The sequence below is a fragment of the Nyctereutes procyonoides genome, unplaced genomic scaffold, assembly GCF_905146905.1.
Source record: "Nyctereutes procyonoides isolate TBG_1078 unplaced genomic scaffold, NYPRO_anot_genome, whole genome shotgun sequence".
Taxonomy (NCBI): Eukaryota; Metazoa; Chordata; class Mammalia; order Carnivora; family Canidae; genus Nyctereutes; species Nyctereutes procyonoides.
In genome coordinates this window covers 56,511,777-56,578,789 of record NW_026575125.1, presented here as the reverse complement: position 1 = coordinate 56,578,789, position 67,013 = coordinate 56,511,777, and the positions used below count along the sequence as shown (strand labels likewise).

Below are 67,013 nucleotides of genomic sequence, written 5' to 3'. Positions count from 1 at the left end.
TTAATTAAATAAACAAATTCCTTTTAAAAATAGACAAATTCCTTGAAAGACACAAATAATTAAAGCTCATTGTTTCGCTGTGATCTCATCTGGAGCTTGAGGTCTCTTCCAAGCTTACTAGTTTGTTGGCAGAATTCATTTCTTTGCAGTCTTAAGACTGAGGTCTTATTTTCTTGCTGGCTATTGGTTGGAGGTGACTCTCAGTTCCTTGTAGCCAACTTCACATTTTAGTCATATTGCCTTTCACAACATGGCACCTTATTTCTTCAAAACCAGCAGAATATCTGTCTCCAGCTCTGCTAAAACAGAATATCATCTCATGAGATTGACTGTCTCATCACTTTTGCAATATAATATAATCTAATTGAGGTATCACATCATATTCACAAGACTATCCCACACTTAAGGGAAGGGAATTATACAGGACATATATACCAGGAAGAAGAATCTGGGGGAATCATCTTAGAATTCTGCCCACTAAAATCAATCAGGAAGAAAGAGATAAACTGAATAGTCCTCTATCCAATTTTAAAAACCAAACTTGAAGTTAGTACCCTTCTTGCAAAGAAAACCCCATTCAGGCTAGATGGCTTCATTGAAGAATTATTCCAATAACTGAGAAGATAATAAAACGAATCCTGCACAAATGTCAAGAAAATTTTAAATGGGGTAATAGTGAACTCTAATGTAAACTATGGACTTTAATGAAGAATAATATATCAAGGGGCGTCTGGCCTGGCTCAGTTGGTAGAGAATGTGACTCTTGATCTCAGGGTCATGAGTTTGAGCACCAAGTTGGGAGCAGATTTTACTTTTTTAAAAAATAGTAATAAACTCAAAAGGATACATGCACCCCCAAATGTTTATAGCAGCATTATCTATAATAGCCAAATTATGGAAATAGCCCAAATGTCCACTGACTGATGAATGGGTAAAAGAGATGTGGTGTATACTATCTTGGCCATCATGATGACTTACAGTTAAAAAACAATGAAAATGATTTTTAAAACACTTTGGGATAGGGGCACCTGGGTGGCTCAGTGGTTAAGCATTTGCCTTTGGCTCAGATTCCGGGGTCCTGAGATCAAGTCCCACATCAGGCTCCCTGTAGGGATCCTGATTCTCCCTCTGCCTATGTCTCTGCCTCTCTCTGTGTGTTTCTCATGAATAAATAAACAAAATCTTTAAAAATCAATCAATCACTTTGGGATAAATTAGAAGACAGTCCACATCCACCACAAAATATACATAGCTTAAAAGTTGCATCTTTTCTCTCAGCAGGTACCAGTTCTAAATAGGAATGAACTAGGGGCCAAAATATGAAGCCAAAATATGAATGAAGCAGTAATGTGTAGCTAGTAATTTCTAGTGTAAACTGTAATGGACATTGTGGCTTCATATTTATTATTTTATACCGTACTTCTCCATTACTCATGGTTTGCACTTTACTAAGATAAATTCCATAGTTTTTAACATTGCAAAATGAGAATATTTGAACAGTGTATTCTAGAAAGCAGTATACTTGATGAAACGAATGCTTACATATATTAAGATATAGCCTTAAACCTTTTTCTCTAATGCTTTTATTGCCAAATAATTAAAACTTTTAAAAGCATAGGATTATAGTCAGCATGCTGGATTGAGAGGTAAACACTGAAATGGTTAGAGCAGGTAGTGATGCTCTATCAATGTTTATCACTATGTTTATGTTTAGTTGTGTTTATGCTACAAAAGTGCAATATTAGTCACGAGCTACCTCGTACCAATGCCTCATGTAACTCCAAAGAGGAAAACAGAATTTGATTACCTAAATGCACATGAATCTTTAAGTTACTCCTATTGTCCTTGGCTTGGATGCAATGCCATGCAGATTTATGTGGCTGCTATTTTTACTTAGTTTGATTAACACCTTGGATGGAGAGCCAAACATTCCCTCTTCACCTGACCAGCAATGGCCCTTTAACTGCAGTAGGAATAAAGAAAAAACAAAAAACCTTTTTGTATGAAAATTGGTGGCAACTGGCACTTAAGATCAGAAAAAGGATTTGTTTATACTTAATGCCTTAGGATGCTATCTGTCCAAAGCTCTGAAAGACTTTAAGATAGAAAGTAATACTACAATACTAGTGAATTTTCATAGAATTGTTACATTTGATAATAAAACCCACCCGTTTAATCTCAAAAAAAAGATGTGGTGTTTAAAAATACAATGGAATATTACTCATCCATAAAGAAGAATGAAATCTTTCCATTTGCAATGACGTACATGAAGCTAGAGAATATTATGCTAAGTGAAATAAGTCAGTCAGAGAAAAACAAATACCCTATAATATCACTCATGTGGAAGGAATTTAAGAAACAAAACAAATAAGCATAAAGAGAGAGAGAGAGGCAAACAAAGAAATATACTCTTAACTATAGAGAACAAACATGGTTATCAGAGGGAAGGTGCATATTGAATGGGTTAAATAGGTGATGAGGAATAAGGAATGTACTTAGAGTGATGAGCACCCTGTGTTGTATGGAAATGTTGAATCACTAAATTGTACACCTGAAACTAATATTACACTGTATGTTAAATAACTGGAACTTATGTAAGAACTTTAAAAAATAGTAATGTTTCAATATTGGCTAATCTAATTATAACAAACATCACTGCACTTTAATGCTAGATGATAATAATAGGGAAACTGCAAGGGAGGGGCAGAGAGTGGTCATGGGGACTCTTTCTGCTCAATTTTTCATGTAAATTTGAAAGTTCTCTGAAAACTAAAATTTTTTTTAGTTTTTTCAAATTTAAAGAATTTTCATTTTTTAATAATAAATTTATTTTTTATTGGTGTTCAATTTACCAACATACAGAATAACACCCAGTGCTCATCCCGTCAAGTGCCCCCCTCAGTGCCCATCACCCATTCACCCCCACCCCCCGCCCTCCTCCCCTTCCACCACCCCTAGTTCGTTTCCCAGAGTTAGGAGTCTTTATGTTCTGTCTCCCTTTCTGATATTTCCTACGCATTTCTTCTCCCTCCCCTTATATTCCCTTTCACTATTATTTATATTCCCCAAATGAATGAGAACATATAATGTTTGTCCTTCTCCAATTGACTTATTTCACTCAGCATAATACCCTCCAGTTCCGTCCAAGTTGAAGCAAATGGTGGGTATTTGTCATTTCTAATGGTTGAGTAATATTCCATTGTATATATAAACCACATCTTCTTTATCCATTCATCTTTCCTTCCACAGTTTCCCCTAGGATCAGGAACAAGACAGGGATGTCCACTCTCACCACTGCTATTCAACATAGTACTGGAAGTCCTAGCCTCAGCAATCAGACAACAAAAAGACATTAAAGGCATTCAAATTGACAAAGAAGTCAAACTCTCCCTCTTCGCCGATGACATGATACTGTACGTAGAAAACCCAAAAGCCTCCACCCCAAGATTGCTAGAACTCATACAGCAATTTGGCAGCGTGGTAGGATACAAAATCAATGCCCAGAAGTCAGTGGCATTTCTATACACTAACAATGAGACTGAAGAAAGAGAAATTAAGGAGTCAATCCCATTTACAATTGCACCCAAAAGCATAAGATACCTAGGAATAAACCTAACCAAAGAGGTAAAGGATCTATACCCTAAAAACTATAGAACACTTCTGAAAGAAATTGAGGAAGACACAAAGAGATGGAAAAATATTCCATGCTCATGGATTGGCAGAATTAATATTGTGAAAATGTCAATATTACCCAGGACAATTTACACGTTTAATGCAATCCCTATCAAAATACCATGGACTTTCTTCAGAGAGTTAGAACAAATTATTTTAAGATTTGTGTGGAATCAGAAAAGACCCCGAATAGCCAGAGGAATTTTAAAAAATGAAAACTAAAATCTTTAAAAAAATATTAAAATTGGGGAATATTCCTCAATTCATTCTATGACAGTAGATTTATTGTGACCCTCCAAACCAACCCATAGAAGATTTTCTTTAAACCTCCTTTAGAGAAAAGACATTAAAGAAAACTACAAATAAATATCCCTCATAAATTTGGATGCCAAAAATTAAAAAAAAATAGCAAATCAAATCCAACAATATATAAAAATAATAACACATTATGACCAGGTGGGGCATATCCCACAAATGCAAATTTGATTTAACATTTGGAAATAAATTAAATAATGTCATCATATTTACAGACTAAAAATGAAAAACTGTATGGTCATCTTAATAGACAAAAAAAATCATTTGGGAAAAACAACATGATTCCAGATAGAAATTTTCGACAAACTAAGAATTGAAGGCAACTTTCTCAATGATAAAAGGCATCTACAAAAATCTCAGCAAACATCATATTACATGATGAAAGACTGAATGTGTTTCTCCTAAAATCAGGAGTAAAGCAAGAATGTCTGCTTTCACCAGTTCTGTTCCATACTGGACATTCTAGCTAGTGGAATTAGACAAAGAAAAGAAAAAAAGACTCCCATATTGGAAGGAAAGAAGTAAAACTGCATTTATTCCTAGGTTATGTGATTAATCTCTATAGAAAAAGCTGATGAAATCTACAAAAACTCTACTAGAACTGATAAATGAGTTCAGTAAAGTTTGCAGGATACAATAATCAATTGTTTTTTCTACATAGTAACAACAGTTAGAATTTTAAATTTTAAAAGACAATGTCACTTACAGTAGCATCAAAAATTTTGAATAAATCTGACAAAAGATCTATACAATTAAAACTATTAAACATTGCTGAGAAAAATTAAGGAAAATCTAAATAAATTGAAAGATATACTGTGTTCATGATTTGGAGGATTCAATGTTAGATGTCAACTCTTCAAATTGTTCTATAGATTTGATAAAATAGCAATGAAAATCCCAGCATTATTTTTGTAGAAATTGATAAACTGATGATAAAATTCATATGGAAATAAAAAGGACACATAATCCCAAAACAAATTTGAAAAAGAACAAAAATGCAGGATGAAACACTAATTGACTTCAAGATTTATTATCAAACCACATTAATCAAGACAGTGTGATATTGTTTTAAAGGTAGACAAATAAGTCAATGAAACAGAATAGAGTGTCCAGAAATAGATCCACATATATATGGACAACTGGTATGTTTGGACATGTGAAAAGGTTTCAAAAGTAATTCAGTAAAGAACAGTTTTTTTGATTAATGGTGTTGGAACAATTGGATACCTATATACAAAAAAATAAATTTCAATCCATAGTTTGTACCACATATATAAAAATAAACACAAAATAGATAATAGACCTAAGTATTAAATCGAAACCTATAAAATTTCTAGGAAAAAATGAGGGGGATAATCTGTGTAACTTGGTGTTAGGCAAAGATTTCTTACACCACGTCAAAAGTACAACCCATAAAAGAACAAATTGATGAATTGCACTTCATTAAAATTTAAATATTCCAACTCTTCATAGTTACATACTGTTTTATTCCAGTTATATGACATTCTTGAAAAAAAAACAGAACTACAGTGATGAAGAGCCAATCAATGGTTTCTGGGGATTATTGTGGAAGGTAGCGTATGACTCTAAAGAGATAGCATGAGGGAGTGATGGAAATAACTATGCTGATTTTTACATGAAGCTATACATGTGTTAAAACTTACGGAACTGCTATAAACATTCATGTACAGGGTTTTGTGTGAACACAAGTCTTCGTTTTTCTGGGATAAATGCCCAGGAGTGCATTTGCTGAATCATATGGTAGTTGAATATTTTGTTGCTTTTGTTTGTTTTTTTAGCTGCCAGTTTTCCACCTTATCTTTCATTTCCACCAGCAATGTATGAGTAATCCAGCTTCTCTATCTTTGCCAGTATTTGCTGTTGTGAGTTTTTTTTAATCTTAGCCATTCTGGTGTGTAGTACTATCTCATCATGATTTTAATATGTATTTTCTCTGATGGCTAATAATTTTGTATATGAAATTTAAAATAAGTACTTCCATGTACTTATTTACCAGCTGTATAGCCTCTTCAATAAAACGTCCCTTCAGATTTATTGCTCACTGTCTAATTGGATTGTTTGGAATAGGGGAAGTTTGTAAATAATGCTGCACTAAATATAGGGGCACATATATCTTTTCAAATTAGTGTCTGTTTTCTCTGGGTAAATACCCACAGTGGAATATGATATTTCAATTTTAACTTTTTGAAGAAACTCCATACTCTTTTCCAGAGCAATTGCACCAACTTACATTCCCATCAACAGTGCATGAGAGGTTTTAAATTGTGAATTCAATTTCTCTAATAGGTATATGGCTATTCAAATTATGTATTTCATTGAGTGTGAGTTGTGATAATTTGGGATGTTCAAGAAACGGATCTATTTTGTTTAAATTGTCAGGGTTAGGTCTTTAGAGTTGTTCATGGCAATTTTTATTATCCTTCCGATGTATGAAGTAGATGAAGTGAATAGCCCTGTTTATTCCTGATATTTTGTGTCTTGTCTCTTTTTTCTTTGTCAGTCTTTCTTAGAGGTTTGTTAACTTTTTTAAACTGTTCAAAGAACCAACTCCTCATTTCACCGTGAAATGTTTTATAATTCTATTTGGGGGTGCCTGGGTGGCTCAGTTGGTTAAGTGTCAGACTTTCAGTTTGGCTCAGGTCATGATCTCAGGGTCCTGATGTGGAGCCCAGAGTCTGCTCTGCACTCAGTGAGAAGTCTGCTCGAGATTCTCTCCCTCCCTTTAAAGTCTTTTTAAAAAAGAAAATAAAATCTTTAAAAAAATACTTCTATTGTATTTATCTCCATTGTTTTCTTATTTTCAGCTTCATCGATTTCTGTACTTTACTATTTCCTTTCTTCTGCTCACTTTGGGCTTATTTTGGTCTTCTTTTCCTAGATCCTTTTTTAAAAAGATTTTATTTATTTATTAATGAGAGACACGAGAGAGAGAGGCAGAGACACAGGCAGAGGGAGAAGCAGGCTTAATTCAGGGAGCCTGATATGGGACTCGATCCCAGGTCTCCAGGATCAAGCCCTGGGCTGAAGGCGGTGCTAAATCGCTGAGCCACCTGGGCTGCCCTTGGGTACTGTTTTTTAATCTATTCTACCAAACTCTGTCTTTTAATTGGTATATTTAGATTATTTATACTTCTTACAATTATTATTTTAGCACCTAAGTATGTTATTTTATTTTTTTGTTTTGTTTGTCTCCATTTTTCTTTCTGTTTTCTTTTCCTTACCTTCACTTGAATATCTAGAAAAGTTTTTAGAATTCTACTTGTATTTATCTATAGTTTTTATTTTATTTTTAAGATTTTATTTGTTTGAGAGAGAGAGAGAGTAAGCAAGAGAATAAGCACGAGGTGGGGAGGGGTAGAGGGGATGGAGAAGCAGACTCCCTTCCTGAGCAGGGAGCCTGATGTAGGGCTCGATCCTAGGACCCTGGGATCATGAGCTGAAACAAAGGCAGATGCTTAACTGACTGAGCCACCCAGGTATCCCTTAGCTATAATCTTTTAAAGTTCATTTCTTTGTATAGTCTTATTTGTTGTTGCTCTAGGTATTACAGTATAGCTTATCACAGTATATTAGTACAGTATATTATATTACAGTATAGCTTATCACAGTATACTGGTGTCCTCATTTTCACCCAGCTCCTCTACATCAGGCAGAATTATAATTTTTGTTTCAATAATCAAACATAATTTAGAAAACTTGGAAGGAGGAAAGTATTGCATCTACTCATTTTTGCTTACCGTGTTCTTTCTACTTTCCTGAAGTTCCAAGTTTTCTTATTATCTCCATTCTGGTTACAGAACTTCACTTAGACACTCTTCAGGGTGGATTCACCATTGACAAATTGTCTTAGTTTTCCTTCATCTGAGCAAGCCTTGATTTCCCTTTTATTCCAAAAGTGAGTATAGGATTCCATGTTGACAGTTCTTTCAGCACCAAAAAAACATTGTGCCACTTTCTTCTCACTTTCATGTTTCTGATGAGAAACCCACTGTCATTCAAATCATTGTTCCACCATACGTAAGATGCCGTTCTTATCTGGCTGCTTTCAAGATTTTTTTCTTTGTCTTTAGTTCTCAGAAGATTAGCATGTGTCTTTGGGTTGGATTCCTTTGAGGTTTTCCCGTTTGGGGTTTGTTCTGATTTTTTAATCTGTAGGTTTATGACTTTCTCCAAATTTGAGAAGTTTTCAGTCATAATTTCTTGGGCATGTATTCAGCCTCACCCTCCCTCTCCTCTCCCTCTGGGATCTTGATGACACAAATCTTAGATCTTTTCTCTTAGTCTCCCATGTCCCTGAAGCTCTTTTCATTTTTTTTTCAGTATATATTCTCTCTGTGGTTCAGACTAAATCATTTCTTTTGTTCTATCTTCCAGTTCACTGATTGTTTCCTCTGGCCCTATTGTTTTGTTATTGAGTCCATCTACCAAGCTTTTTTAGTTATTGTTTGGGTTTTTTTTTTTTTGGTGAGGGGACTTATAAAATTCCATTTTGCTCTTCTATATGTCTTAAATTTCTTTGTTGAAATTTTCTATTTTTTCATGTGTTTCACATGTTTGTCATTTCCCATTGAAGTTTTTTTTTGTCTTGGCTGCTTTAAGTTTTTGTCAGATACTTTTAATATTTATGTCATCTCGGTATTGACATATATTGACTGTCTTTTTCATTCATTCTGAGATCTTCCTATTTCTTAGTTTTATGGTTAATTTTAGTTTGAAACCTGGACATTTTCATATTATGGGACTCTGAATATTATTAAAAACCCGCTATTGTAGCTAGTTTTCTCTAACATCCCTCTTGCAGGGGAAGTAGGGTACTGTCTTATTACTTCCAGGTGGATGTAAATAGAACTCCTACTTCCCCACTTGACCTCCATTGACAGAGGGTGGGGGATATCCTCATTACTGATGAATAGTGATGACTGTTCCGGCTCCTCATGTCTTCTCTATGGACATGATGGTGGGAATGTTCTTGTTACTCCTGGATTGTGATTAAAATCCTGACTCTTCTCTAGTTCTCTTCTGATACCACTTCAAAGGATAGAGGGAAGGGAACCTCATTGTTTCTAGGTAGGGGTGAAAGTGCAGGCTTTCTACATGGTCTCCAGTGATGCCATCAGGTGGGTGGCTCATTACTGGCTGGTGGAGATTTTAAAAAACTGAGCTTCTCACTTGGCCTTTCCAAAACTGATTAAAGTGGCTCACTGTACCTACGCTATTTGTACAAATGATAAGATAAGGTTTACTACTTTCCTTCTGGGAATCTATAATTTTAGTATGTGCGAGGCAAAAGGTACCTACATGACTAGCTCCCAATGAAACCCTTGGGTATTGAGTCTCCAATGGGCTTCCCTAGGCAGAAACACTGCACAAGTTGTTGCATTTTTTTGCTAAAAGAAGAATGCTATCTGTGTGACTGCTAACAGGAGGAAGAGAACATAAGGAAACCTGCACAGATATTCCTCCAGACTTCACCTGTTTATTTTCCCATAATGATTATGCTATATATCCTTACTATACATCACTATAATAAATCTTAGTTATGAGTAACACTATACACTGTGTCCTGTGCATCCTTCTAGTAAATCTCCAAATGTGAGGTGCCCTTGGAGACCCACTTTGGAAAACAGTTTGGCAGTTACTTGTAAGTACAACATACACCAACATACATCAAATTATTCCACTCCTAGATATTACCAAAGAAAACTGAAAGCATATATTCATGCAAACATTTGTATATTTGTACATAAATGTTCATAGCAAAATTTTTAATAGCTCAAACTCTAAACAACCCACATGTCTATCACCAAGTGAATGATAGCAAAACTATGGAATACTATTCAGCATTAAAAATGAATGATTATAAAGCAACGCGAAAAAATTTTACAGTTGATGCATATGTTTATTATCTTGATTATGGTGATGGTTTCATGGTATATCATGTCAAAATTTAACACATTTATACTTTAAATATGTGTAGTTTATTATATGGCAGCTGAACCTCAATAAGGACATATGCCTTGTTTGTTGTATATATTTTAATAATATTCTTTTTTATCCATCCAATATTTAATAAATCAATTCAAAAGTATATACTTTGGCCCCATTAATTATTCTTCCTGAAAATAAATGAACATATATAAACATACAAGACTGTTAATTTATGAGTATGTTTAAGGACATTTGCCACAGGGTTATTTAAATAAGTGGGAAATTGGAAACATCTTAAATATTCATCAAGTAATACTCAGAACAGCATTGACATGTATACTCTTAATACAAAGTAAGTTCTTAAAAATCAATAAGAAAAAAACCCCGGGGGGGATCCCTGGGTGGCGCAGCGGTTTGGCGCCTGCCCTTGGCCCAGGGCGCGATCCTGGAGACCTGGGATCGAGTCCCACGTCGAGCTCCCGGTGCATGGAGCCTGCTTCTCCCTCTGCCTGTGTCTCTGCCTCTCTCTCTCTCTCTCTCTGTGTGACTATCATAAATAAATAAAAATTTTTTAAAAAAGAAAAAAACCCCAGGGAAAATGGAGGAAAATACTTGATAGTTAACTCATAGAAAACAGCCCAAATGGTCAACTAGTATATATAAAACATTCAACTTTACTCAAAAGTACATAAATGCAAATAAAAGTAACAATGAGACATAATTTTCCAATTTGAAAAGATAAAGATTTTATAGCTCTCATTATCGATAAGGGAGTGGACAATCAGATAGTCTCATATAAAGCTGGTTCTATAAAGGACTGCATTAAAATCTCAAGCATTTGTTTATTCAAGAGAAGTGATTAAGACTGGGAAAAAGGAACCCCACTGATTCAGAGAAGATCTTTCCAATAAATATATTTGCCATAGGGCTCATATCCATAATGAATACAGAAACTGTTACAAATCTATATGAAAAAGATAGACAACCCAATAGAAAAATGGGCAAAGGAATTAAAAATGCACTTCATAAAAGATGATATCCAATGGCCAACAAACATACAGAAAAGCACCTGAGTGGCTCAGTCCGTTAAGTGTTCAACTCTTGATTTCAGCTCTGGCCATGATATCAGGGTTGTGAGATGAAGTCCTGCATCAGGCTCCACATTGGGCATGAAGCCTACTCGAGATTCTCTCCACCTCCCTCTGCCCCTCTTTCTCTCTCTCTCTCTTAAAAAAATGCTTGACTTCATTAAAAAAATTGAAATCAAAGAGAGATACCAGTACACCTCCATAAGAGTGGATTTTTTAAAACTCAAAATACTAAGTATTTTCAAGGACCTGGAGTAAGTGGAAAGAACACTTGCCTCTCATAGTACTATAAACTGGTATAACCAGTTTGGAAGACTAGAAATAGCTACTAAAACTGAAAATAAAACCATCCCATATACATAGCAGTTCCATTCTTCGGTATATATCAAACAAAAATGTATAATTAGGAACAAGAATATTCATGCAATTTCATAATACCCAAAAACTAGAAACAACTGAAACGTTCATCACAACAGAATGGATGAATACCCTGTGATATATTTGAACAATGGAATTTTATTTTTTTTAAGATTTTATTTATTTATTCATGAGACACAGAGAGAGAGAGGCACAGACACAGGCAGAGGGAGAAGCAGGCGCCATGCAGAGAACCTGATGTGGGACTCGATCCCCAGTCTCCAGGATCACATCCTGGGCTGAAGGCGGTGCTAAATCGCTGAGCCACCCGGGCTGCCCGAACAATGGAATTTTATATGTCAATGAGAAAAAAAGAACTATTACTGTATAATAGTTGGAACTTCAAAAAATATAAGTTTAAGCAAAAGAATATACACCATGAAATATACATACTTATGATTCAGTTTATAAAAACAAACTAATCTGTTATTTTAGAAGTCAGAACAGTGGTTACCTTCAGGCCCTCAGGGCTGGAGGAAGTGTATGACTAGAAGCCGCCACAGGGGCCTTCTGGGGCATATGTTATATATAATCTGAATACTGGTTATAAGGGTGGGTTTACATTATAAATTATATATATTTATATAATATTATATATTATATAACATGGAGCTTATATATTACATTATATATCATGGAGCTATACATTTATGATCTGTGCATTTCTTTGTATGGATGATACAACTCGATAAAAATTTTCTTTATGAGGCACCTGGCTTCTTCAATCAGTAGAGCATTTGACTCTTGATCTCAGGGTTGTAAGTTTAAGCTCCATGTTGGATACAGAGATTACTTAAAAATAAAATCTTAAAAAAATAAAAATTAAAGATTTCCTTATAAAACTGCAAAAGCAGGATGGATGTAGAACAGTATGTCTATCTGGAAAAACACATACAAATATTACTAGAGGTTATCACTAAAATCTGAGGTTTGGAGAAATTTATATATAGTACCTTATTCCTTGATATATTGCTTTCAGTTCTTACGATGAGTCTGCATCTTTTTAATGTAAATTCATAATTGTTATCACATATATTCCTTTTTTAATGTGGCTTTTTTCTTTCCATTTTTTCCTATTTTCCTCCCTTCCATGGTAGCATGTCCTCCACCCTACCATAGGTAACCTATATTAAAAATTTGCAGTCTTCCATATTTTTCTCTTTATTTCCCAAATCCTATCTGGATATACACACACATATTTGGGGGTGTTTTGGTTATTGTTTTACAAAAAAGCAGAGGTGGGGAAGATAGTATCCACATTTTTTCACATATTCTTATTTTTATTAAACAAAACTTTATGAAATATATCATTTTTATGATCAAAACAAGCAAAGAAGCTGTTTTCATTAGGAGAGGAAATAAAATTCCCATTACCTGAAACCTGGCTAGCTCTAGGATTGGTCCATTGAAAAGTGTTAGGAGAGCCTGAAACACTGTCAGCAATGCTCAACTCCCAAGCCAAGAATCCCCTCAGAAAGAATCTAAACCTTCCATTGGTCAAACCCAAGGAGGTCTGGCCTAGCTCAGAATGAGGGAAGTCTAGGAAGAGATGTGGCGTTAGTATCTGTGCTATTCCTTTAAAAACAGACAGCTCAGAGCACCCGGGTGGCTCAGTCGTTATGTGTCTCCTTCTGCTCAAGTCATGATCCCAGGGTCCTGGGATGAAGCCCCACGTTGGGCTCCCTGCTCAGCAGAGAGCCTGCTTCTCCCTCTCCTTCTGTTGTTCCCCCTCTGCTCATTCTCTCTCTCTCTCTCTCTCTCTCTCTCTCTCTCTCTCTCATAAATAAATAAAATCTTTAAAATAAAGAACAAAACCAACAAACAAAAACAGCCAAACCTCCTGAAGGAAGGGTGCAAGTATCACATTGTGGCCAAATTTTGTAACTGTCCAGGAATCTTCCCTTTTACTTTCCTGGATCATTTCCCTGGTCTCATGTTAGAGTCTTTGCTCTCCTTCCACCCTCTCAGGATAGGTGATCTGTCTGGACTCCCCTATTTGGATCACTGACCTCCACACTCTCAAATAGGACATTTGCCAGCTATAGAGGTACCTAACAGATTTGCTAAGAACATGCCCTCCCTTTAGAGAGGTGGGATTCTTATACTTTGGCCCTCTAGTGCACCTATTTTTTTTAACTTTTCCTCCTAAGTGTCCCATTGTGAACCCAGGCCCCAATGACAGGGTCTAGATTCCATTCCTGACACAGCAACCTGGAGCATACAGTCTTAGGCACTAAAATATGGTCTTCTCTGAGGATACATCCCCTCTGGGATGAAGGTCTTAGCATTTTCCCCTCCCCACTGCCTTGTGAGACTGACCTCTTCCTGGCCAGATCCACTCAGAAGAACTACACACTACTCAGCTTTGGTTTCCTGCTGAGCCAGAGCCCAGCAGGATAAAAGTAGCCCATTCCTAAGGTACCTGGGTGGCACAGTCCGTGAAGTGCCTCCCACTTTGGTTTCGGCTCAGGTTATGATCTCATGGTCATGGGACTGAGCCCTTAGTGAGGCTCCTTGCTCAGCAGAGGCTGCTTGAGATTCTTTCCCTCTGCCCCTCCCACTTATGCTGTCTCTCTCTGAAATGAAAAAAAATGTTTTTTAAAAATTAGCTCATTGCTCACATCTAACAAGTACCAGAGCTGAGCCCAGCAGTGCTCTTGCCTAGCCAGTAGGAACCATGGACTGACAGCACCTATCAAGCAACCCCAGCCCACAGCCTCCTTGCTCCACAGGCCTACCTGCTCCAGGGATGGAAGGCTAGAGGCAGGAGACCGCTACCCTTGTTCCACTGCACACCCACCCTACACTGCCCTTGCAATGACTGGGCCCTGGAATCCAGGGATGGAGGTGCAAATCAGTACCACTTCCCAGCAGGTCTCCACATCTACCTCACGCTCACACTCCAGGAGTGCCTGGGGATGGAGATGGGGCTGGGGTCCTTGGGGCCCTGGCTGCAGCATCTCTTGGTTCTGCCACTGGCCTCTGATCACCTTGGGTGGTGAAGGGCATGGTTCATGAGCCTCTGTGGCCCTCCATCCACTTCTGGGTCTGAGAAGGGTAAGAACCCAGGAGACACGCCACTGGGATACATCTGACCCTGCTAATCAGATGAGAATCAGTATGGCTCAGGGCAAAGGGGTGGGAAGGAAGCCAGGAGAAACCAGCCCCAGGCCCTGTCAACTGTCTGGGGAGCCAGATGAATAGACTGCAGCTGTCGTATATCCTGGGCTCAGCTCCTCCTCCATCCCCCACCCCTACTGCCCTGCCCATGTCACCACCACCAGGGACTGCAGCATTGCCGCCCCCACCTAACACTTGGTCCGGAGCCCTGGGGGTGATCCAGGCTGGATAAGCGACAACCCCTTCTTGCCAGTGGCCCTCTTCTCTCTTCCCTGTACCTGATCTGGCCCCAAGGCTCCAAGGGTCGAATTGGTTTGCAGCTAGTGAAGGATCTAAGAGATTCTAGGCAAGGGGCTCTCAGAGATGAAGGGGTTGGGGGTGGGAATTGCCTTCTTGGTCCAGAGCAGCCATCCTTTTCCCCATTCCACTCCAACCTCCTTCCTTCCAGGCCTGGGAAGCCACCTCCTCCACACAAGTCAGCACAATGGGGCTGCTCCTTCCAAAGAAACAGCCCATCCCTCAATCCCACGAGTCCCCTGTAATAGTTGTCCCAGAACTCCTGGGGAGGGGTGGCCAAACATGCTGGTGGGAGCTCCCAGCTCAAGTAGGCTTCCTCACCACACAGTCCCTGGGTACCACACAGGGTGAAAATGAACCCACACCAGTTGCCCTAGGTTCACACAGGTGAACTAGCTAGCAGGATTTCCTTGGCTTGAGAAACCTCCTTCAAACCTGAACGGAGACCCAGGAAGGACCAGATGGACTCTAAGACCCCCTCTTGAATTTGCTCTCCATCCAACACTCCTCTGCCCTACTCTCCACCAACTTGCTTCATTCAGCCACTTGCCTGAGTGGGAATGAAGGGGAGGGCCAGGGTAACCACCTCCACTTCTCTCTCACAGACACCCACATACACTCTTTCTCCTCTCGGGCGGAGTCTTCTGGGACACCAAGCCCTGCAGTTCCATCCACCCCAAAGCCTTGCAAAGACCAGACTTTCCTCCTGTCAGGGAAAACTTTCAGCTACTTGCCTCCTCATTCGTCCTGTTGCCTCCCCACCCAACAGGGACCCATGTCCTTCAACCTTTAGCTCCATGAACACAAAGGTCTTTCCCCAGCACATCTGAACACAGAGGCTCCCTTCAAGGACAACAGGGTGCCCTCACCTTTGGGTGGGCAATTTACAGTTCACAGATGCTCCCATAGCCCTCATCACATTTAATCCAACCTCTGGGTTGGATTAAACCCTTAATCCTGAGAGAATGAGATGGATGTTCTTATGGAGAGAAAGTGAAGTCCAGACGGGAACTAAGTGCCAGTTTTCAAACCCCTTCTCCAAGACTCTTTCCACACTTCCTTACACAAAGTTGGGAAGTAAGTGACTGTCTTTTCCCAGGACTTCTCAGAAAGTCTGCTTGCTGCTCCTGGAGACAGTACCTGCTGCCCCCAGGCCCACTCTGCCCCCCAAGGAAAACTCTGGACAGTGAGTGGCACCATAGCCTCAAGATGGAGGCATGAAGGCTGCAGAAGCTGAGCCAGAGTCCTTGTGCAGCCCCCACTCACCCACCCCAGCCTCTCCTATGGAAAGAGAGGGATGAAGAGGGGAGTATGGAAGAGTAATTAGGAGTCTCTAATCTGCCTTTCCCTGGGAATACACAACATTGTCTTCTGGGTTCCTCTGTGCCTCAAAATGGAGGTAAAACTCCAAAATGAACTCTCCTGCGCCTTCCTCCCTCTGTCCTCTTGTTATTCAATAGAATTATCACCACTGAGGGCTAATTTTCAGGGCTTTGTTTTATGTCCAGAGGCTCTCAAAGAGTCTTTGTCTGGGCTGGTTATTGGAGGGAGTCAAAATTCTGTACTCATTTTAAAGTAGTTGCTATCACATACTCTCTCCCTGACAGCATGTATTTCCCCACATCTCTCATCCTTCCACATCTGGCTTATTGGTAGGACTTACATTACTTGCCCAATATTGAAACCATGCCAACTCAAATGGCCCCAAAAGGCTAACCCAACTTCCCAGGATATCCTTTCTCTGTCATTTATTTGCTCAGAAGTTTAGACAGTTACTCTTTGGGTTTCAGTTTCTTCATCTGTACAGTTGTGTTAATAATAATTATTCCTCAGGGGTAATATGACACCAGAAAAATGAGTCAATTAATTTAAATTGGTTGGTCCAAAGTAGACATGCGATAAATGTCCCTGTAAGGGAGCCCAATAACAACCTTCTTACTGTTTGGGTCTAAAACCCTGTCTCAGGCTTATACTCCCCATGTTAGTTTTCTTTGTTAGAGGCACCAGTGCCTCAGCTATTTTCCTCCCTTCTACCTTATGTCATATTCCACTATTTTATGCTCTTCTAGATCCCTAGTGCCAGGTAAGTAGCCACATTTTCTAACACATGACTCCACTTGTTTTCCCTCCCCCATCACAGTTAAATTTCTGTGGTGAGGGAGACAGACCTTTCTAAGAGCATGAACTGTTTGGTATAGGCTACTTTGAAAGAATGAGCTGGTCACATACTTTATTTCTTAAATCTAGAATATGAAACAGAAAACTACAATAACAGAAAACAAACAGTGAATTATTATACCTAAAAAGTCATGAGGTATAACTGGGGCTGGAGAAGCCATGATAGGCTATGTACAGAGTGATTTATGAGTAATAAGGACTAATTATCAAGTGGTAGTGGGATGGAAAGAAGACTCAGTCACTAGAGTGAAGACTCTAAACTCTTACTGAAATTCTCTAAGGTTAACTTGAAGCCAAAACTATCCCCCACTCTAATCTTGGTGAATTCCATTCCTTTTAGTGTTTATTCTTGGATTTATGTACTACTCCTTTCATTCTGTTACTCTGCTCATAGCCTTAGAATAAATATTTCACTTTATCTTAGTTAGCTTAAGTGGATTTCTTACAAACAATTGAGCCTGAGTAGACCCTCTGTTCTTTCTTGAATTTCTCATGGATTTTAATAGAACGTTTTGCCCTGGAATAAAATGACCAAATATAAAAATGGATTCCATTTACCCTTAAATGTGTACCAAATAATGATAGACATTAGTCAGAAGCACAATTGTAATGTGTTTATAAATATTCTGCCTGGAAAGAGGGACTGACAGAAATGGAGACATCCAATAGAATGCAGGATCATTTGATATAGGTTGAAGGGCTAGAGTGGCAATTACAAAGGCGCTCATCCAAATCACGTTGATATAAGTATAGTAGTGGGAGTGTGGTCTTGCCAAAATAATCAGGAAAGCCAAATCACTGCCTTGAAAGCTCTTGGCTCTGTTAGTTATATCCATACAACATGGGGCTACCTGTCTGGTTTGGCTGACCTCCAAATGAGTCAACTGGTTCCTGACTTAGTGCTTTTAGAATGCTCCAGTTTTTCTCTAGGGCTTTCTACCTCATTTTTCTTCTATCCTGTCACACTACCCCTTCACCTTCTTCCCTCCTATTTCTGATTTGGACTTCCTGTCTTATCTGGTTGCTTACTCTTTAACTTTTGTTATATTTCTGCCCTCCCTGCCTCAGAAGCAAACCTATGGCCCATAAAGCAGTTTGCCTATCATAACAACCTGACTTTGGGAGAACTGACACAGAGTTCTCTGCTCTGTCCTTTCTGAGATCCCTGGCTAACATCCTATAGATTGTCCAGTAAGTGTATTTCATTCCTCTACTAATCTGGTGTCTATATTCTCTCTGGACCGCTCCTTCCTTCTACTTTCCCTGCAACAACCTTCCAACCCACTCTAAATATGTATATAAATAATCTACTGCTACAGACTGGAAATAAATGCAGCTACTCTGCTGACACTGACTTGTGACTTGGCTCTGGCTCAATCCCTTGGATACTGGCAAGAGTAACTAATTCATTTGCAGCATGTCAGCCAGTGGAAAGAAAGGGCCTAGAGAATAGACTGAAGCATGGAGAATAAAGGGTGTTCTTAAACATTGTTCCAGACACAGTGCTAAAAGATAAATTAAATTAAAGAAAATTGGTCCAGAGACTTAGGCATGATGATCAACCTGACTAAAGTCTCCATACCAAGATTCTTTAGTTACAAGAAACAGAAACCAATGTAAGCTACTTTCATCAACACAGGGAAACTTATAAGGAGTTAAAGGTGTGTCACAAAACCCAAGGTCAAAAATGTTATTGGAGGGGCAGCCCGGGTGGCTCAGCGCTTGAGCGTCTGCCTTCAGCCCAGGGCGTGACCCTGGAGACCTGGGATCGAGTCCCACGTCAGGCTCCCTACATGGAGCCTGCTTCTCCCTCTGCCTGTGACTCTGCCTCTCTCTCTCTGTGTCTCTCGTGAATAAATAAATAAAATCTTAAACGAAACAAACTCAAAGTGTTTTAAAAAAAAAAATGTTATTGGATTTCAGGAATGCACCAGAGCAGGCAACTGCAAAGTCTTCAGAAACTTAGACAATGGACAATACCATTTATCTTTCTCTTTATGATGTTTCTTTTTGCTTCTTTCTCTGATGAGCAGCTTTCTCAGCTCCACAGAAATCATGGAAAATATACCTTCCCCACAGAACCATGGCATTATTGTTTACTTTCTAAGGTTCACCCACAGGGGAAAAACAATCCATTTCCATTTCTCTTTCTTAGGCCAATCAACTTAGGCCTAGGATTGGAACATTTACAAATCACATTCATCACCAGGATCCCACCATTATAAGAAACTGGAAAATGAGGGGGCACAATTTAAGGAGTCATATGAACTGCACAGATACTCCAAAAGGGATTCACCACAATGGCCAAGCAGAGTTTTTTCTTAGTTTTATTATTTATTTATTTATTTATTTATTTATTTATTTATTTATTCATTCATTCATTCATTCATTCATTCATTCATTCATTCATGAGAGACACACAGACACAGGCAGAGGGAGAACAGGCTCCATGCAGGGAGCCCGACGCAGGGCTCGATCCAGGGTCTCCAGGATGACACCCTAGGCCGAAGGCGGCGCAAAACCGCTGAGCCACCCAGGCTGCCCCTTTTCTTAGTTTTTATTAAAATTCTAGTTAGTAAAAAAAAAAAATATTCCAGTTAGTTAACATACAGTGTAATATTAGTTTCAGGTGTATAATATAGTGATTCAACACTGCCATACAACACCTGGTGCTCATCACTACAAGTACATTCCTTAATCCCCATCACCTATTTCACCCACCCCCACCCCACCTACTTCCCCTCTGATAACATCAGTTTGTTTTCTATAGCTAACACCCTATTTCTTCGTTTGTGTCACTCTTTCTTTTTCCCCCCTTTGCTAGTTTGTTTTGTTTCTTTCTTAAATTTCACATATGAGTGAAATCATATGATATTTGCCTTTCTCTGACTTATTTTGCTTAGCATTATACTCTCTAGCTCCATCCATGTCACTGAAAATGCCAAGATTTCATTCTTTTTTATGGCCAAGTAACATTCAATTATATATATATATACACATACCACATCTTCTTTCATTCATCAGTCAATGGATACTTGGGCTGTTTCCATAATTCAACTATTGTAGATAATGCTGCTATAAACATCAAAGTATATGTATCCCTTTGAATTAGTATTTTTGTATTCTTTGGGTAAATACCTAGTAGTGCAACTTCTAGATCATAACATAGTTCTATTTTTAACATTTTGAGGAACCTCCATGCTGCTGTCCAGAGTGGCTGCACCCATTTGCATTCTCACTGACAGTGCATGAGAGTTCCACTTTCTCCACATCTTTGCCAGCACCTGTTTTTTTGTGTGTGTGTTGTTGACTTTAGCCTTTCTGATAGGTGTGAGGTGATATCTCATTGTAGTTTTTAATTGTATTTCCCTGGTGGTAAGTGATGTGAGCATCTTTTCATGTGTCTTGTCTGTTAGCCAACTGTATGTCTTCTTTGGAAAAATGTCTATACTTGATTTCTGCCCATTTTTAATTGTATTATTCATTTTTGGGTGTTGAGTTTTAAAAGTTCTTTATGGATTCTGGATAGTAACCCTTTATCAAATATGTTAGTTTCACATCTCTTCTCCCATTCCATGAGTTGTCCTTTACTTTTGTGGATTATTTCCTTTGCTGTGAAGATTTTTATATTGATATAGTCCCAGTAGTTTATTTTTGCTTTTATTTCCCTTGCCTCAGGAGACATATCTAGAAAAACTTTTCTATGTCAGATGTCAAAGAGGTTACTGTCTGTGTTCTCCTCTAGGATTTTAATAGCTTCCTGTCTCACATTTAGGTCTTTAATCCATTTTGAATTTTTTGTATGTATGGTGTAAGAAAGTGGTCCAGTTTCATTCTTTTCCCTGTGCTGTCCAGTTTTCCCAACACCATTTGTTGAAGAGATTTTCTTTTTCCCATTGGATATTCTTTCCTCCTTTGTCAAAGATTAGTTGACCATATAGTTCTGAGTCCATTTCTGGGTTTTCTATTCTGTTCCAATGGTGTATGTCTCTATTTGTGTGTCGGTACCATACCGTTCCGATCACCACAGCTTTGTAATATAACTTGAAGTCCAGAATTATGACACCTCAAACTTTGATTTTATTTTTCAAGATTGCTTTGGCTATTCAGAGTATTTTTTACTTCATACAAGTTTTAGAATTGTTTGTTCTAGCTCTGTGAAAAATGCTGTTGGCATTTTGATAGGGATTGCATTAAATGTGTACATTGTTTTGAGTGGTGTAGACATTTTAACAATATTCTTTCAATCCATGAGTATGGAATGTCTTTCCATTTCTTTGTGTCATATTCAATTTCTTTCATCAGTGCTTTCTACTTTTCTTTTTTTTAAATAAATTAATTTTTTATTGGTGTTCAATTTACCAACATACAGAATAACACCCAGTGCTCATCCCGTAAAGTGCCCCCCTCAGTGCCCGTCACCCATTCACCCCCACCCCCCGCACTTCTCCTCTTCTACCACCGCTAGTTCGTTTCCCTGAGATAGGAGTCTTTTTCTTCTCCCTTCCCTTATATTCCCTTTCACTATTATTTATATTCCACAAATGAATGAAAACATATAATGTTTGTCATTCTTCGATTGACTTACTTCACTCAGCATAACACCCTCAAGTTCCATCCACATTGAAGCAAATGGTGGGTATTTGTCATTTCTAATGGCTGAGTAATATTCCATTGTATACATAAACCACATCTTCTTTATCCATTCATCTTTTGATGGACACCGAGGCTCCTTCCACAGTTTGGCTATTGCGGACATTGCTGCTATAATCTTTGGGGTGCAGGTGTCCTGGCGTTTCATTGCGTCTGTATCTTTTTAAAAAATTTTTTAATTTTTATTTATTTATGATAGTCACATAGAATGAGAGAGAGAGAGGCAGAGACACAGGCAGAGGGAGAAGCAGGCTCCATGCACCGGGAGCCCAACGTGGGATTCGATCCCGGGTCTCCAGGATCAAGCCCTGGGCCAAAGGCAGGCGCCAAACCGCTGCGCCACCCAGGGATCCCCGCGTCTGTATCTTTGGGGTAAATCCCCAACAGTGCAATTGCTGGGTCGTAGGGCAGGTCTATTTTTAATTCTTTGAGGAACCTCCACACAGTTTTCCAGAGTGGCTGCACCAGTTCACATTCCCACCAACAGTGTAAGAGGGTTCCCTTTTCTCCGCATCCTCTCCAACATTTGTTGTTTCCTGCCTTGTTAATTTTCCCCATTCTCACTGGTGTGAGGTGGTATCTCATTATGGTTTTGATTTGTATTTACCTGATAGCAAGTGATGCAGAGCATTTTCTCATGTGCATGTTGGCCATGTCTATGTCTTCCTCTGTGAGATTTCTCTTCATGTCTTTTGCCCATTTCATGATTGGATTGTTTGTTTCTTTGCTGTTGAGTTTAATAAGTTCTTTATAGATCTTGGAAACTAGCCCTTTATCTGATACGTCATTTGCAAATATCTTCTCCCATTCTGTAGGTTGTCTTTTAGTTTTGTTGACTGTATACTTTGCTGTGCAAAAGCTTCTTATCTTGATGAAGTCCCAATAGTTAATTTTTGCTTTTGTTTCTTTTGCCTTCGTGGATGTATCTTGCAAGAAGTTACTGTGGCCAAGTTCAAAAAGGGTGTTGCCTGTGTTCTCCTCTAGGATTTTGATGGAATCTTGTCTCACATTTAGATCTTTCATCCATTTTGAGTTTATCTTTGTGTATGGTGCAAGAGAGTGGTCTAGTTTCATTCTTCTGCATGTGGATGTCCAATTTTCCCAGCACCATTTATTGAAGAGACTGTCTTTCTTCCAATGGATAGTCTTTCCTCCTTTATCGAATATTAGTTGACCATAAAGTTCAGGGTCCACTTCTGGGTTCTCTATTCTGTTCCATTGATCTATGTGTCTGTTTTTGTGCCAGTACCACACTGTCTTGATGACCACAGCTTTGTAGTACAACCTGAAATCTGGCATTGTGATGCCCCAGATATGGTTTTCTTTTTTAAAATTCCCCTGGCTATTCGGGGTCTTTTCTGATTCCACACAAATCTTAAAATAATTTGTTCTAACTCTCTGAAGAAAGTCCATGGTATTTTGATAGGGATTGCATTGAATGTGTAAATTGCCCTGGGTAACATTGACATTTTCACAATATTAATTCTGCATATCCATGAGCATGGAATCTTTTTCCATCTCTTCGTGTCTTCCTCAATTTCTTTCAGAAGTGTTCTATAGTTTTTAGGGTATATATCATTTACCTCTTTGGTTAGGTTTATTCCTAGGTATCGTATGCTTTTGGGTGCAATTGTAAATGGGATTGACTCCTGAATTTCTCTTTCTTCAGTCTCATTGTTAGTGTATAGAAATGCCATTGATTTCTGGGCATTGATTTTGTATCCTGCCACGCTACCAAATTGCTGTATGAGTTCTAGCAATCTTGGGGTGGAGGCTTTTGGGTTTTCTATGTAGAGTATCATGTCATCGGCGAAGAGGGAGAGTTTGACTTCTTCTTTGCCAATTTGAATGCCTTTAATGTCTTTTTGTTGTCTGATTGCTGAGGCTAGGACTTCCAGTACTATGTTGAATAGCAGTGGTGAGAGTGGACATCCCTGTCTTGTTCCTGATCATAGGGGAAAGGCTCCCAGTGCTTCCCCATTGAGAATGATATTTGCTGTGGGCTTTTCGTAGATGGCTTTTAAGATGTCGAGGAAAGTTCCCTCTATCCCTACACTCTGAAGAGTTTTGATCAGGAATGGATGCTGTATTTTGTCAAATGCTTTCTCTGCATCTAATGAGAGGATCATATGGTTCTTGGTTTTTCTCTTGCTGATATGATGAATCACATTGATTGTTTTACGAGTGTTGAACCAGCCTTGTGTCCCGGGGATAAATCCTACTTGGTCATGGTGAATAATTTTCTTAATGTATTGTTGGATCCTATTGACTAGTATCTTGTTGAGAATTTTTGCATCCATGTTCATCAGGGATATTGGTCTGTTATTCTCCTTTTTGGTGGGGTCTTTGTCTGGTTTTGGAATTAAGGTGATGCTGGCCTCATGGAACAAATTTGGAAGTACTCCATCTCTTTCTATCTTTACAAACAGCTTTAGTAGAATAGGTATGATTTCTTCTTTAAACGTTTGATAGAATTCCCCTGGGAAGCCATCTGGCCCTGGACTCTTGTGTCTTGGGAGGTTTTGGATGACTGCTTCAATTTCCTCCCTGGTTATTGGCCTGTTCAGGTTTTCTATTTCTTCCTGTTCCAGTTTTGGTAGTTTGTGGCTTTCCAGGAATGCATCCATTTCTTCTAGATTGCCTAATTTATTGGCGTATAGCTGTTCATAATATGTTTTTAAAATCGTTTGTATTTCCTTGGTGTTGGTAGTGATCTCTCCTTTCTCATTCATGATTTTATTAATTTGAGTCTTCTCTCTCTTCTTTTTAATAAGGTTGGCTAATGGTTTATCTATCTTATTAATTCTTTCAAAGAACCAACTCCTGGTTCTGTTGATCTGTTCCACAGTTCTTCTGGTCTCGATTTCGTTGAGTTCTGCTCGAATTTTAATTAACTCTCTTCTTCTGCTGGGTGTAGGATCCATTTGCTGTTTTTTCTCTAGCTCCTTTATGTGTAAGGTTAGCTTTTGTATTTGAGTTCTTTCCAGTTTTTGAATGGATGCTTGTATTGCGATGTATTTCCCCCTTAGGACTGCTTTTGCTGCATCCCAAAGATTTTGAATGGTTGTATCTTCATTCTCATTAGTTTCCATGGATCTTTTTAATTCTTCCTTAATTTCCTGGTTGACCCTTTCATCTTTTAGCAGGATGGTCCTTAACCGTACCTCCAACCCTAGTCTACGTTTGAGGTCCTTCCAAACTTCTTGTTGTGATTGAGTTCTAATTTCAAGGCGTTATGGTCTGAGAATATGCAGGGGACGATCCCAATCTTTTGGTATCGGTTCAGACCCGATTTGTGACCCAGTATGTGGTCTATTCTGGAGAAAGTTCCATGTGCACTTGAGAAGAATGTGTATTCAGTTGAGTTTGGATGTAAAGTTCTGTAGATATCTGTGAAATCCATCTGGTCCAGTGTATCATTTAAAGCTCTCGTTTCTTTGGAGATGTTGTGCTTAGAAGACCTATCGAGGGTAGAAAGAGCTAGATTGAAGTCACCAAGTATAAGTGTATTAATGTATAAGTATTTCTTCACTTTGGTTATTAATTGGTTTAAATATTTGGCAGCTCCCACATTCGGGGCATATATATTGAGGATTGTTAAGTCCTCTTGTTGGATAGATCCTTTAAGTATGATATAGTGTCCCTCTTCGTCTCTCACTACAGTCTTCGGGGTAAATTTTAGTTTATCTGATATAAGGATGGCTACCCCTGCTTTCTTTTGAGGACCATTTGAATGGTAAATGGTTCTCCAACCTTTTATTTTCAGGTTGTAGGTGTCCTTCTGTCTAAAATGAGTCTCTTGTAGACAGCAAATAGATGGGTCCTGCTTTTTTATCCAGTCTGAAACCCTGCGCCTTTTGATGGGGTCATTAAGCCCGTTCACGTTCAGAGTTACTATTGAGAGATATGAGTTTAGTGTCATCATGATATCTATTCAGTCCTTGTTTTTGTGGATTGTTCCACTGAACTTCTTCTTAAAGGGGAATTTTAAGAGTCCCCCTTAAAATTTCTTGCAGAGCTGGTTTGGAGGTCACATATTCTTTCAGTTCCTGCCTGTCTTGGAAGCTCTTTATCTCTCCTTCCATTATGAATGAGAGCCTTGCTGGATAAAGTATTCTTGGTTGCATGTTCTTCTCATTTAGGACCCTGAATATATCCTGCCAGCCCTTTCTGGCCTGCCAGGTCTCTGTGGAGAGGTCTGCTGTTACCCTAATATTCCTCCCCATGAAAGTCAGGGACTTCTTGTCTCTTGCTGCTTTAAGGATCTTCTCTTTATCTTTGGAATTTGCAAGCTTCACTATTAAATGTCGAGGTGTTGAACGGTTTTTATTGATTTTAGGGGGGGATCTCTCTATTTCCTGGATCTGAATGCCTGTTTCCCTTCCCAGATTAGGAAAGTTTTCAGCTAGGATTTGTTCAAATACATATTCTGGCCCTCTGGCCCTTTCGGCGCCCTCGGGAACCCCAATTAAACGTAGGTTTTTCTTCCTTCAGGCTGTCGTTTATTTCCCTTAATCTGTCTTCATGGTCTTTTAATTGTCTGTCTCTTTTTTCCTCGGTTTCCCTCTTTGCCATCAACTTGTCTTCTATGTCACTCACTCGTTCTTCCACCTCGTTAACCCTCGTCGTTAGGACTTCTAGTTTGGATTGCATCTCATTCAATTGATTTTTAATTTCTGCCTGATTGGATCTAAATTCTGCAGTCATGAAGTCTCGTGAGTCCTTTATGCTTTTTTCTAGAGCCACCAGTAGCTGTATAATAGTGCTTCTGAATTGGCTTTCTGACATTGAATTGTAATCCAGATTTTGTAACTCTGTGGGAGAGAGTAGTGTTTCTGATTCTTTCTTTTGAGGTGAGGTTTTCCTTCTAGTCATTTTGCTCAGTGCAGAGTGGCCAAAAACAAGTTGTATTGGGAAAAGGAGCAAAAGAGAGAGAGAAAGAAAGAGAAAAGAAAAAGAGAAAAAAGAAAAAAGAGAAGAAAAAGAGAAAGAAAGGGAAAAAAAGGGGTGCGGGAAGCAATCAGAAATCAAAAAGAATAAATAAAAAAAAACAAAAACAAAAACCACGGGGGAGTATCTTCTGTTTCTGTATACTTTAATCCCTTGACTTCCCCTGGAACTGGTCCGTCTAGCTGGTCTTCTGGGGGAGGGGCCTGTTGTGCTGATTTTCAGGTGTTAGCACTTGGGGGAGCTGCTCTGCCCCTGCCTGGTGCAGGGCTCAGTGGGGGTTGTTTACCCCGTGAGGCCCCAGGAGGAACAACCCCAGTGGCTGCGGCAGCTCTGGAGCCTGGATTCAGCTCCCGCAGAAACTATGGAGTTCTCTGTCTGCAGGGCCTGGAGGCTCCGGGGCGGGGCCGCTGATATGCTCAGCTCGGGGCAGGAGCGTCCTTGCTGTCCTGGGCCCTCCCGGCCTCTGCCTGTCCTGGGGGAGGCCGGATCCTGGGCTGTGTCCAGGCGCCCTGTGCTCCCGGGCCTGCGCTGTTGGATTCGCGCTCCCGGCCGCGCAGCCCCTCCGTGGAGCCGCCACCCAAGCCCCTCTGAGCTGCTCCTGGAGCCGTGCAGCCCCCTCCGCACGGAGCCTCTTCCTCTGCTGGAGCCGCCACCGCCGAGCTGCACCCGGGCTGCGCAGCCCCTCCGTGCATAGCTGCCGCCCCAGCCCCTCCGAGCTGCTCCGGGTCAATGTGTGCGTGCTGCAGCCCTGAGGGAGCTCAGGGCACTCTCCTGGGCGCGCAGGTGTCTGTTAGTGTCCCAGGGAGCCTGAGGGCATCCCCGCCCTCCTGGGGTCCTGCTCTAACCCTGCGGGCGCCTTTCCACCCGGGAAGGTTGGTGAAGCTCCTATCTTCTCCGGGACGGGGCTCTCCTGTCCTGGGGACACTCGCCCCGGCCTCAGCCGGCTCCTCGCGGAGCCCCTCCCCCTTGGATGCCTTTTGTTTCTTTATTTCTTTTTTCCCCGTCTTCCTACCTTGATAGAAGCACGAACTCTTCTCACTGTAGCATTCCAGCTGGTCTCTCTTTACATCTCAGGCCGAATTCGTAGATTTTCAGGATGATTTGAAGGTTATCTAGGTAATTTGGTGGGGACAGGTGATTTGGGGACCCTACTCTTCCGCCATCTTGCCCCTCCTCCATCACTTTCTAGTTTTCATGGTACAGGTCTTTTACCACTTTGATGAGATTTATTCCTAGTATGGTCAAGCAGTTTTATTTCAGAACCAGAGGGTATACATCGGAGAACAAGCCCCAAAGTGTTCTCTTTCCTTAGAAATTTCTGTCAGTTTTCAGTCCCCCAAGAGTGAAAAAGTTCTAAACACAAGCAGAAGTTAAAATAGTGAGATAAAGTGACAAGTAGCCTGCTTAGTGCATTGAGTTGAATCAAAATGTGACTGGGCCTATCACATAGAAATAAGTTTTAAAAATATTAGCTAGTATTGTAATCAGAAGAGGCTGGATGCAGTGGGACTCTAAGCAAAAGAGAGACTAATCTTTACAGATAGTTCCTTCAAAGCCACAAAGCAACCACTCCATAGTGGAATATACCTCAATAGGAACCAAGATTTAGGGCTGCCACATACAATACTCTCCTCCCTTCATAGAGCTAATCAACACCAACAAATTCTTGGGTTTGGGTCCCACTTTTTTTTAAAGGTACTATGTAAATTTCCCTTTTATTATGGCAACACAACAATTAACTCATTTTTGTTACAGTTGAACCCAAGACAGCCTCCTCCACCCCAATGAATCCCATTCTGAAGTGATTTCTACCCCACAATAAGTCTAATTGAACTTATACGGCCCCTGGTATCCTTGATTATGTTTAGAAGACATGTAGTATACTTTATGGAAATGTGGGAAACACTCAAGTAACAATATCATAAGCACATACTCTCTCCAGGTTGTCTACTTTTTGCCAATCTCCCTCACCTGTTAATATGGTTTTTTTTTAGTTTAGCACCATTTATTAAGTGATCTCTGCTCTCGTAGCTGCTGCTTGTCAGCCTGTTCTTTTTTTAAAAAATGATTTTTTTAATGTTTTTTTAATTTTTATTTATTTATGATAGTCAGAGAGAGAGAGAGAGAGAGAGAGGAGAGAGGCAGAGACACAGGCAGAGGGAGAAGCAGGCTCCATGCACCGGGAGCCCGACGTGGGATTTGATCCCGGGTCTCCAGGATCGCACCCCGGGCCAAAGGCAGGCGCCAAACCGCTACGCCACCCAGGGATCCCTTGTCAACCTCTTCTTAAAACATAAAACACAGGATGCCTGGATGGTGCAGTTGGTTAAGCACTCAACTCTTGGTTTTGATTCAGGTTGTGATCTCAGGGTCATGAGATCAAGCCCTGCATTGGACTCCATGCTCAGCACTAAGTCTGCTCTCATTCTCTCTCTGCCCCTCATTCCTGTGCCTTTTCTTTCTCTCTCTCTCTAAAATAAATAAATATATTTTTAAAAAAAACATAAAATTCTTTTCCAATTCTTCTTGTCTAGGACAGGAGGATCTTCCAGATAGCATGCCAAAAGAACAAGAGACTCTGATTATACCAGTTAAAATGATGGTGCCATACAGAGAGGGAGAAGGTCATGGCACATTCAACTGCAGCTTCCAGAGGTTTTGAAAAAGGAGCCTTTGAGGGCCCACACTACCTGGCATTTTGATGTTGCCACTATGGGTTTTGTACTCCATAAGGTTTTGGCAGGTAGGTTAAGCACTCACGAAAGCATATTCTGGATTTGGGCTATGGTTGTTTGGTCACTGACAGTCTTATTCCATATTTAAATAATGTCCTCCTGAAGCTGGACAGAGACTACAGCCCCACAGATCTCCTCCCCAACTGTGAACTGTTCCTCCAACATGGCCAGGATAAGACTCCCAGCAATGAGATGCCAAGCTGAATGATTCACTTGCCACCATTTTTATTTGCATCATTGTCCTACATGGGCTTAATTCCTTCCTTGTAGATATGGAAGTCACTGTGGCCTGTCAAGTCCCCAGGACCTGCCATGTGGCCATAAACTCCTCCAGAACTGTTCCACAGAGGCAAAGGTTCCAATCTGTTTGGTATTCTGTTCATAGCTCTGTGAGCTGGTGGGACAGCCAGGGGTTCTTCTCAAGTATCAGAAAGTATAGTTGTACTGCAGGAGATGCTCGTACAGGAGCATCAGCCTTTCTCTTGCTGCTGCCTTAACTCTTGTCTCATTCCATTTTTTCCTTCTCACCTTCTTTCTGTGCTTTCTTCATTCTGATCATGGTCCCCACTATCATCATCTTTCAATGCACTGAACTTGTTCATCCTCTCACTGCTGCCATCACCACTGCTTCATGGAGTGACTTCCATTCTGCTGGCCCTCTCCTGTCAATTCTTGAAAATTTCAATTTGAGAGGCATTTTCTGACATTTTCTGACTCCAAATACTCCCTTTTGGGGGCATGTGACCTCCTCTGGGTTTTGGGGTCACATCATATACACATGTTGGATATAAGAATATGAATAATGAGGTGAATCCATCTACTATTCCACCCAATAAATCTAAATCTTGGTGTGAATGAGAGATGGGAGACTTGAATCAGCTCTTCACTTAGATGATCAGTTTCTGTGTGCTTCTCACAGTGTAAGTATGCCACCACCTTGAATGTGTTCTAGTGTTTAAACATGTATTTTTCATTCAACAGGGACCCTAAACATAAGCCAGCTATTTTTTTAAAGATTTATTTATTTATTTATTTATGATGGAGAGAGAGAGAGAGAGAGAGAGAGAGAGAGAGAGAGAGAGGCAGAGACACAGGAGGAGGGAGAAGCAGGCTCCATGCCAGGAGCCCGACGTGGGACTTGATCCCGGGACTCCAAGATCGCACCCTGGGCCAAAGGCAGGTGCTAAACCACTGAGCCACCCAGGGATCCCCCTAATCCAGCTATTTAATCTGGTGCTCAATTGAAGAAACAAGGATCTATTCCACTGCTGGCCTTATTGATAGACATTATGTAGATCTTTCACATGGAGCTCTCACAAATGACTTTCAAGGATAATTTTGGCTACATGTACTTTTCCCTTAAATATTTAATCCCCTTTAAAATCTTGGTATAAAAGGCAATTTCACTGCACTAACTATAGTTTACTCGTTGAGAAAAGTGTTTTTTCCCCCACCAAAGTGTGTGTTTTAGAAAAGCAGAAAAGCCACTAAAGAGAAAGTATTTCATAGAAAAAGGAAAAGGCTTGGTAATGGACACCAATCCTCTGAGCACTTGGCCAGTGGTAGTGAAATTCCATAGTTGGTGCTTGGAGACAAGGATTGGAGATAGACATTGTATCCTCACATCCCACCTTGCAACCCAGGATTTTTTTTCTACTAGTAGAACAAAGGTGTATGGGAAAATCATGAATGCGGTAGTATATTTTCAAATCAAAACCCAGGAAAAATGTATGGATAAGAAGTGTATGGGATGAGGAATGGGGAATAAGATAAAGAAGTTATGTTCAAAAAACATTGATTGGGAGGTAATAAGATCCTGAACATTGGAGTGGGGACTTATGGGGAAATTCCAATGAAGCTGGAGATATCATACCCCTAAGTTCTATTGAGTTTTCTTTGCCAGGCTTTCCACTCCTGCCTGAGTAGGTTAGATATGCTTTGCCCAAAATATCTGTAATGGCCTCTCTTATGGTAGTTTCCTTGTAAAGCACTGCTGACTCTCCTCAGGATCTACCCTGCAACCTACTTTGCTCCTAGATAAATGCTGGGGCTCAAGTCCCAGCAAACCTTGAAGGGTAATCCGCTAGAAGATGTGCTACACACCAAAACATGTGCATGATTTTTCCAATTTAAACAGATGGAAATATGGAGAATATGTGTGGGAATGAAGTGAATAATGGTGGAAGGAATATGAAGCTGAATGAGGCTAAATTGACTGATATGAGCCCACACTAAGCAAAGATTATGGATTCAATGATTTAGTTCAAGTTGTTAGAAAGGACTCTAACAGTGTGGTTGGTTGGGTAGCTGAAAATGGACCCAAAAGTAACCTATACTAAGTGAAGTTGAAATACCAGAACTGTCCTGTTATACTATAAAAATAGTGATTCAAAGGCTTAAGAAGATTGGAATGTTAGAGTGGATTTATCATTTAATATCTGCTCACTTTTTCCCCATTCTCACCAGTGTGAGGTGGTATCTCATTGTGGTTTTGATTTGTATTTCCCTGATGGCAAGTGATGCAGAGCATTTTCTCATGTGCATGTTGGCCGTGTCTATGTCTTCCTCTGTGAGATTTCTCTTCATGTCTTTTGCCCATTTCATGATTGGATTGTTTGTTTCTTTGCTGTTGAGTTTAATAAGTTCTTTAGAGATCTTGGAAACTAGCCCTTTATCTGATACGTCATTTGCAAATATCTTCTCCCATTCTGTAGGTTGTCTTTTAGTTTTGTTGACTGTATCCTTTGCTGTGCAAAAGCTTCTTATCTTGATGAAGTCCCAATAGTTCATTTTTGCTTTTGTTTCTTTTGCCTTCGTGGATGTATCTTGCAAGAAGTTGCTGTGGCCAAGTTCAAAAAGGGTGTTGCCTGTGTTCTCCTCTAGGATTTTGATGGAATCTTGTCTCACATTTATATCTTTCATCCATTTTGAGTTTATCTTTGTGTATGGTGCAAGAGAGTGGTCTAGTTTCATTCTTCTGCATGTGGATGTCCAATTTTCCCAGCACCATTTATTGAAGAGACTGTCTTTTTTTCCAATGGATAGTCTTTCCTCCTTTATCGAATATTATTTGACCATATAGTTCAGGGTCCACTTCTGGCAGGAAACCACAAATGTTGGAGAGGATGCGGAGAAAAGGGAACCCTCTTACACTGTTGGTGGGAATGTGAACTGGTGCAGCCACTCTGGAAAACTGTGTGGAGGTTCCTCAAAGAGGTAAAAATAGACCTGCCCTACGACCCAGCAATTGCACTGTTGGGGATTTACCCCAAAGATACAGACGCAATGAAACGCCAGGACACCTGCACCCCAATGTTTATAGCAGCCATGTCCACAATAGCCAAACTGTGGAAGGAGCCTCGGTGTCCATCGAAAGATGAATGGATAAAGAAGATGTGGTTTATGTATACAATGGAATATTACTCAGCCATTAAAAATGACAAATACCCACCATTTGCTTCAATGTGGATGGAACTGGAGGGTATTATGCTGAGTGAAGTAAGTCAATTGAAGAAGGACAAACATTATGTGTTTTCATTCATTTGGGGAATATGAATAATAGTGAAAGGGAATATAAGGGAAGGGAGAAGAAATGTGTGGGAAATATCAGAAAGGGAGACAGAGGGATCTCTGGGTGGCGCAGCGGTTTGGCGCCTGCCTTTGGCCCAGGGCGCGATCCTGGAGACCCGGGATCGAATCCCACATCGGGCTCCCAGTGCATGGAGCCTGCTTCTCTCTCTGCCTCTCTCTCTCTCTCTCTCTCTCTCTCTCTCTCTCTCTGTGTGTGGTGTGTGTGTGTGACTATCATAAATAAAAAAATAAAAAATTAAAAAAAAAGGAAGGGAGACAGAACATAAAGACTCCTAACTCTGGGAAACGAACTAGGGGTGGTGGAAGGGGAGGAGGGCGGGGGGTGGGGGTGAATGGGTGACAGGCACTGAGGGGGGCACTTGACGGGATGAGCACTGGGTGTTATTCTGTATGTTGGTAAATTGAACACAAATAAATAATAAATTTATTTAAAAAAATCTAAACAGGCACATGAAACTGAAGACAAAAAAAAATCTGCTCACTTACCCTGGAGGATCTACTTTTCACCATGATTGTGAAAAATAAATTTGTGAGGGTAATCCAAGCATCCTTGAAGAACTTTATGGTTAATCTTCTCTTGTAGGTCAAGAATTACAGTGTGAACTGCTGCAACTGAACTGGAATATTTCAATACAATGAGGATAATTGGATCCCAGAATTGTAGGAGCCAAATAGTGAAACTTAATCACCAAAACAAGGTGAGTTTGGTTGCCGTAATAGACAATAGAGTCAAAGCAGTAATCAGAATAGGCTAACTTGTAGAGATCTTTGGGATTTTTTAGTTGATTATCACATCCCTGGAGAAGAAATAGATGGGCAATCTACTAAATTCTTACTTGATCTGTCTAAGTAGGAAAGTTCTCATTTGAATGAACAATGTCTAACTTGAGTCACCAAAACAGAGACTCAGTGGGTTTTCAAACCCATGCTATGGTTATTTCTCTATTCCCAAATGCGTAATTGAAATAAAAATGCTCAAAAAATACACAGCAACTGGATGAATCCACGTATTGGTTCTGTGATTGTGGATTGAGTGCTATTAGGCTATGAAAGGCCAAGTGGAAGCCACTAGAACTGCCTCTACCTGGAAAAATAGTAAACCAACAGCAATACCACATTCCTGGAGAGGTGGGAAAAATTAGTACCATCATCAAAGGACTTCAGAGATTCAGGGGTGGTGATTCCCAGCACTTCCTCATTCAGTGTACCTACTTGGCCTGTGCAGAAAACAGATGGAACTTGGAAAATGACAGATAATTATTGTTAAATTAGCCAGATGATGATTCCAATTGCACCTACTGTTCCAGATGTGGTTTTGTTGCTCAACCAATTAACACATCCTCTGGTACCTGGTATACAGCTATTGATCTGGCAAATGCCTTCTTCTTGATAGCTGTTAGCAAATAAGCCAGAAGCAGTTTGCTTTTCACTGACAAGGACAACAATGCAGATTCACTGTCTTTATGTCAGAAGCATATTAATTCTCCAGCCCTAAGTCATAATTTAGTCTGTAGTGACCTTGATCGCCTTTCCTTTTCACGAGACATCACACTAGTTCATTACATTGATGACATTATACTGATTGGATCTGGTGAGCAAGAAGTAGCAACTACTTTATTTTTTTATTATTATTTTTTTAAGATTTTATTTATTTATTCATGAGAGAGAGAGAGAGAGGCAGAGACACAGGCAGAGGGAGAAGCAGGCTCCATGCAGGGAGCCTGATGTGGGACTCGATCCTGGGTCTCCAGGATCATGCCCTGGGCCCAAGGCAGGCGCTAAACCGCTGAGCCATCCAGAGATTCCCTATTACTTTTTTTTAGCAGCTACTTTAGACATATTTGTAAGACACATCAGAGAGTGGGAAATGAATCTGATAAAAATTCAGGGGACTGGCACCTCAGTAAAATGTTTAGGTATTTAGTGACATGGAGTATATTGAGAAATCATTTCTGACGCAAAGGTAAGTCATGTATCTGGCCCCTACTGCATCCAAAAAAGAGGAACAATGTCTAATGGGCCTCTCTAGAATTGAAACAACATATTTCTCACTTGAGTGTGCTACTCTGACCCACTTACTAAATAATCTGAAAAGCTGCTAGCTTTGAGTGGGGTCTAGAAAAAGAGAAGGCTCTAAAACAGATTCAAGCTGTCATGAAACCTGCTTTGTTACTTGAGTCATATAATCCAACTAATCTGTTGGTGCTTGAAGTGTCAGTGGCGGGTAGAGATGCTGTTTTAAGACTTTGGGAGGCCCCTAGAGCTGAATAGCATCGCTGTGAATACTTCTCTTTTGAGAAACAGATTTCGGCTTCCCATTGGGCCTTAGTAGAGACAGAATACTTAACCACAAGCCACCAAGTAACCATGCAACCTAAGCTGCCCATCATGAACTGCCCCACCAAGCCATAAATTTGGCCATGTTCAGGAGCATTCCATTATCAAAAAGAAGTGGTATATACAAGATTGGGATCAAGCATACCCTGAAGGCACAAGTAAGTTACATGAAAATGTAGCCCAAATGCCACAAATCCATATATTCATGGGCCATGAACAATGGTTTATTACATGGTCAAAGACTTGGTAGATGGGGATCCCTGGGTGGCTCGGGATTGAGTCCTGCGTCAGGCTCCCTGCATGGAGTCTGCTTCTCCCTCTGCCTGTGTCTCTGCCTCTCTCTCTCTCTCTCTCTCTCTCTCTGAATGAATAAACAAAATATTAAAAAAAAGAAAAGTCTTTAAAAAAAAGACTTGGCAGAAATATGATTGGAAAATTGGTGACAAGGAGTCTGACAAACTGTTAGGTGGATAGAATTCCCTGATGTGGGCAAAGAATGTAAGCTATTATGCCCCATATAATGCAAATCAAAAGGTAACCTCAGCAGAGGAAGATTTAATAATCAAATAGATAAAAATGGCCCTTTTAGTGAATATCTCTTAGAGCATTTCTAATAATACCACGTTCTATGGTTAAAGTCAATGGAAATTACAGCAAGCTATTCAGGCAGGACTACTAATGGTGCAGACCCTTCAGGAATAAATTTTTAGACATCTCACCAGGCAATGAATTACAATCAACAAAAGGAAAAGGGAATATGAAATGGGTAGTAGAAAAAGATATTTAGAAATACCAGCTATGATCATGTGACCAGTCACAAAAATGAGGAGTACGGTAGTTATGAGCATTTTTTCCTTGATAACCTACAGGTTAGCTGTACTATCAGGCTTCTTATTATCATCTCTATCTGTTGTAAGAGGACCTGTTGTGTTTTTAAAGGAGCATCCAGAGGAGTAACATTGGGTGGCAATTTCCCTCAAATATTTCCCAAGTCTTTATTGATGATGGTTTTAGTGGGTATGAAAATTTTTTCTAACTATAAACAAGTAGTTATCAATTTGGGTAAAGAAACTCCCATGCATGAGAGGTTAGATTCCTCTATGAGATCAAATATGTTTTTTTTATAAAAATTGCTTTAACATTCAACAGCTATGATTGTTTACTGTGAGCAGTCAGTATTACAATGGTAGAACCCACTTCCATTGAATATTATATAAAACTTGCATTTAGCATTGTAAGAGGTTTGGTTAGAGAATAATTTCCAAACTGGTTGTATTCTCTGATTTTTTAGACATATCTTAGCATAAGAAATATGTAGTATACATTGCCTTCCATATATATATATATATATATATATATATATATATATATATATATTAGCAGGTCCAGGGAAGGTGTATTAGGGTTCTACAGAGAAACAGAAACAGGGTGTGTGTGTGTGTGTGTGTGTGTGTGTGTGTGTGGTGTGGAAAGAAAGAGAGAGATTTATTTTAAAGATTTGGTTAAGGGTGATATGCTGTATGTTGACAAATTGAACTCCAATTTAACCCCCCCCCCAAAAAATAAAATAAACCTCCCAAATATAAAAAATATATAAATAAATAAAGATTTGGTTAAGGGGCACCTTGGTGGCTCAGTCAGTTGAGTTTCCAACTCTTGATTTCAGCTCAGGTCATGTTCTCAGGGTCATGGGATTGAGCCCTGCCTCAAGCTCCACACTCAGCATGGAGTCTGCCTGTCCATCTCCCTCTGCTCCTCTCTGCACTCTCTCATTCACTCTCTTTCTCTCTCTCTTGCTCAGAAGAGGTTGATCTTTGTTGTATTAAGGCTTTCAACTAATTGGTTGTGGCCCATCCACATTATGAAGGGTAATCTGGACCTAGGCAAATGGTGGAAGAATAGGGGTCCTCAATTCATCTGGTCCCACAAACTTACCTAGATAACTTTCAAAACATCCTGAACACCTATGAATTCAACCTGAGATGTAAAGAGAGAACAGCTGGAATGCTACAGAGAGAAAAATGGAGGCTAGTCTACTTTACTTAAACTCTAATTACTTAAACAAAGTAATTATGTTTGAGCAAATATCTGGGTGCCGCGATCTAGACAAGCTGACACATTAAATTAACCACCACAAAGAAGGTTCCTGTTTTTTAAAAAAGATTTTTATTTATCTATTCATGAGAGATACAGAATGAGAGAGGCAGAGACATAGGCAGCCGCAGACCCCATGCAGGGAGCCTGATGTGGGACTCTATCCTGGAACTCCAGGATCACACCCTGAGCTGATGAAGGCAGATGCACTTAACCACTGAGCCACCCAGGCATCCCAAGAAGATTCTTCATAAGGTGCCAATTTCTTTCCACCTCAATAAGTGGGGCTTTTATTGGAGAAGGAGAGAGATGATTATAATTAATTTCAAAAAGAAGTCAATAGTTGTAAGGGTATATACTGTTAGCAGAGTTTATATTTTATATTTAGTTTATATTTATCATATAAATATAAATATTTATAGCGAAAACTATAATTTATGCAATCCTGTAGGATTTGTTGGTATTGGTTCTGGATTACAACATTTTTTATTTAATTGCACAATTATGAACATTCTAGTGGTAATATTGGATGCATACTATATCTAGAAATTCATTAAATGACACTTGATAGGTGGTGGCATGTTGCTCTATTTATTTGGTGGCATAGTTAATAATAGTAGATTTCATTTGATTTGAACTAAAAACTGGCTCATAGAGCTTAGAAGGCACCTATGAGTCACCAGCAACATTATAGAGTCTGGCTTAGCTGAGAGGATTGGTGCCAGCAGGAATAGAGATAGGAAATAATGTAGTAGTCTCAGTGTTGGTGTTTGTGGTCATGTTAGTAAGTTTAATCAATCTGAATAACCAACAAATTGGTTATCATTGTCCTCAATCTGACCAGTGTTGCATGTCTTCCTGTGGTATGCAGGTGGCATGGATGCCAGTGGGTGTATAGGAACACTGGTGAATGTTGTGACTTCTCAAGTAAGAAAAGGGCACAGCAACAGAGTAGGGGTTAAAGTCAGAGGCCATTCATAGCCAGGAGTAATGGATCTAATTATCACTGTATATCACCCAGAGCAATTAGTTCCACCTTCTGGGAGTCAGAAGCAGTTCCAGATTTGTTCCACAGTGCCTTTAGAAGAGCAAAATATGTGGGTGGCAGATTAGCATGCCTCTCTCTCTCCAGATACTAGTACATGGTTTGTTCCACTTATACTGGATGATGAGCAGACATAGGCTGAGGATGATTCCAGAGTCAGTAGTAAGGGAGAGATTGAAGGAGAGACAGCTAGGCTTTGAATTTTTGATAAGGCAGGAAGGAAAGGTTAAAGTATCAGGTGGGTGCTATTTTGCTGTAGGCAATAATGTCAGGCTTACCACATCTATGAAAATGGATAATTGTGTTGCATCCAGTGTGGTTATATAAAACAGCAGAGGTTACAGCATCTCTGTTGGTGGTCTCCTTATTTGTGGTGAATTTAAATATGGCATAGTTATGCCATGTGGGGGTGGGTTTAATGTAATCAGGACTATGAGCAGTATTTTGACCACTTAGAGGACCATTGTCCTCCAGGTTCTCTCGATGGTCCTTGTTTTAAAAGCCCATTATGGGAGCACCTGGGTGGCTCAGTTAAGCACCTGCCTTCAGTTCAGGTTATGATCCTGGGGTCCTGGGATCAAGCCCCATGTTGGGCTTCCTGCTCAGTGGGAGTCTGCTTCTCCCTCTCCTTCCACCCCTACCCCCCACTCATATTCTCTCTCTCAACTGAATAAATAAAATATTTTAAAAATCATAAAATAAAAGCCCATTATGTTTTTCTATGATATCTGCTGCCATAGGATCATAGAGTAGGTAAAAAACCCAAGCAATGTTATTTTGTAATGGCCATTGTTGCATTCCCTTTGCAGTGAAGTGAAAGTGTTGACCTGACTGTGTAACTTTGTAGCACTCCCAAAGTTTCATTAACCTCTCAAAAACACTAGAAAAGGTTAGTGCCTTACATTAGTTAGCCAATAAAAGACCTGTGTGGATATCTGCCATTGTTAAGGCATATTTGATGACTCCTGCTGCTTCAGAGAAAGGTCCAATGAAGTCAATTTGTTAGTTCTCATGTGGCCCTTCTCCTCTGTAAATTGTCCCAGTGTCTAGATTTTTGGCATCTGGTATAGTCCCTAATGGCTCTGTGTAAATGTTTCTCTACTGGATCAATTGATCTATTAACAATCCATTTTCATAACACCATGATACCCAAATCCACTGACCTCTTGGGTGCACACCAATAGAAGGAGTAAGGTGGCTAATCTCAGAGTTCTGGAAATTGTCCATCCTTCAAGAAGCTTATCTATTTTAGAGGGCTGATTAGTTCATTAGTTTGGGTATTGTACCACTCCCGTGTCTTGTTTGGCATGAGCCAAGATATGTTTCACCAATATGGGCAGAAAAATTGCCAATGTGGCAATTTTTTTCCATATCTCTTTATCCCAAGTGAATCAACCTTGTATTTTCCAGCCATGATTTTGCTAAAGTCCAGATCAAGTACTTCACCCATTAGCCATCAACCAGGAGTCTGTGAAACTAGAACCTTAAGAAAATGTTTGCCAAGAGCATGCTTTATCTTTTTTAAAGATTTTACTTATTTATTCATGGGAGACAGAGAGAAAGAGAGGCAGAGAAGCAGGCTCCATGCAAGGAGCCCGAGGTGGGACTCGATCCCTAGTCTCCAGGATCACGCCCTGGGCTGAAGGCGGTGCTAAACCGCTGAGCCACCTGGGCTGCCAGAGCATGCTTTATTAATAGAAGTATTGTGTGCAGCTCAGCCCTTTACCCTCCTTATGGAAATTGGAGTGTTTGAACAGGGGTAATGGGCTGTGGCTATCCATTGTCTTGCTGCCTTATACCCCATGCTCACTTCAGTGGTAAAGATTGACCGTTGTTTTTTCTCATTTTCAGAGTGTTGGCTGTTCTCCTTCCAGTCCCCTTAAGAAAGAAGCAGAGGCATTTGTGGGGGCTTTGGCAAGTTAACCTCAGTGGCAGGGTATATGTTAATTCCTCATAGAGTTGTGGCACTCCAGCATCTCGATCATTTAGATGCCATTTCCATTGCAATAAGGAAGCCTCATTAAATTTTACAGGGAGCTTTTTCCATTGATTAGGGCATAATAGGCATTTATATCCATCTAATAATTGGCTCTCCTCCAGTAAGGGCTTCAGTTTTATAAGTGCCTAGTATATTACTAGGGGGTGCCTCTCTACTGGTAAATACTTTTGGGATAAGTCTGGGAGCTGCTTACACCAAAAGTCTAAGCATAGCCATTTAATTGTTCATTTGATCCAGAGGCTCCAGGAAGCAAATTTTCAGTGGCCAAAACTTCCCATTAAGTCCTGTCCTCAAAGATTTAGTAGAACTGCCAAAGTAATAGCCTCCTTATTTTATCTAGTACCAGTTGTTGCTCAAGTCTCCATTGAAAGTTGAAAAACAGGGATCCCTGGGTGGCGCAGCGGTTTGGCGCCTGCCTTTGGCCCAGGGCGCGATCCTGGAGACCCGGGATCGAATCCCACATCGGGCTCCCGGTGCATGGAGCCTGCTTCTCCCTCTGCCTGTGTCTCTGCCTCTCTCTCTCTCTCTGTGACTATCGTAAATAAATAAATTAATAAAAAACCTTAAAAAAAAAAGAAAGTTGAAAAACATAGTAAGAAGGACCAGCATTGGAGATGAAGAATGTGTTGGCACCAAAATCCAAACATTCTTACCAAATGTTGGTCTTCCTTTATTAATGTGAGAGGTTGAAGTGCTAAATTCTTATCTTTTACTAGTTTTGTAGCAGTTCTTCTTATAAATTCCAAAGTCTCAAAATGTAGCAGATTGATAGGACCTTGGATCTTATGTGGGGCAATTGCTCATTCCTTCTCAATGAGGTGTTTGCTCACAGTTGTGATGACCTATGAGACAGTCTTGGTCAGATCCAATGACGGAAGTCATTGGTATAATACCAAAACTGAGTTTCTAGTACAAGAGCAAGTCAAATATTTAGGTCCTGACTGCAAAGATGGTGTTTAATTGCAGGACTATTTAAATACCCCATAGGCAACTGGGAAAATATATATTATTGGCCGTCAAAGGTGCAAGTAAATTGTGGTTAACTCCCTGCGAAATTTTTACAGAACAGAATATGCCTGCAGAAGTACTAGATATTTATTCAAAGGATATAAAAATACCGATTTGAAGGGATACATGCACCCCAATATTTATCAAAAATAATGAAATCTTGCCATTTGCAAGATTGTGGATAGAGCTAGAGTGTATCATGCTAAGTGAAATAAGTTGGTCAGAGAAAGACAAATACCATATGATCTCACTCACATGTAGAATTTAAGAAAGAAAACAGATGAACATATTGGAAGGGGGGGAAAGAAAAAAAGGAGAAAGGAAAACAAGCCGTAAGTGACTCTTAATAATAGAAAACAAACAGGGTTGATGGAGTGTGATGGGGGATGGGCTAGATGGGTGATGGGTATCAAAGAGGGCACTTGTTGTGATGAGCATTGCATGTTGTATGTAAGTGATCAATCACTGAATTCTACTCCAGAAACCAATATTGCATTGTATGTTAGCTAACAAAATTTAAATTAAAAAAATGCTAAAAAAAGAATGTGTCAGCAAAGTCTATAACTACAAACCACTTACCCATGTTGTTTTAAATGTCATTCAATAAGGCAATAGTATCTGGTAGAGGTGCTCTAATAAAGGGAACATCTTTGTTAACTCTCCATAGATAGTTATCCTCTACTCATTAGTTGTAGCTTTCAACAACTAATATTAGAGAATTAAAAGGTGGTAAGGATCTGTACTCCTTCTTTAACTAAGTCAGCTATGAGAGGCCATAATCATTCAGTGCCTTGCCTCAGCTGGTACTGTGGCACATCTACCACTCATACCGGTAGGGGAAAGTTAACTGATTTCTCATGGGTGACGCCCACCAATAGCATAAAAGCTTAGTCTTGTTCCGTGAGATTACCTGCTAGCTGAAGATGTACATTCTAATAATGGGAACGAGGGTAGTTTTGGAGGGATGGGGAATAAGTAGGACAGAAGAATCTTTTAGCAATAAATGGGCCAATTTTAATAGTTAAGCAGGTAATCCCCCCCCCCACTTTTACTCCTCCTCCCAAACTGGTCCTCCTAGATGAGGGAGTCTCTTTAAAAACTGAGGGCTTTCTGGGATTAGGGAGATTTTAGTACCCCTATCAAGCAGAGCCAACTAGTGTTGCTTTTTCTTGGAACCCAAACTGCAGTTAATGTAATGAAAGGGTAGTTTTCTGCCAGAGGGGACATACCTATGACCATTAGATCCCTATGTAGAATAAGGTCCCTATCATGGCTGAGATCAAGAGCCAGTATGGAAGGTAAAGTTGACTCCAAAGGGGAAGCCTGTTATGAGTCTTTTTTTTTTAAGATTTTATTTATTTTTTCATGGGAGACAGAGAGAGAGAGAGAGGGAGGGAGAGAGAGAGAGAGAGAGAGAGAGAGAGAGAGGCAGAGACACAAGCGGAAGGAGAAGCAGGCTCCATGCAGGGAGCCCCATGTGGGACTCGATCCTGGAACACCAGGATCATGCCCCGGGCCAAAGGCATGCACCAAACCACTGAGCGGCCCAGGCATCCCGTGTGATGAGTTTTAATCTGACTCTAGTAAGTATTGTAATTGTTGCACTGATTTACCAAAGATGATCACTCAGTTTGGGACCCTCTCATCACTTGGGATATAGTAAAATCTCCCTGATAAGCCCTCTTCAACATCACCAATTTGTGGAGGAGATGATTGGCTTTAGCTAACATTTTCCACTGATAGTTGGCCTGGACCTTTATAAAGCCCAACATAGAGTAGGTAGACATCTAAGCCATAAAAATCCACATTAATAAAATATAAATCTGGACCAAGGTCCAAAGCCTCCTCTGGAGGTAATTACAACCTTCTGCACAAATTGTGCAAGGTCCTTTAGTAGAAATTCCATTATTCCATCACATACTATGGTAGCCAGTTGTTTAATTTCAGACTCTGCTGGTCTCACTTGCTCCTTGACAGGCACATTCTATGTACCTAGGCAGCTTTTTTTTTTTTCAAATTTTATAAATTAATTTTTATTGGTGTTCAGTTTGCCAACATACAGAATAACACCCAGTGCTCATCCCGTCAAGTGTCCCCCTCAGTGCCCGTCACCCATTCACCCCCACCCCCCACCCTCCTCCCCCTCCACCACCCCTAGTTCATTTCCCAGAGTTAGAAGTCTTCATGTTCTGTCTCCCTTTCTGATATTTCCCACACATTTCTTCTCCCTTCTCTTATATTCCCTTTCACTATTATTCATATTCCCCAAATGAATGAGAACATACACTGTTTGTCCTTCTCCGGTTACTGTGGCCAAGTTCAAAAAGGGTGTTGCCTGAGTTCTCCTCTGGGATTTTGATGGAATCTTGTCTCACATTTAGATCTTTCATCTATTTTGAGTTTATCTTTGTGTATGGTGCAAGAGAGTGGTCCAGTTTCATTCTTCTGCATGTGGATGTCCAATTTTCCCAGCACCATCTATTGAAGAGACTGTCTTTCTTCCAGTGGATCGTCTTTCCTCCTTTATCGTATATTAGTTGACCATAAAGTTCAGGGTCCACTTCTGGGTTCTCTGTTCTGTTCCATTGATCTATGTGTCTGTTTTTGTGCCAGTACCACACTGTCTTGATGAACACAGCTTTGTAGTACAACCTGAAATCTGGCATTGTGATGCCCCCAGATATGGTTTTCTTTTTTAAAATTCCCCTGGCTGTTTGGGGTCTTTTCTGATTCCACAGAAATCTTAAGATAATTTGTTCTAAGTCTCTGAAGAAAGTCCATGGTATTTTGATAGGGATTGCATTAAACGTGTAAATTACCCTGGGTAACATTGACATTTTCACAATATTAATTCTTAGGCAGCTTCTTTTTAATCTGGTTTCTGAACCAAGTCATTCAGGAGAGTCTAGGTCTCAGGGTAAAAGGGAACATGTGTCTCTCTTACCAATTGAAAACCAGCCCCTCCTTCTTTGCCTTCCCCAATTTGTCTTTTCTGTCTTAATTTGTGAGCAATCCCCAGCAAAGCAGTGGGCAAATCATCCCAGTCAATGTTGTGGTGACACCATGATGTTTTTTCTTCTAGAGAGCACCAGTCCTTCTCCCCTAGGAAGTTTAGGCTCCTACTTCTTTTCCTGTCTTGTCTCCCCAGGAAGTTTGGGCTCCTACCTCTTTTCTAGGTGGCATACTGCCACCTAGAGCAGGACCTAGCAAGAGTCTTGTGGTTTTTGAGCACCTGATCAGCAGGACAATGACCTCCTTCGGAGTCTTGGAAGAGGCAAGGGTATAAATTTTCTTGCCTTTAGTCACTTTAAGAATTGCTCTAGCCAGTTCAGTCCAAGTATTAGGATCTCTATATATCTCTGGGGAAAGGCTAGAATGACACCTGTAATAGAAAAAAAGAAGAGAAAAAGGAAGAGAAACAAACCAAGAAACAGACTCTTAACTATAGAGAACAAACTGACAGTTACCAGAGGGGAAGTGGAACAGGGGATGTGTGAAATAGATGATGGGGATTTTTTTTTATGGTGAAAAAATTTATATTTAGATTTATAGCCGGCTGGACTCAGTTTAGATGATCCCAATTTTGTTGGCAACATCCAAAGCATCATAGTCAGGAGCCAGTCGAACATATGCTTTCTTCTCTCCATCAGGCCTGATCAAGGTGTTGACCTTGGCCACATCAATGTCATAGAGCTTCTTCACAGCCTGTTTGATCTGGTGCTTATTGGCCTTGACATCCACAAGGAACACAAGTGTGTTGTTGTCTTCTATTTTCTTCATGGCTGACTCAGTAGTTAAGGGGAACTTGATGATGGCATAGTGATCAAGCTTGTTTCTCCTGGGGGCGCTCTTCCGAGGATATTTGGGCTGCCTTCGGAGACGCAGGGTCTTGGGTCGTCGGAATGTAGGTGACGTGCGGATCTTCTTTTTTTTGTGACTGTGCACGCCTTTCAACACCGCTTTCTTAGCTTTCAAAGCCTTTGCTTTGGCTTCGGCTTTGGGAGGGGCAGGGGCTTCCTTCTATGCCTTCGGCGCCATCTTCGTGAAAGGGCTGATGGGGATTAAGTAGGGCACTTGTTGAAATGAGCACTGGGTGATTATGGAATTGCTGAATCACTATGTTGTACATCTGAAACTAATATAACACTGTATGTTAACTATACCAGAATTAGATAGATGATAGATAGATAGATAGATAGATAGATAGATAGATAGATGATATAATAATGTGGGCGACCACGAACTAGCTGGAGTAACTGAACCAAACCAGTCCCGGACTTGCGTCCCTCATTCACTCAAAAGGCTTGGGAGCCTAAAGGGTGAATAGTTGGTAGATGCTTGAGAAAGGGCTTGAGCAATGGTTCTCAGGGCTCGCTTGTACGTGATCGCCCACATAACACAATAGATACAACTTATTCTGACCTGGTCATAAATGTAAATAAGGGTCTGTGCTGTCCTTGCTGGTCTGTTTACCATACCTAATATTCCTTTGAAGTATGCACATCTGGAGCAACAAGCTTATCTATTTACCAAGGTCTTCTGGCACCTGTGAGTCTGTCTTGCATGCTGAGAAAAGGGAACTTTGGAGGGTTTCACAAACCTGCTAAAAATAAACACCTTCTTGGCTTTGTTTTGCTCATGCTATAAAATGTTGTAAAACCTTGAATAAAGCTGGCACTGCTTGGACATCATCCACTGTGTCCCTCCTGTCCCCATCTCTTTACTTTTCTTTTATTTTCCTCATCCCCTTATCCTCAGGACCCTGATCATGTTGCCGCAGTGCGCGCAACATAATAAAAAAGAAAACACAGAACATGTGCCTCCAGTCACAAGAACAGTCAAGGAAAGACTAAGGCAGGAAAAAAAACAGACATGAAAGTTATTCCCATTCTCACCTCCAAGGTTCCTTCATTGTGCCAATTTTGCTTATTAGTTTGCATTGTTTGCACTTCCTTCTTCTATGATTTCCTGCAGGATAATATTTTTGAAGCAGTTGTAAAGCTTCAGAGTTAGTTTCCATTCCTTCCATCGTCTTCAATCTCTTCCGGCATTCATTTTTCCAATGCCCTTTTTATAGTAGTGACATGCTGACTTTACATTAGGGGACTCCCTCATATGTGTAGAGGGCTCCAGATAATTATTTGTTCTTTTTGTGAATAATTCTGAGAAGTTAACACTGAGGTCTTAAGTTTCTTTTTGTCTTTTTCTGCCTCCATAATTTTCTAAAACTGAGTTACTGCTGTTGCCAATACCAAAGAGACTGTCCTTACAATCTAACTACTTTTTCCCTTACTCATGCTTGAGTTCTGGGCAAAAAGGCTATCACAAAAGTAAACCAAAGAATTTTTCTAATCTGCCCCTAGATCCATCTTTGTAAATTTAGATAATGCCTTAGCAAACTACTGGTGAAAATCAGTGAGGATTCATCCAGCTTCTGGGGACAGCATTGTACTTTCTTCCAGTCACCTTCTGCAGAAAGGCTTCAAGGATTGCTGTCATCAGTCCCTTGCAATGAGTTTCCAAGGCTCCGTGAGCAGCCTGAGTTGTGGGAAGAGGTAAACAGGAGACTTCCTGACATGGCACTTCCTGGTGATGGAAGTTATTCGGTCCCTGTCATGAGCTGAATTGTGTCCCCCAAAAATATATGTTGAAGTCCTAACCCATGACACCTATGAATGTGATCTTTTTTGGAATTGGGGTTTTTGCACATATCATCAAACAAAAGGTAGTCTTTAATTCAAGATGACTGATGTCATTTTAAGAAGTGGCAAACACCATGTGAAAACAGGAATGCATAGGATAAACATTATGTGAGGACAGAGGCAAAAATTGGAATGATACAGCTATAAGCCAAGAGTGCCACAGGTGGAGAGCCACTACCAGAAGGTAAGAAAAGGTAAGGAAGGACTTTACTCAGAGCCTCTGAGGGAGCATGACCCTGCTGGCACGTTTATTTCAGACTTCTAGCCCTTTAAACTATGAGAGAATAATTTACTATTTTATGCCACCTAGTTTGTGGTATTTTGTTACAGCATCCCTAGGAAACTAATATAGCCACATTGTGCTTATTCCATTAGTTGAGCAAAATCATCCAGAAGCAAGTTTGTGAAGCAGCTAGGATACATCTTCATGCCTAAGGCTATAGATTGAAAACACTCTGTGGAGGACCTCAGCAAAATTTTACAGATCTTTCTAGAACACTGAAAAAGAGCTCTTAAGATAGTAATATCAGCTAGTAAAAGTACAATTGCAGTCTTGCCAGTAGTTCTAAATAACTTTTAAGAGGCACTTGAGTCTTTGGTGCTCCAAGAGTGTAGTGTTGATTTTCTTCATGTTGAGATGAAAAATAAGGAGGTTTGAAAGGCTTTGTAGTGGGAAGCCTGGGTGGCTTAGTGGTTGAGCCCAACCCTTTGGCTTGGGGTGTGATCCCAGGGTCCAGGATGGGGTCCCGCATTGAGCTTCCTGCATGGAGCCTGATTCTCCCTCTGCCTGTGCCTCTGTCTCTCTCTTTCTGTGTCTCTCATGAAAAATAAACAAAATCTTTAAAAAATAAAATAAAAGGCATTGTAGTTTCCATTCCCATTTTGCCATTTAGTAACCTGTCTGCTTTTTGAATTCTTTTTCTTGCAATCCAACACCTTCATTCTTTTTTAAATTTAAATTCAATTAGCCAACATATAGTACATCATGAGTTTCAGATGTAGTTTTCAAGTGTACTTTTTAAAATATTTTATTTATTTCTTCATGAGAGACCCACAGAGACAGGCAGAGACATAGGCAGAGGGAGAAGCAGGCTCCCTGTGGGGAGCCTGATGTGGGACCTGACCCCAGGATCCCAGGATCATGACCTGAGCCAAAGGTAGACGCTCAACCACTGAGCCACCCAGCCCCCCCCCGCCCAGTGTACTTTTTAAAATTTACTTTAATTCAATTTGCCAACATATAGTATAACACCCAGTGCTCATCACATCATATGCCCTCCTTAAGGCCCATCACCCAGTTACCCTATCCCCCCACCCACCTCCCCTTCAGCAATCCTCAGTTTGTATCCCAGTGTTGAGTCTCTCATGGTTTGTCTCCCTCTCTGATTTATTCCTTGCATTTATTTTCTGCATTATTTCTTATATTCTGCATATGAGTGAAACCATATGATAATTGTCTTTCTCCAAATGACTTATTTCACTTAGTATAATACCCTCCAGTTCCATCCACATCAATGTAAATAGTAGGTATTCATCCTTTCTGATGGCTGAGTAGTATTCCATTCTGTATATATACCACATCTTCTTTATCCACTCATCTATCGAAGGACATCTCATCTTCCATGGTTTGGCTATTGTAGATATTGCTGCTAGGAACAATGAAGTGCAGGTGCCCCTTCATTTTACTAATCTGTATCTTTGGGGTAAATAGTAGTGCAATTTCTGAGCCATAGGGTAGCTCTATTTTTAACTTTTTGAGGAACCTCCATACTGTTTTCCAGAGTGGCTGTACCAGCTTGCATTTCCACCAAGAGTGTACGAGGATTCCCCTTTCTCTGCATCCTCACCAACATCTGTCATTTCCTGACTTCTTCATTTTAGCCATTCTGACTGATGTGAGGTAATATCTCATTGTGATTTTTATGTGTATTTCCCTGATGTCCAGTGATGTTGCTTATTTTTGTATGTGTCTGTTGATCATTTTGTATGTCTTCTTTGGAGAAATATCTGTTCATGTCTTCTGCACATTTCTTGACTGGATTGTTTGTTTTTCAGGGGTTGAGTTTGATAAGTTCTTTATAGATCCTGGACACTAGACCTTTATCTGATATGTCACTTGCAAATATCTTCTCCCATTCTGTAGGATACCTTTTAGTTTTGTTGACTGTTTCCTTTGCTGTACAGAAGCTTTTTATCTTGATGAAGTCAAAATAGTTCATTTTTGCTTTTGTTTACCTTGCCTTTAGAGACATGTCTTGCAAGAAGTTGCTGCAGCCGAAATCAAAGAGGTTGCTGCCTGTGTTCTCCTCTAGAATTTTGATGAATTCCTGTCTCCCATTTAGGTCTTTCATCCATTTTTTAAAAGATTTTTTCTATTTACTCATGAGAGACACACAGAGAGAGGCAGAGACATAGGCAGAGGGAGAAGCAGGCTCTCTATGGGGAGCCTGATGTGGGACTTGATCCCAGAACCCCAGGACCACGACCTGAACCAAAGGCAGATGTTCAACGACTGAGCCACTCAGGTACCCTGGTCTTTCATCCATTTTGAGTTTATCTTTGTGTATGCTGTAAGAGAATGGTATAGTTTCATTCTTCTGCATGTGGATGTCCAATTTTCCCAGCATCACTTATTGAAGAGACTGTCCTTTTTCTATTGGATATTCTTTCCTGCTTTGTCAAAGATTAGCTGACCACAGAGATGAGGATCCTTTTCTAGTTTCTCCACCCTGTTCCATTGATCTATGTGTCTGTTTTTGTGCCAGTACCATGCTGTCTTGATGATCACAATTTTGTAATATAGCTTGAAGTCAGGCATTGTGATTCCCCCAGCTTTAGTTTTCTTTTTAACATTCCTCTGGCTATTTGGGGTCTTTTCTAATTTCATACAAATTTTAGGAGTATTTGGTCCAGCCCTGTGAAAAATGTCGATAGTATTTTGATAGGGATTGCATTGAATGCAATACCTCCATTCTAAGACACAATCTCTTAACCAAATTCTCAATGACTCCTTGCTTTTTACTTTTGTTTCTATTTCCCTAACTATATTTTGTATGTTTGGTTATCTGAGAATCTCAGAGGTGAAGTTAAGACTTGGAAAGCCCATATTAGGAGCTTTGAATAAAGCTAGCACTTCTCCTCCTTCCAAAAGAAAGTCATCTCTGGGTCCCGTATCTATTGGGAACCATCCATTCAAGAGGTCATTATCCCCCTTGTTCCAAGTCCCATATTGAAGCCTGGAATGGTAAAACAAACAAACCAACCCCCCAAAAAAAAACAAAACACAAAAACAAAACCAGAGGGAGCAGAGGGGGTAGAAGGAGCAACAGTGGGGAAGCATTGAGAACCTAGAGAAAGAAAATGAGCTTTCACTTTCTTAATATTTTCCTCCAGTATATTAATTCATTGCTTATGGCTATCCAATTCATTCTTGAGTTTATTTCTTGATAAGTAGTCATTTCAATAATACATTTGCTCGAGTAGAGCTTTTCTAAAGTTTCCTGTAAGTATAGTCATTTTTCTACCTCAAAAAAGCCTTCCTCTGGCCATTGCAATATAGGGTATTCAAGTATCCCCATCCCAAACATGACAGAGTGAAATCAGCCAACACTCTGGGTTTCTCATATTTTTCTACCATTGGAGTTAATGCTGAACTAGATGGGAACTTAAAACACCTATTACTTATTTTACTAAATAGTAACTCAAATTTTGCTATAGGGGTTTGGAATTTTCCCCCAGGAACCCAATTAAACTTAGCCAAAATGATTAAAGGGAGACTATTTAGCAAACAGTCAGAGTCTTACCCGATTAAGGGAGCCACAAGTTCTTTGACAAAGTCATCTAGAAGAAGGGCTCTTTCAAGGAATCCTATCCTCATTCCTAAATTATTGTGGGGGGAGGGGAAGCAAGCCAAAGAGAAGTATCAATTCATATAGAATTAACAGATTTTATCATTGAGCAAAGTAAAAACCTTGAATGCATGCAGGAAGCCAGTAAATGACTACAAAGTTTAGTGGATTTTCAGCCGCATTTATACGGAATTAAAACCATAGATGCTATACATCATCCAATTTTTGGCGAACAGTGAACTGATTTTTAATTTACATCACTTATTACATTGAGCTTAGTCTGAAGTCTTATTTTTTTGAAGTCTTATTTTTAATAATTCTTTAGGCTTACTCTGGCGTTCTGTAATTACTTTCATAATTCTTTATTCAGCATATTCTGACTTTGTTTTTCATAATTCCTACAGTTGCTCCTGACAGTGTGCCTAATATATATAATTAACCACATTTTTAAACATTCATTAGCAAGATTAAATTCCGTTTTCCACAAAGCATGTATTTTTAATGGCTACATGATGCTCTATCATATGGCCTTGCCAAAATATATTTTAATGCCATTTTCCTCTTTTGATATTTATATGATTTAAAATATTTTCCCATTGTAAACAACACCATGACAAATATCCTTATTCATAAAACATGATACAAATTTCTAATATTTTCTTTAGGTTATCTTTAAGTGAATAGTCATGAAAATGAATATTTTTAAGCTTCAGTAAATATTAATACACCATAAGGAAAACCATACTAATTTATGCTCCCAGACAATGAATTAGAGGGCTTATCCTACCAAAGATATGTGTATCTTCATGTTGCAGAAAAGGAAAAGACTGGTAAGCTTTTTTTTTTAATTCAGTTAGCCAACATATAGTACATTATTAGTTTCAGATGTAGAGTTCAGTTATTCATCAGTTGCATATAACACCCAGTGCTCAACACATCATGTACCTTCCTTAATGCCCATCACCCAGTTACCCCACCCCCCACCCACCTCCCCTCCAGCAACCCTCAGTTTGTGTCCTATAGTTAAGAATATCTCATGGCTTGTCTCCTTCTCTGATTTTTTTCCATTAAGTTCTCTCCTTCCCCTATATCTTCTATGCTATTTCTTATATTCCACACATGAGTGAAACTATATGTAAGTCTTTCACTGATTGACATATTTCGCTCATCATAATACCCTCCAGTTCCATCTACGACAATGTAAATGGTTAAGTTCTGTTCTGATGGCTGAGTACTATTCCATACATATTCCACATCTTCTTTATTCATTCATCTGTCGGTGAACATCATGACTCTTTCAATAGTTTGTTGGTTTTTTTAAAGATTATATTTATTTATTTGAGAGAGAGAGAGAGCACAAGTAGAGAGAGCAGCAGGCAGAGGGAGAGGGAGAATCAGGCTCCCTGCTGAGCAGGGAGCCCAATGCAGGGCTCTATCCCAGGACCTCGGGATCATGATCTGAACCAAAGGCAGACGCTTAACTGACCGAGCCACACAGGTGCCCCAACTCTCTCAATAGTTTGGCTATTGTGGACATTGCTGCTATAAACTTTGGGATGCAGGTGCCCCTTCAGATCAATGTATTTGTATCTCTGTGGTAAATATGTAGTAGTGCAATTGCTGGGTCATAGGGTAGCTCTATTTTTAACTTCTTGAGGAAACTCCATACTGTTTTCTAGAGTGGCTGTGGCTGGTAAGCTTTGGTAGGAAAGAATGAGGTCCTACTGCAACTAATGCAACTGAAAGTGTTTGGCATATACCTCTAATTTGAAATAGTCTATTTAAACATAATAATTTAATATGGGCAAGTTATCAGCTATAATTGATAATTAAATATAAAATGCCTAAAAGAATGGCAATAAGGGGATCACATGGTATAGGCTCATATGATTGGGGTCTGGCAAGCTGACAAACCATAGTACTTGAGATTGTTGGAAATAATTCAATGAGTTGGCTTTTATTTGGGGGGGTGTTAAAATTCTTTCTAAGCTTTAAATTTTTCATTAAAACATTTAAGTAATACATGTTAATGTTACAAAATTCAAAAAGCACAAAAAGGTATACCATAAAAAGTTATGTACACTATGCCTGTTCTTTCAGTCACCCAATTCTCCTGCCCTAAGTCAAGTTTCTTCTTTGTTCTCCCAATGACATTCTGGGCATTTACAAAAATAAATTTTTCCTTTATATATTTCTCTTTTGTTTTCCCACACAAAAGGTACCATATAATACATAACTATTCTGTACCCTGCTTCTTTTACATCAGGATTTAGCTCGGATGTCATGCTATATGAGTATATAAATAGCTTATCTATATATGTAAGCATGTATTTATTACTCAGCATATATTTGTTCAGTACCTACTTGTGTCAGACCTATTCTACACACTGAGATACAGCAATGAACTAAACACAGAAAAATCTCAACCCTCTTGGGACTTATATCACAGGGTGGAGAAACAGAAAAACGAGATAATATTAAAAATATATATATATTTTATATATAATATATATTAATATATATATTAATTACAGAATGGAAAGTGTTATAGAGAAAAAGAAAACATTCAGCCTAGCTGAATGTGCCCTTGATCATTTACAGGCAACTGCATGAAGAAGGTGGTCTGTCAGTCAGACTGACAAGCCAAGGCCCGTGCAGGCCAAAGCACAAAGAGCGGTCCTGCTCAGCAAATAGGAAATGAGGCCTGAAGACATTCAGGATCAGGACACAGATACAAAGCACAGAGAGGACTCACTGCCCTCCTCCACTGACCCTCTCTGCCTCTTGTAAAACAAAAATACCACCAGAAAGATCCCACTGACAGGATCCTAGGCCAGGATGTCTCCACCTGAGCAGGGAGATGGAAAAAGCCTGCACTCTAGGATAGGAATTGGATCCAAGACCTCTTTGAAATTTGTCTGTCCTAGTGGCCCCTTAAGGAGGCTAAAGATCAGACTGAGAGTGGGGGACCAGAGGGCACCAGTCACCATAAGTCTTCCACCAAGGCTGTCCCCCAAGAAGTGGCAAGAGGTGGGGTATGAGGCTCACAAAAGAGACAAACTACAGGTCCCTACAGCAAGGCAGATTGGACTAGCTCCCTTGGCCCTTGAGGGAAGAGCCACAGTGAGACTGACTTGGGCTACAAAGGACAGAGTACTTTCTAAGGGTAAGGTACAGAAAGGGCTATCCCAGGAAGAAGTAGCTCTCTGTCATACTGAGGTTATTACCTAAGCAGACAGGTGTGGAGGGCCCTCTGGCATTCAGCAAGAGGTTGAACCCCAGAACCCCTGGGGGCCCTGTGGACCCTAAAATACTCTGATCCTCCCACTTTTTGGAGGACAAACCCTGCCCAGTCCTGTCTGGCCTGATCAGGTGGTTCAGAAGCACCCCAGGGAACAACAGCCCTTTCCTGAGGTTTCAAAAAGGAGCAGCATTAGCATTGATTAGTGCTCTAATTGGCATTTTATTTTTTTATGATAGTCACACACAGAGAGAGAGAGGTAGAGACACAGGCAGAGGGAGAAGCAGCCTCCATGCACTGGGAGCCCGACATGGGATTTGATCCTGGGTCTCCAGGATCGTGCCCTGGGCCAAAGGCAGGTGCTAAACCGCTGCGCCACCCAGGGATCCCTCTAATTGGCATTTTAATTGCCAGTCTCACTCTCTTCTTTTAGGCTTTATAGTAAATACCTGGTGCCTAATCCTCTCCCTATTCCTGCCACCCCTCTTCTCCCTGGAGATCAGCTCAAAGTTGTGCCTCATCTTCCCTTCACCCACCACCCACATCCCCCAACAAAGCCTGGAGGCCTGGATGAGCTTCTCCATGGCATCTGCATTGCACTTTCTCTCCCTCCCCCTGCCAGTGAGCTCAGGAAATTGGTTTTAATCCACCAGCTCTAGTTGCTTAGCAACAGAAAAGCCTGCTCCTAGCAACCAGAAGCCACAAAGATGCTGCAAAAAGAAGGGGTTGTCTGAGCCCTGCTCAGCTCCTGACTGCTGGCCTCCCTGATGTTTTTCTCATCGAATAGAGACACCACCCTTCCTTTCTCAGATGCCAGGTCTTGAAAGGCTGATCTCTGGGGCAGCTGCCTTGACCTCACACCCCCCCCCCATTTTTCCTGCCTGGAGCCTCCCTGAATCCCACCTCCAAGCCCAGCAGAAGACAGCCCATGATCACAGTAGGGTGGCTCTAGGAAGTACCCTCACCTTCCAGTGACCAGTGACAGAGATCACTGGCTATGTAGGTTCCTCCAGGCTGGCCTGGTGGGTGGGAGTGGGATGGGCCAGGCTCCTTTGACTCAGAGTGAGAGCAATTGCTGCCCTGGGTGTAGGGGGCTGTGTAATCCCAGCCCACCTGAGTCTGAGGGGAGACAAGGGACCATACACAATAACTCCCTACTTCTAGAGGTCAGAAAACTGAGAGTCAGATGGGCTCAGATCTGCACAACATTTCAGTGACAGTTGGGTCTGAACCAATGCCAGAACACAAGGCTCCCCAACACAGTCAGCATGCGTGAGACTGCCAGGCTACTGTGCAGCACACCAGGCTTCTGCTTCCCCTCCTCAAAAGACAGTGAGGACAGGGTTGTCCACCATGAAGAAGAAGCCTTCTGCCCTCCTGCTTTTTGGGATGGCCTCAGCTCAGGGTGATGATCAGTACAGATTTTCCGTTTGACAAGCTGCTTTCCTAGAATGTTTTAACATAATAAGAGTTCAGGAGCATCCCCCAGGAGAGAGAGGGCTGATCAGAATTATGACTCTGTGGGTGGGGGCTAACTGGCATCTTAATCTCAGATCTCACTGGACTTCACAGGAGATACACATGCATGCATTCATCTACCCCTTCTGTAGGGCCTCAAGCTCTAACAGCGGGGCTGTCCCCTAGAGGGGAAAGTGGGGGCTGTGGGAAACTGGCATCGGACAAGGGACCCCCATCCCCATTTTTCACCCTGAGCCAGGCTTCTAGGCAGGGACAAGCCATCCCCTGGGCAACTTCTTTCTACCTCCCCCCCTTCTTGCTTCTCTCCCTCCCTCTCCCCCTTTGTCTCTCCCAAGAAAAGGGCTTCTGGCTTCCATTGCCTGGCAACTAGACTGCCACAGGCTGAGAAGAGCAGCACAGATGCTGCCTAATGAGGGGGCTGAAACAAGGGGCAAAATCTTTGTCTCTCGTCCTAAGCCTCTGCCAGCACTGCCTCTGGTGCTCACAAATTACACATTTTCTTAAATTTGTGATGGCTGTGCTCTATAATGAAAAGCCTTCCAAAGTCAGACAGATAACCCCATTTGGATAAATACCTCCTTAATCCACTGTTTTTCTATTTCATGTTTAAAGCCTTTTGTTATGGAAAATTTCAAGCCTACACACAAGTAGAATAGCATAATGAGCCCTCTTGTGCACACCACCCAGCATCAACAATTATTAACTCCAAGCCATATTGTCACATCATTGTATCTGCAAGCGTTCAGCATGTGGCTTTGGAACATTAGGATTATCTTTTTAACATAACTACAGCGTTATTTTTTTATTTTTTACAGTGTTATTTTAAAATAATTAACGATAAACCCATAATATCATCAAATACCCTATCAGTGTTCAAACGTTCAAATGTATCATCAATATCATGAAGGATTGGTCTTTTTTTTAACAGTTTATTTGGGTCAGGATCTAAATAAAATCTATACATCAATCTATACATTCCACTTTCTGAATATTGTAGGGGAGGAAAAACTTTTCTTCTACTCTCTTAAACTCAGTAAGTGAGATATGTAAATTAAGCCTATAAAACACAGACTAACAGGAGGGGAAAACCAGGGTTTATTTCCATGTGCAACCTCCATATACATGGCAAAAACTGAGTGATCATAACTCAAAGGAGTGATTGGAGTTTGGTGCTTATATGCCATCTTACTAGGTGAAGGCTAGGGGAGAAAGGCACTTGCTGGAAAACAAATGCGTTTTTAGAAAGATAAATGAGTTTTCAGGAGAACAAACAATTGATAGGAAGATTTGTGATAGTGTTTGTCTCTACATATGTGAATGGTCTTTCTGTCTCCTTCAGAGCCAAAAGATTCTCCTTGGAGAAGAGATTTCAGGTAGATTTTATTCACAGTCTACCTTCTGGGTGTAGATGGCCTGAGAAGGAATTTATGTCTGCCTCATTTCCCAGAAGTTGCTGCTTTTAGCCAAATACGGGAAGCCCCAAAAAGGATTTCCCCCCTGTTATTTGTTGAATCTCACATGTCTTTGGCTAAAAAATAATCTTTATACCAACTCTAGGGTTCCAAGTGGGTCCCCACAATATTCCAACATAAGAAGGAACTTAAATTACCCTGGAAACAAACTATTGACCCCTAAGCTCTTCCTAGACTTCCTATGAGCTCTGCCCTGAGCTGTGTGAGGCCTCCTTAAGATGAGGAGACTGAGATTCAAAGTGGTGAAATGAAGAGCTCAATGTCACACAGCTAATGAGGCACGGAGCCAGGTCAATAACTCATGTCAAGAGTCCGAACTCCTAACTGTATGTGTCTTGACAACCATACTCTGCCACCCCCACCTGTCCTGCCTCCAAAGAGGTAAGAGAAGCTTTAGGAAGGAGTCAGGGAAGGCCTCCCCTGACCACCTCTTAATCCAAGTACTACCCAGGATCTGTGAAAGACCCATGCAATCCCACCTCCTCTGACAGCACTGGCCCATTTCCTTTCTCCCAAGTATCTGCCATTGGGCACATGTGCCTCAGTCTCCCACTCACTCAAAAGCTCCTGAGTGCAAGGACCTTGGCTCTGGATATTGGTGACCTGCCCCAGCTGAGAACTCACCCAGAGGCATTCGGAAGGTCCTCCCCAAAGGGAGGGCCTACCTACTGACTGCCTGAGTCAGAGACCTTCTGGAGGATAGGTGTGCTAGAAATACAGTGAGTCTTTGGGAGAAGAGATCCTGGACCCCAGGAAGGAGCAGCCATCAGACACTGCAGAGTGAAAGTGGTCCCTCTTGTCCTCAGAGAAGGCAAGGCAGTGTCCAGGGAGCAGCCTGGGCCCAGGCACCCTGAGAACAGGGGCCTTTGGCCTCACCCCTCCCTCTTATAAACCATTTACTCTCCGAAGGCATCAGGGAGTCTTCATCTGTGCAGCAAAGATACTGTTGGGCTGTCTTGTGGTTGTAGGAGCCCTCAGCTTGGAGCAATGAAATGTGCTCTGGCTGGTAAACCTTGATGGCAGGTCTGCGTCTCTGCTCTTTCACTTTGCTGCTCAGTGACCCTGGGCAGGCAATTTCCTCCCTGTTGGTCTTTATTTCCTTATCTATACAATGAAGGGATTAGACCAGATGATCTCTAGGGACCCACTAGCCTCCACATTCCTGTGATCACCAGGAAAGGGAAACCCACAACTCCTTGGTAAATGGCTACTGATCTTTATTATCTTTACAGTCAGGAAGATCTTCCTGTCTGTTTCCTACTGTCTCTGAGCCTTGGCTCCTCTGGCAAAGCCCAGGTCTGGATAAGCATCTTCACTGTCCTGGAAGTACCTGGGTGGGCAACAGGCATTTTCATGGAATAGAATGCACAACTCAAGTCACAATGGTGGGAGAGTGGGGTCTGGAGCCCTGCAGTCCCTGCTCCCAACCCCAGACGTGTTCAGGAGGCAGCCATGTTCAGACATCATGGAGATGAATAACTGTGACACTGATTAGCTCCTTGCCCAACCTCCAATTTCCAACCTCCAATGTAGCCCAACCTCTCCATTTTCTAGACAAGGAAAGAAAGACTTGTCGAAGCTCACAGAGATCTAGGGCAAAAAGGAGCTTGGAGTGGGGAAGAGCTGGGGACCTCCTCAGGAGGTATCTTTCCTGGTGAGGGGTGGAGATGGTGAGGAAGAGAGTCAGTCCGCAAGGAGCAGAGTTGTGGCATAAACGAAAACCAGTTTGTGAAGCCCACCATCAGTGAGCTCCTGGGGGAACATGCATACACCCACACCCACACCCACACACCACAGGAGAAGAGGTCACAAACATGTCTGACTACCAAGCAGCTGAGCTGGGGCTCTAACTTGACCACCCCACCAGGAGCCACTGAATCTCCCAGCTATTTCATTTATTCAACAAATGGTGACTAAGTTACTGGGACCAAACTGTGAACAAGTGGGACATGGTCCCTGCCCTCTCAGAGTTTCCAACATAGCTAGGCAGGCAAGTGCTCAAGAGGAGATTCCAACCCAGGGAACTAGTCCCAGGCTCAAGGAAGCCAGGAGCTGTGGGAGCCCACCAGAGCCCATCTCAGGGGCTCAGGGGCTACAGGCACTGTGCTATAGGCACTCCCTGGCTGTGCTCATTTCTAGAAGAGTCAGTTCTGGTTGGCTGGGAAGGTAGCCATGGGGAGAAACTGATCTCCCTTCTTTAGATCAGGCAGGCAGACTAAAGAATGTGGATGACCCTCAGGGAACTTTTTGTTATCTCCGTAGGAACTGGACAACTTCTGGGGCTTGGAGGAGAGGTAGGGCCTCCTTCTTCAGGTAGGGGCTCTCAAAGTAATGGGTTGGGGCCCCAGAGCTCACTGTTGAGTCTTCCGAGTAGAAGTTGCATATGAACTGGGACCCCTTTCTCTTTAGTGGTTGTGGTGATGTGAAGTGTGGGTTGTGGGACTCAAAAAGCGTCAAAAGTTAAATTATTGTGAAAAAGAAATTTGCCCTTGCTCATTCTCAAGTCGTTTCCCTCTTTAAACCTGTGCCTGTGATTCAGTTCCCATTGATCCTGACAATTAATACAAAGGGCACTGAGCAAAGGTGCCCCTTTTTTCCACTCTTGCTGCTCTTCTATTTGTGTGGAGGGAAGTGTCACAGGAAGCAAAGGGGAGGGGAGTTTGGAAAGTGTCCTGTGGATTCTATATTTACTGAGCTCAGTGACATGTAGAGATGTTTAAGTGAAATTTTCGTGGAAAAAATAAGGAAATGCCTTGTTTTAGCTGCTTGGTCATTCCTATTATTTGGTTTCTGGGTCTTTCTGTTTTCAGGCTGTTTTGTAAGTGCTGAGTTGTTACGGAGCTGTATATTTTCCTGGAGCAGAAAAGGGAGGGCTCTCTTTTCCCTTGGGCCTCTCCTATGCCAGACTTTCCATCCATGTGTAGGTGCTCTCTTTTTGCCATTGTCCCTGGTGTGGGGCCTGTGTGTATCAAAAACAGTGGGCTTGGGATCCCTGGGTGGCGCAGCAGTTTGGCTCCTGCCTTTGGCCCAGGGCGCGATCCTGGACACCCGGGATCGAATCCCACGTCGGGCTCCCGGTGCATGGAGCCTGCTTGTGTCTCTGCCTCTCTCTCTCTCTCTCTCTCTCTCTCATAAATAAATAAAAAAATTAAACAAACAAACAAACAAACAAACAAAACAGTGGGCTCCCAGTCCTTTGGGCCCAGGATTCCACTTCCCTGTATTCCCTCATACTGAGCCCCAACCCTTTCCTCAGTCAGTGAGGGAGAAAACACAGGTGTGCTGCATCCAGCCCCTTCTTTTTTAGAGTTGGGAAGTGAGACCCAGAGAACACAGAAGACACAAGGCAACTACTTATTAATTATAAAGGTAAGCTTCAGTATTTGAAGAAGAGACAATGGAATGCTAATCTTCCATTATTATTCACTCAGCATATTTTTTTTGGTTGCTTGACATATGGCAGTCACATTCTAGGTGCAGGATACAACAATGAAAAAAATAGATGTTATCTTCTGCCCAAATGAATCTTACATTCTAATAGAAGAAAACAAACACTAAATAAATCAATAGGAATATATAATATGTTGTTGGATACATAGTATGGGCATCTGTCTTTTATATTTGGCCATTAATGAATGCTACTTTGAGGAAGTGACATTTGAGAAAGAACTTGAAGAAAGTCAGGGAACAATCCATATGATAATCTAGGGGAAGATGTTCAGGTACAAAAAACAATTATAATTCCCTGAGACATGTTTGAAGAACAAGAAGACCAATGTTCCTGTAATGAGTGTGAGATAGTTAGAATATTAGGAGATGATGGCAGAGAATTGCTGAGTCTGATTATACACAGCCCTACAGGCCATGATAAGGAAGTTGGCTTTTATTCAGTGAAGTGAGAAGCCATTGCATTTTCAGGAGAGAAACAAAAGTACATCATCTATTCATTAACTGTGCCAAGTACGAACTGTTTGCAGGCAAGGATAGAAGCAAGGAGACAGGTCAGAATTTTATTGCCATGAGACTTCTTGTTGATTCTCCCCTGCCATTATAGATAAACTTGGCAACTTCCATTTCTGGATAATTCAGTCCTCTTCATTTTTGTTGGCATCTAGGGAAGTTCTGGAGCTTATATTAGATTCCAAGTACTGTGCTTTTTCTATTGCCCCACATAGCCTTTCATTGTCATACCAATAAGGATAGAATAAACGATGGAGGGCAGCCCGCGTGGCTCAGCAGTTTAGCGCCACCTTCAGCCCAGGGCATGATCCTGGAGATGCTGGATGGAGTCCCATGTCAGGCTCTCTGCATGGAGCCTGCTTCTCTCTCTCTCTCTCTCTCTCATGAATGAATAAATAAAATCTTTTAAAAAAAAAGAATAAATGATGGAAAAAGGCAACACTGAAGGATTGGCTCTTGAGGTTGTAGGAATAATACTAATAAGAAAAACAGAGGTAAATAACAGGGCAAAGCCTGTAAAAAAAATAGTGGTAATTTTTATTACTCTTTGCTGAGAGATGCTGGATTTGCTGATCAGTAACCATTTCTAGAGACCTATTATAGATAAATGATAGTGTTAAAAATATTTTAAGAATGCATCTTTAGGTATTTGGAAGTTCTGCCCAGGAACCCAAAGATTCCCTGGCACCTTACTTCTTGTAGTTTAACATTGGAAATTGGGAAGATCCAAGAGTAAGAGTCACATATAGATTTTAGCCTAATGTTCAGAGTTAGTCTTTGCTTATGGAAAGAAGGTAGAATTCCACAATGGCTAGTAACAAAGACTCTCTTCCTGACCCAGTTTTTAGTCAAGTTCCTCCAAAACCTCTTTCCAACTAGGCCTCAACCTTTGAACTTCCATGTCCATCTTTACATTGCCCAATTTTATCAGAAATCCTCATAAGTTGGTTTAACGAGAATCCCCATACTCAATTTATGATCATTCTTGACATCTGATTAAATTCCTTATATCTTACTCTTGGTATTTAATCACATTGGCCTCCCTTCAGCAAGAATCCTATCAAATCAGAATCCTCCCTTACCTCTGATGCTTCCCTCATAGTAATTTTCTGCCCACTGACTCCCATCGCCATTAAAACAGGCACTTGAATAAAGTCTGCCTTACCATTTTTAATGGTGTCAGAATAATTTTTTGACATTAATGTGAAAGACAAATGCACTAGACAAGTAAAGGGATTTTTTTATTCAGGCTATTGCAATAAGGAATAATTATCATTTCTGTGGAAGAATGTCTCAAAGAAAAGGAAGGGGGCCTGAGTTTTATAGAGGCAGATAAACAAGGGAGCCATGAGGCAAGGTGGACAGCAAATTTTATTTAAATTATGAAGCAGAATGGGAATACATGAGGGTAGAGTGACCCTTTGTGGTTAGCCATTTTATGGAACACAAGAGTAGGGATTTCTCAACCAACTCTAATCTCCAAGAGCACAAGGCTCAGATATAGTTAAATATTGTCACTAGTTTTCTTTTATCATCTTGATTTAGGAAAATAATTTTCAGACCGCACTATTGTCTAGAGCTTTTGAGATGATACTATGGAGTACACTTATGCTAGCATGTGCATTAATGTGTTTCTGGAAAAGTACACAAGAAACTGTTGTCAGTTTCTTTACCTTCGAGGAGAAAAACTGGGGAGCAGGATGGTGAAGGAAAACATTTCTTTTTATCCTTCTATTTTGTTTGAATTTTCTGGACATATGCATGTATTTATTTTATTATTAAAATATTATCTTTGGGGATGCCTGGGTGGCTCAGCAGTTGAGCATCTCTCTTTGGCTCAGGGCGTGATCCCAGAGTCTGGGATCAAGTCCCACACCAGGCTTCCTGCAAGAAGCCTACTTCTCCCTCTGCCTATGTCTCTGCCTCTCTCTCTCTCTCTCTCTCTCTCTTTCTGTGTGTGTGTGTGTGTGTGTGTGTGTCATGAGTAAATAAACAAAACCTTTTAAAAAAACACTATCTTTGAGTGGCTAGGAAGATGGCAGACGTTAGCATGCCCAACAAAAGCAGCTGACCATCTTTCAAAATAAGAAGAGGGTCCTGCTTGGAGAAACTAACAAGGAGAAGCTCTCATGATACTACAAAAACATTGCTCTGGGATTCAAGATGCCATTGACAAGAAATGCCCCTTTCCTAATTATGTCTCCATCCAAGGGCAGATTCTATCTGGTGTGGTGATCAAAGTGAAGATACACAGGACCATTGTCATCTGCCAAGATTACCTCCACTACATCCAAAAGTACAACTGCTTCAAAAAATGCCATAAGAACATGTCCTTGCACCTGTCCCCTTGCTTCAGGGATGTCAACATTGGCAACGTTGTCACAATGGGTAAGTGCCAGCCCTTGAGAGAGATTGTGAGTTTCAATATGCTCAAAGTCACCAAGACTACTGGCACCAAAAAGCAGCTCCAGAGTTCTGAGACCTGACATCTGCCCACACTTCCAAACAAAATAAAGTTATTTTCCCTGTCAAAAAAATACTGTTATTGGAAGTTTTTTTTAAGAAGGCAAGGTAAACAAATAGCTTAAGTATTTTATTCGTTTGCAACTAAGCTTGTTAACACTGTATAATGAAAATGTACAAAGAATAATGTTGCAGTTTTTGGTTAGATTTAAGTCAAAGACATTCATTAATAAGGAATCTTTGAATATGAATATTCCAAAATTTCTCTAAGCCATCTGATCAGAACTGTCTCTGAATATTACCTTACTTTGGAAGGTACTGGCATACATTTGAATTAAACTCAGAATTTTTCAAAAATAAGCCCTAATTAATAAAACTATTCTATATTCAAACTAAAACAATTTTAATAGAACTTTCCTTTCCAGAAACAATAATAAAGGAAACAAGGCATTTTGTAAAATGTGGTCCTGAACAAGTCACAGTAAAAAATAAATGTATACTTAAACTTCCACCTCCTCAAAACAGAGGCTACTTTCTGTTCCACAGCCTTGGAAACAAGGTGAAGAACATTCTGTAAGCAACTTTGGGCAGGGGGTTGCCAAAACAAAGCTCAAGCAGTTGAACATGGTCACTTTTTAAAAAGAATTTGGGGGAGCCTGACCAAAGGATCCAAATTCTGTTTTTAATAACCGATACAAAGATGAAGTGGCTCCTCACAAGTAGCAGTGCCACCAGGGGCTGGCCCCGCCCCTTGCTCACCTATGTTGTGCTCCCAAGCAAACTCTGATGCTCCTGCTTCAGGGCAGACTTTTTCTTTTTAGAGGTTCAGTGTCCACGGAGCTCTCTGTGTGAATGAGGTGAGCACAGACTCCACGTGGGTATTTTAAGGCTTGGAGTCAAAGTATTTTTCAACACAGCTAGGCAGTCCATGTGTCAAACGGCCTGTCTCCAGTTTGTCCTAATTCCTCACCACGCATTTGTAGACCTAGGACCACAGACCTTTGCTATGTCATCATAATCATATCTAATGTCCATTCTAACTTATGATTCATATTCTGTGCCTGGAAACAGTCCCTGTATTTAACAATAATACCTACACATAAAACAATCCACTGTCGCAACTTATATGGTCACAAAACATTAATGATCTTTTGTAGACCAAGCAAATGTTTTTAACCATAATTGTCGTGCATCAAATTCACAGCCAGAATCCCCAAGATCAAAAAAATTTGCACAATACAAATAATAACTTAAAATACACACACACACACACACACATATATACACACACTCTCACACACACTTCTTAAAGAACTGTGCTTGGGGAAACTCCATTTGTTGAGTGCCACTGAGGGCATATTTTACTAAACTGCTGCTCCAGGTATTTTTGTTTGGAAAATCTATCACAGTAGGGCACAGCTGTTTATTGGATGAGCAGAAAAGAAAGACATGCTTGTGGCAACCAGAAAGTTTTAAGGTCTTTTAAGTTGTATAAAATGGACCTGCAGAAACGTTTAAGTGTTCTCAGGATGCAAAGTTGGAGCTGAAATGTGATAACAAACCAGTTGCAAAAGGTGTACAGCAGCCATCTCTTGAGGTCAAACCTGGTACCCATATATGCAAGAAAGCTTCAGGACATGTAGCTTGTTGGCCTTGTCCCATATCATCGCATAATCTGATCATGTGTGAATTTCACAAAAGATTCATATTGTTCTGCTAGTTTGGTATTGAGGATTTGCTCATACTCCTCCCGAATTTTATCTTCACAGTCTTTTAAGAGACGCTCACATATTATTCCAACTTTTTCGGAGGGTAAAGGTGAGCTGGTCCTTCTTCATCCAGGAGGAACCTGGAGAACTAGGTGCTGTGAGTGCTGAGGAATGAAGCTGACTTTCTGAAGTACAAGCTTCACTCTGATTAAGAACAACTTCTAAATGTCTCCACCTCTGATAACGACTATATTCTTGTTTTATGTTCTGAAAGATTTGTTCCGGGGTCGGAAGGCGCCGCTCGCTGCCGGGCGAGGCGCGCTGCGGCACAGCCGGCGGCGGGGGCTGCGTCTGGAGCAGCGGCGGCGGCTCGGCGTCCAGGGGCCTGAGGCCCGGAGTGGGGCCCGGCAGGGGGGCGCAGCGCCGCCGCTTCGGGGAACCGGGGCTCAGCAGCGCTGCCTCGAACTCCATTGCCCGCTTCAACGTCGCCCCGCACGCCATGCCGCCGGGCGGGGGACCGGGAGCAGACGCGGAGGCAGCCACGGCCCAACCTCTGGCTCCTCAGCGGGGCTCCTGTTATTGGAAGTTTATCTGGGCATTGAATTATAGTTCTTTTGTTTCTCCTTCGTATTTTTCTGCATTTCAAAACCCAACAGTTTTTAAAGAATAATATATGCAAATTTTCCTGCAACTTTGGTCTACTAAAAGCAGCCCCATGGGGAAAAAGAATTTCAGGTGGAATTATTTGTATTGCCCTAGAGGTTGGTTCCTGGATGCTTTTTCTCTTTTTGCTTAAGTGAAGGGGCAAAAAATTATTAAGGTGTCAGGTTTCTCAAGTTTTTTCTCTCCCTCAAGGAAGTAAAAAGATGGAATCTTTCCAGTTTATCAGCCTCATTCAGGAGACTAATTTCCTACCAAGTGAGTTCTTAGACATTTTGCAATGCAGAAATAGAAAAATAAACTGAGGAAGACAGTATATCAAAAGTGGGCAAACAAGATGAAGTATGTAAAGAGAGAAGCAAAACTAACCTACATTATAAAGAACCAGAAGATACTGGGGAGAAAGAGAGAGGGGGAAAAAACAAGAATATTTGAAGGCATTTTTGCAGATGAGAGGCCCCAGACATGTTAGGGTGGGGCGTGCAAGAAAATTGAAGAGGGCAGCCCAGGTGGCTCAATGGTTTAGCGCTGCCTTCAGCCCAGGGCATGATTCTGGAGACCCAGGATCGAGTCCCACGTCAGGCTCCCTGCATGGAGCCTGCTTCTCCCTCTGTCTGTGTCTCTGCCTCTCTCTCTGTGTGTGTCTCTCATGAATGAATAAATAAAATCTTTTTAAAAAAAGAAAATTGAAAAGAGAGAGGATATATAAAGTATTGATGAAATGTCCACAATAGCCAAAATATGGAAAGAACCCAGATATGCATCGACAAAAGATTGAATAAAGATGTGGTATATATATATATATATATATCACATATATATGTATATATATACAATGGAATATTAGCCATCAAAAAAGAATGAAATCTTGCCATTTGCAAAGAGGTGGATGGAACTAGAGGGTTCTATGCTAAGTGAAATAAGTGAGAGAAAGATACCATATGACTTCACTCATATGTGGAATTTAGGAAACAAAACAGATGAATATAGGGGAAGGGAAGAAAAAAATAAGATAAAAACAGAGAGGGAGG

The 67,013-nt window shown here is 40.8% G+C and overlaps 2 pseudogenes; both read right to left on the bottom strand.

The window, feature by feature from the left end:
* Positions 1 to 29,264: 29,264 nt before the first annotated feature.
* On the bottom strand, positions 29,265 to 46,360 carry LOC129517959 (eukaryotic translation initiation factor 4E type 2-like; annotated as a pseudogene).
* An 18,883-nt stretch (positions 46,361 to 65,243) lies between these two features.
* On the bottom strand, positions 65,244 to 65,823 carry LOC129518660 (akirin-1-like; annotated as a pseudogene).
* Positions 65,824 to 67,013: the final 1,190 nt, after the last annotated feature.